Source organism: Helicoverpa zea, chromosome 8, assembly GCF_022581195.2.
Source record: "Helicoverpa zea isolate HzStark_Cry1AcR chromosome 8, ilHelZeax1.1, whole genome shotgun sequence".
Lineage (NCBI taxonomy): Eukaryota > Metazoa > Arthropoda > Insecta > Lepidoptera > Noctuidae > Helicoverpa > Helicoverpa zea.
Window position 1 is genome coordinate 11,851,157 of NC_061459.1, and position 72,089 is coordinate 11,923,245.

Genomic DNA, 72,089 nt, shown 5'->3' on the forward strand with positions numbered 1-72,089 from the left:
ACCAGCTGAATTTTGTTCGTTGGGATGATACTCTGGCTGAGGCGTACAGGTTGGAGTGTGGAGTGAGACAGGGTGGGTTGTCTTCGCCAAAGCTCTTCAACCTGTATATAAATGGGCTGATTGCTGAGCTTAGCAGTATGCGTGTCGGATGCTGGATTGACAATGTGTGCGTTAACAATCTTAGTTACGCAGACGACATGGTACTGCTGGGCCCAACAGCTGGCGCAGTCAGGAAGCTGTTACGTGTGTGTGAGCGATATGCCAATAGTCTGGGCCTCGTGTACAATGTGAAAAAAAGTGTATACTTGGTTTTTGAGACGGCAGATGGGAAGGTGCCGCAAAATCCGGTCTTAACTTTAAATGGATTACCGTTAGCCAGGGTACATACATTTAAATACCTGGGACACTTCCTTACCTCGGATCTCAGAGACGAAGTAGATATTGACAGGGAACGCAGGGCGTTGGCGGTACGTGGCAACATGTTGATTCACAGGTTCGCTCGTTGTAGTAAGGAGGTTAAAATTACACTATTTAAATCTTACTGCCAATCCTTCTACACGAGCAGCCTGTGGATGAGACATACTAAACGATCGCTTGACGCCCTGCGTGTGCAGTATAATAACTGTTTCAGGATGTTGTTGGGACTGCCGCGTTTCTGTAGTGCGTCAGGTATGTTTGCCTCTACGCATACTGACCATTTTCACGCGATAATGAGAAAGAAGATCTATTCCACACTGTCCAGAGCGCGGTCTAGTTCGAACAACATACTGAAAACATTATCTGAGAAGTATTACGATCCTTGGTTGTCTCATGTAATGAAAGTGCTGGTCAGAAGACCGTAATTTGATATATTGTCGCTTTTTCTTTTTTCTTTTACTAACATAATTCTAAGTTTTGTTGTTACTAACACAGTTTGGGCCTAGTTGCCATTAATAAACAAGTTTATTATAGTAGGTATATAATGTTAGAGTGTGACCATCTTATAAAAAAATATGATACCTACTAATTTTTAGACACATGAATGTCCTTATATGGACTGATACTAATTCTTTGCCACATGAATATCTCTTAAGGACTTGTAAATCAGATTGATGAGACATACATTTTTGTTTGCTTTATCCTGTAAAGTGTCTTAGGGTAGATTTTTCCAATATTTGTGGGTCAAGTCAAATTGTAGGAAGAGACAGTAAATGAAACCACGGACTGCTGAGAATATACTGAGTTTATTAAAATAAAGAAGTGGCATATAAAGTGTCTAAGATGACAAAGATTAGTATAATAATGTAGAGGGGACCTTACAATGAATGACCGTTCCTAATAAGTTACCTATATTATAATTGAATCTTAAAGACAGCGCACAATAACTATAAAGCAGAAAAGTAGTTTAATGCGGTGTTCCTCCTCAGTACAATTTTTTAAGTATTCATAATATTTTGTCCAGTCTAACCAAGGGGTATTGGGTTGCCCGGGTAACCTGGTTGAGGAGGTCAGATAGGCAGTCGCTCCTTGTAAAGCGCTGGTACTCAGCTGCATCCGGTTAGGCTGGAAACCGACCCCAACATAGTTGGGCAAAGGCTCGGGAGATGATGATATAATCGATGTTCCTTTTATTTAAAAACTCAATGTTATTTTTTGTCAATAGAAGGAGCGACCAACTATGCTCCCATAACAGCTTCGGGAGGCTCGGCAGCTTCTGGAGTATTCTCTGTCCATGGAGGATTCAGCGTAAGCGGGGATAAAAAAAGGTAAATCTATGTTATGTTTTAACTAACATCAGCGGACTTAACACCTTAAGCGTTTTCTGACAGTCTACTTTTGGTCGGTATGAAGTAGCAGTGGTAGGTGAAACACTTATAGAGATAGTTAAAAAGAGTTAATAAATATAAAGAAATAATATATGTAATATACATAAATACATTGGTTTTGGGAAGTAAATTCCCAGGTCGAGGTCGAAACCATGACAAACCGCTGGTTTTAAAGGTCCGATTATTTCGAAGTTAAAGTTTTATTTTTTTTTCATTCTATACATGGAATGTCGAAACAGACTTACACTTAATACACGGACTACGGTATACGGATACGAAAGCTGTTATTTAATTCTCAATATTATTGTTTTTTGTTTCAGTTGCGGTTTACCAAGGGGTATCGGGTTGCCCGGGATACTGGGTTGAGGAGGTCAGATAGGCAGTCGCTTCTTGTAAAGCACTGGTACTCAGCTGAATCCGGTTAGACTGGAAGCCGACCCCAACATGATTGGGAAAAGGCTCGGAGGATGATGATGTTTCAGTTGCGGTTTGCTACAACAGATACTTTCAGCGTTGTGGAATGTTTGCTGAAGAAAAACCAAAATACTCATAATTGAGATGATGTCTAATAAAACATGTTAATGAAGTCCTAACATAATACTGAATATTTTATGAAATAAATAAGTATGCATCATTTTTTTTTGGGTTAAAACATTTTATTTACATAGACTAGCTGTTGCCCGCGACTTCGTCTGCGTGAGCAATATAGAATTTCCAATTTCGTTTATTTAATTATTCATTGCTCAACCCCCGTAGGTGATAGCGTGATAATATATAGCCTATGTGTTGAACCGGCCTCCAGGTAATAGTCATGCAAAATTTGATTTAAATCTATGCAGTACTTTTTGAGTTTATCCGGGACAAACATACAGACAAACAGACATACAGACAAAAATTTTAAAAACTACATATTTGGGTTCAGAATCGATTATGGATCACCCCCCAAGTATTCTTTTAAAAAAATATTCAATGTACAGTTTTGACTTTCCTATCATTTTATTATATGTATAGATATTTACAATAAATATCAAAAATTATCCTAGTAAAACAAACAACTAATGCATCATATAATATATTCTTTTATTCTTATTCTTTATTGCACACTAAACAGTAAATACATAAGGAATACAGACAGTTATGTACAACGGCAAGCTTAACCCTGAATTGGAATAGAGCGATAGAGATATTCGATAGAGGTAGGGTAGATTGAAGGTTTTAGTTATTTTACCCAGTTTATAAAGAAACTGAAAAGCATATTACCTACTTGTGTATCATGAGTTTAATTCGATATGTTTACATTCCAACACAACGTCCCTATATAGTTACTAAAGATAAAAGTCATCAAAATCATACAATAGATTGTCCAAAAATATTAGAAACGCTGTCTGCTCTATTGTCCTTGAATTGATGAATAGTCTTGAATAACCTTCAATTCTGCTTTTGCAGGTTACTACTAAATTCATATTGAAGCTTTCCTAATTCTCTATCTTAATCGTTCCTGCCAGATGTGTTTCTAGTCATGTTGTATTGTCATCCCCTAGGACTATGAGAGCTCACCTACGCCTATGTCTGAGCACTGATGGCGTCCAGGCCGATGATCGGCCAAGGCATTCCCTATTCCGTCACACTGAGACACCGATGGGTAATTTGACACAATCTGAGAACAGCAGCTGACTATGTTTCAGATGGTACATTAAACTGTACCTCTAGGCAGTCGTTACGGGTAATCAGAAGCCAGTAAGTCTGACACCAGTCTAACCAAGGAGTGTATCACTAACTATTACTCACTATCTATTTCTGAAATGTTTTGGCTGAAGTATAGTGTTGATGTCATATTTTTTTCAGCTTCTTTATAAAATTAGAAAATAAACAAAAGACACTATTAAAATTATAATTATTTACTTATTTATTTCATAACATTTTCAGCATTATTATTATCAGACTAATACAAAAATGGTGTATGGTAAATCATTTCACTTTATTTTTGTTTCAACAAACATTCCAAAATACTGTAACAAGCTGTTGGACGATACCACACCTGAAACAAAAAAAAAAATGGAATTTGGTAATAGCTTTTGTACGGTCTATTAGTTGATGCATATATGCCTCGTCATATCACAGAAATAATGAAAACTGTCTATTAACTTTGAAGTAACGAAATGTAGAAGGCATTACTTCTACTCTAGTAGGCATTACTACATTCTTCATTTAGTCAAAGGCAAAGTAGCTGTTTCTTGCACTTTCAACCGCGTCCCAAGGTAACTGCTTCCCCTAGGATGGTGTCAAAAGCTGTCGTATGTCCTTCACCCGGGTCTAAGCTACCTGCTCTCTAGCGATTCAGCCATTCTTGAGTTATAAGTAGTGTAACAAACACGAATTTATTTTATAAACATATTGATTTCTGACACTAAAGGTGAGTACAGACTACAACATTTCCTGGGGCATTTCTGTATAATTTAACGTTCTTACGAATAGTATAATACAGACAAAAGCTCAGTTTCCAAAGCTTGTCTAGTTCATAAAAGGATGATACACTAGAACATATCATAGAGCGGCTCGTTGTTCTGATACAAGTAAATGTTGTAGTCTATTCTCACCTTTACGCGAATATTAGACATTTAAATAAATCTATTTTTACATTTTAAATACAACTTGATGTGAAAAAGTATTTATTAATAAATAGATAATGTAATACAGTGTTACCTCTTTTCACCATGGCCTTTACCGAATGCTCCGTCACCGAAAGTTGAGTTCGAAACAACTCCAGAAGCTGAAGAGTCACCTGAAGCGTGCACGTTACCATAGTTGGTTGCTTCTATAGAAAAAAATATATTAAATCGACAAAATTACATTTTTCCCGGAGTTTCACACTCGTAACACGAAATAACATTTACATTTTTACTAACTTCAAAATCTGTTTTTTCTTGCTTTATAGTTATTGTAACCTAAACTTCAGATTAAAAAATTATAAATTTAAAAAAACCCCCGACCCAAAAAAAAGCACGCAATTATTATGACAAAAGGTTAAAAACGCTAAACCCCATAAAAAGCAAAAAATAACTTTTAACACTACGTAAGTACCAACTAAAGCATGTCAGACTAAACTAAATTTTGTCGTGTCGGGGGACCGCTCTAATTTATTAGCCTAACGTTAGAAGTAATTATATACTACTACATTACATATACTTCTTATAACTTTTTATACAATTTTGTTTAGATACGTGTTTTTTTTATACGAATGTTGAAGTATTTTTAAAGGTAAAAAGCGGTCCCCCGACACGTCAAAATTTAGTTTAGTCTGACATGCTTTAGTTGGTACTTACGTAGTGTTAAAAGTTATTTTTTGCTTTTTATAGGGTTTAGCGTTTTTAACCTTTTGTCATAATAATTGCATGCTTTTTTTTGGGTCGGGGGTTTTTTTTAAATTTATAATTTAATTTTATTTCATGCTTTTTGAAGGAGCTCCTTAATTTTTCCTTCTTTCATTTAATTTCTTTTATTTTAAGATGGAGTCGCTATATGCGATCTCGGCCAAAAGAAGCTGTTTAACAATCCTCATGACAAACCAGCTCTGGGAAAATTGCACAGATTGAGAAACAACAAAGATTAACCTTTGGTCATTCTAGATTTTCAGTAAAAATATAAATAGGTTTATCCGTTTCATTCCGGCATTCCAGGGTTTCATCCGCCACATCCCATTTCCAGCATCAGGTTCTCGTCAATCAGAAACATGAAGAGAACTCGTCAAGACAAATTCAACGAGCCCAAACTCGATGGGTTTACTAAACGGCAGTTCAGGGTTACGTCTCCTATCTTCGTGTCCTAACAGCAGACCAGCTCAGTGGTTCCAGAAGACATTAGTATTTCAAATTTCAGATCCCACATATGCTTGCAAGTAAACTGAGCGTGTAACATTCCTATCACACCTAACAAACGAGCTGATGACCTTGAAGACCTGAACCGATTTCCACCAAACATAGCTAAGAACACTCCCGAATGACATTCCTTTCAAACAAAAAAAACCGCATTACAATCAGATCATCCGTTTGGGAGCTACGATGCCACATACACACACACACACACACACACACACACACAGACACGTCAAACTTATAACACCCCGTCGTTTTTGCGTCGGGGGTTAAAAATTACACTTATAGAAACAATAATTAATGCAATTTGACTTTACACACAAATGTAAGAAATAACTAGACAACGCCACATTACGGGTTAGAGCAATCAAAATAAAATGTATTTCTTTTACTGGGCTCTTTTTATCAAATCTTCAAGTAGCAAAGAAAGAGTAGCGAATATTTATGAACCTAAAAGATAATTTTGGTGAAGAAATCACAATTCAATTAATGATGCATTTTTAACAAAACACAATATAGACTTACGTGGGGCAGCGTACGTGTACGCAAGAAGCACGACAACCAGGAATAGCACAAAACCTTTCATCTTGTTCGACTGTTGTCAAAACACTAACACTAAAACATCGATGTGCCCTTTATATACATATATTCGATATTAAAGTAAACGTTATACCTACCATATGGCCAATAAAATTTGAGTAGGTTTATATCAGTAGGTTTTCCTTCAATATCTGTATGATGAACTCGGTATTTGTGCCCTGGATTGTAACCACATCGCAAAATACATTTTTACTAACGCACTCAGATATAGGTATTTGTTGTGTTGTTGAAACGTACAAATTGCAGGGTGATTATTTTTCTTCACCACGGGGGAACTTCGGCCCAATTCGCCCACATTTCATTTCACCTGGATAAAATATAACCTATGTTACTCGGGGACAGTCTAGCTACCCAACAGTGAAAAAAATAAACTCAAGATTCAGGAAGCCACCAAACTCTTCAGCTTTATAATATTAGTATAGATAAGACGTGAAAATGTTTTGATGGAAGCTAGTTAAATCTAATAGTATGCCATCTCCTGTCAATTCTGTTTTGAGTACAAGCGAAGAGAGCACTCCAAAAACGTAAAGAAAAAATAACCTTCTTTATCATTCTATCCGTCTTCATGAGACCACGAGGTATTCAGACTCTCACTAGATCACAGAAAAGGATGAATTACTTTCGATGGAAGTTACTTTTTTTGTGTCAGTTGTGTTTTGCTACAAAATATTGTTTCATTTTTTTTCAGCATTTATACAATATACAAATAATCTAGACGATTTTATATGCAAACTCATGTGTGAAAAAAGTATCCCACCAAAAACATTAAATGTAAAAAAAGCCAATCCTCTACGCAATTCCTCCACCGTAAAAAGTTTTGAGATCGCATAGAAGCCAAGTCCTGTTCTACTTTATTTGTAATAATAAATCAATATTTTGTGACTATATCAATAGTTTCGTTCACTTTACAATAATATTGACTTGGCCATGAGCACAATAAACTACAAATATAATACAGCATATCTTGGAGAGGTGAAAGTCAAACATGAAGTTTAATATCACAGAATTAAATACTTTTAGTTTATTCAATTGTTACTAAATTACCGACAGTCAGTATCATCCAACATCAATGAACTGCACATGTACTATGGCGCATGTTTAGTGCATGGTCATCTCAAATTCCAACAAGTCCATAATCAGTCCAATCGTAAAATCATGTCCATATAGAATTTATCAAGTCAATGGTATTTACACATTCTTACAAGGAGCGACTTTTAACTTGTGCTCATGGCCAAGACAGTATTATTGTAATGTGAACAAAACTATTGATATAGTCACAAAATATTGATTTATTATTACAAATAAAGTAGAACAGGACTTGGCTTCTATGCGATCTCAAAACTTTTTACGGTGGAGGAATTGCGTAGAGGATTGGCTTTTTTTTACATTTAATGTTTTTGGTGGGATCTAATTTATTTTTTGTAGGTCTCTTTCTTCTCTAAGTATAGGTATAACAAATTAAATTAACTGACATGCAACTAACTCAATATATAACAAACTAAATATGTACACCTAAAGTAGCACGTAAACAATATTTTTTTTACCTAAAAAAATTCGAACTTGTCAAATTTTTTAATCGAATATCTTTTAGAATAAAAGAGATTTATTTCAGAGGTAGATGACGCTATCACATGAAATTATTTGATTTTTTTAAGTACTACTTATACTAAGCTATGTAACGAAACCATAGCGCGATTTAGACCAGGACAACGCCATCTATCGAGCGAGCATGCAGTGTTTATCGCACTGCATTAATATGTAAGATTTTATCATTATTCATTTCATTTAAACCTAGCTTTTTTATTCATATGTTGTATATTTAATACATAATAACAATATACCACTACGTAACAATAAAACAAATAGTAACATTTTGTACATAAATAAATAACAAAGTTATCAATGCAGTCAAAATTCATACACAATGTTCTTGAAAAACCGCAAATATAAATTTGTTTCCTATTTTTTTATTAAGTTTTAAGGTTTTTATAATTTTCCCTTTATATGTAGCTAATAACCTACCTTGGTGTCAAATTTGAAGGTTTAAGTTTGCTAGAAGTACGTTAGACTTTTGATGATCGGTCAGTGAGTCAGTGACAAAATGGTGTAACTTTGATCGCTCATAACTCGTAAACTATTTATTCAAATGTCTTGTAATCTTGAGACTGAGCTTGTTCTAATACTTACTCTTGGTCATCGAAAACCTAAACTCCTAGCTTTGTTCACATGGAAGATACAGGGGGCTGAAATAGCCGCGAAACGCTTCGAGAAAAGATGGTACGGCCGTGCCCGCTTTGCTCGAGTCTTGGCTGGGGCACTGCCGTGCCCTCAGATTATAGAAAATTATTCGGCGCCTTTCATTTAGATAGTCGCCCGATGGTTGGGATATTGTTTTTTAAAGGAAATCGCTCAGTCCTTTGGTTAAGGATATAAGCTCATTGACCGTTGCGACGATTTAATCATTTTTGGTCATTTTGGCTCGACCAATGAATTCGTCATGTCAACAACCTCGTGCGCTAAGTCAAGATGCTTTATTATTGTTCATCTCTCTCACTGTGCACGAGATACTTGTCATGTAGAATCGAATGATGATAACGATTAAATTATCAATGCGCTAATATTATATAACTTTACTGTAGGTGTCAAGGTTATTGTCTATAATAATAGTTCTATATGTATATATGCATTCTAGCTCCTGCCCTTGGCTTCGCTTGGAGTTCGGTTATATCGCGTTTCCAAGAGAATTCTTCAAAAGTCCGGGATAAAATCTCTCTCTCTCAAAAAATCCTATGTTCTTTCTCAAGGTCAACTCTCTGTACGAAATTTTATTAAAATCTTTCAGTGGTTTAGGCGTGAAAGCGTAACAGTCAGACAGACAGAGTTACTTTCGCATTTATAATATTAGTAGGGATTTGAAGTAATAAGCCAAACTCTGAACTTGATTTATTTTGTTACTAGCTTCCGCCAATGTCCCACGGTCGTTGATAGATGAATACAGAACCATAATAAGCAATCGTTAAGCAAATAAATTAATACTAGGTAGTACTAGTACCGAGTATTATCTATTGTTTTTTTAATCAGAAAATGCAGTCACATTTTTCCTCTTTCTCAATTTCATATATGGGAATACACAGAGCTGTTATCACATATAGCACCCAAAATTTTATTTGCAAATCTTTTGAGTAATGATGGGCAAAATATTAAACATTAACATTTTCCTTATATTTGATAAATATGAAAACAATAAATGTACCTCATTACATAAAGGATATAAAAATAAGATAACATTTAACATATCAGAGGTAAGGAGAATCCTACCTATCTCATTTAGCCGGCGTGCACACTACTGCCTATTTAGTCAGCCCTATGTAGGATTTATTGGTGAGAGCTTCTTCCCACCCCAGAGAGTAACACACAATAGAATCCACAATAATATTTATTTAGGAGAAAATTATAAATACATTTTCATGAAAGCACAATGACATGACACAACACAGACAACCCATTTTTATATTATTCTTTTTAAGTACTCCAAATTCAAAATTGGTTAATAGGCCAGTAGGCCGACAAGTAGTAAGAATTGAAACTTTAACACGCCCCCTCAATTTTACTATACTAGCCCCAAGCTTGAAGTACACTTATAGTGTTTAATCGCGGGTAAAGCTTTGGTTAATACATCGGCTAACATCAAATCTGTCGGCAGATGCTTCAACTCTACAACATCACCCTTCAATACATCCCTAATAAAATGATACCTTATATCTATATGTTTGCTACGAGCATGGTAGCCGGTATCGTTTGCAATATATATCGCCCCCCGGTTGTCAGCATACATCGTAGTTTTTGATAAGTTTAACAGACCTATTTCTTTCAACAAACTACTGAGGTAAAGAGCCTCTTTCATAGCTTCGCTAAGACTTATATACTCAGCCTCGGTTGAGGATGTAGCCACTGATCTTTGCTTTTGCGATCGCCATGAGATTGTAGCTCCTCCTAATATAAAAGCGTAACCAGAGTATGATTTCCGATCAATTAAGGCGAGGAATTGGTCAACAATAATTCCATAACCGGCACGCGCATCTAAGGCGCCAAAAGGGGTCGGAGCGTCTGAGCGGGGCGAGGATAACAATACGCGCGCTAGCTTATAACTAAAAGTCGTAAGCGACAAAATGGTTTTGTAATTTTATTATTTAGAAATGATAATTTGATAAAAATTCCTTCTACAATTTTAAAGAGTATGTACATACTCAACTACTAAAAAAGTTAAGAGGCTTAAATCGGTCCCGTATGCCCATAATATGTGAATCTCTTTTTAAAAAGAGGTATGTTTGATATATTTTTCTCTGTTATAAAAGTTACCTAATCATGTTTCTACGTCTAACAAAATAAGGTTTATATCATGAACTTTCAGGTAACCAAGTTGTATTTTGATCCGTTTTGTATTTACTGAGAAAAATTGAAATCCTTGGCGCCAAAAATTCCAATTCGTCCTCTTAATGAGTTACCCCAATCAGCGTCTGAGTAACCTGTTAACGACTTTCCTGTTTTTCTAAATGTTAATCGGTAGTCAATAGTCTTCTTTAGATATCGAAGAACTCGTTTAGCGGAAATCCAATGAGTATGATTTGGACAAGTTGCAAATTGAGCTAACTTTGAAACTGTATTAGCAATGTCAGGCCTTGTGGCAACACTCAAATACATCAATGTTCCTATGAGTTCGCGATATGGCCACGGTTCCTTTTCCTTGTATTCTTCGTGACGCTTTGGAGCTGCAAAATTTAGTCCCACCTCAAAAGGCGTCGATACGGTTTTGCAGTCCGTCATTCCAAACTTCTTTAATGTGTCTTGGATATATTTACGCTGTGATAGACTTATTACACCGTCTTCCTTCACTATCTCTATACCCAAACAATATTTGGCTGGTCCAAAATCCTTTAACTCAAAATCATCAGCTAATTTCTTCTTAAATTCTTGTATCAAAGTAAGATCATCACAAGCAACTAAAATGTCATCAACATATATAACAACTATCAAAACTGTTCCATCCTTCCTCCGCTGATAATATAGACACGGTTCATTTTTGCTTGGTTTCAGATTCATTCGACGAAGTGTTTCATCTAATCTAATATCCCACTGTCGTCCCGCTTGCTTTAAACCATACAATGAACGCTTTAAGAGACAGGCATCTCCTCCAGTTTGAAGATCCACTAACATTTTATTAGCACGCTTTCCAATTTCTGAGCCCTCTCCCTCTCTCTGGATCAGCGTATGAAGGTTTTCTTCTAACATCTTTGGTATCTGCATATATACCTTTTCGTCGATTTTGCCATTTAAATAAGCAGTATTGATATCTAGTTGATGGACTTCTAAATTCAATTCTACCGTTAGTGCCATTAAAAGTCTGATAGTTTCAAGTCTCGCTACTGGGGCATAAGTTTGGTGATAATCTACACCATAACGTTGACTATAACCCCTTGCTACTAGACGAGCTTTCTTCTTTGTTGTCATATCGACATTCAGTTTAGTTGTCAAGATATAGCGACAGCCCACAATCTCTCGATCTTTTGGTTTCTTAACAATATCCCAGGTTTCGTTCTTCACTAAACTTTTGATCTCAGATAAAATTGCTTCTTGCCATTTTTCACTCTCATCGCTTGATAAAGCCTGTTCAAGTGATATTTCAGCCATCGCTGAGAAAAACTCTTCATCATCTACATTTTGATTAATATCACCCTGTATACCTTCTATAGGTTCCATTGAGTCCGGGTGCATTTCTTCATGCTTTTCAGTTTCTTGTTCTTGAACTTCTACCATATTATATACTTTTCTTGGGCGACCACGTTCTCCCTTTACAAGTTTCGGTCTTCCAGCGGCTCTTTTCAGGATAACTTGTTGCGTATTATTTCCCTCATTAGCTGGCTCGACCTCTGAATGTACATCACCAGGACAACTATCTCCATTGCCGTGACAATCAATCTCAGGGGCACAACGTACAACATCCGTATGAATTCTTTCATTGGATTGATCACCAGCGCCTGTCAATGTCTCATGCGTGGCAGGTAAATAAGTATAGAATTCAGTAGTAACTGGACTTTTCGCATTTGAATGTGTATCTTCAACTTCCAGTTCAACCTTCTGATGAAATTGTTTTGGTTCCTCTTTGGGAACAAATTTAACATCACGAGCTTCAACGACTTTATGTTCACCTGGTATCCAAATTCGGTATCCTTTCGTACATCTCGGATACCCGACAAAAACTCCCTCCTTAGCACGAGCATCGAATTTGTCTTTCGTTGGTGTCTTGTCTAAAATATAGGCTTTTGCTCCAAAACTTCTTATGTTGGATAAGTCGACTTTAGTTCCAGTCCATTTTTCAAATGGAATACCACCATTTAGACTACTCGTTGGACAACGATTGCGTATGTAGCACGCAGTCAAAACAGCATCCGCCCAAAATCCTACGGACAAACCAGAAGATAATAACATGCATCTAGCCATTTCAAGTAAAGTTCTGTTCATTCGTTCACTGACTCCGTTCATTTGAGGTGATCGCGAAATACTCAGCCTTCTTTGAATGCCTTCTTGATTTAAAAATTCATCAAATTCACGACTGCAGTATTCACCGCCGTTGTCAGATTGAAGGAATTTAATTTTCTTTCCTGTGAGTCTTTCAGCATGACTTTTGTATAGCTTAAATGCGCTAAACACTGCACTCTTCTTTCCAAGTAAATATACTTCACACCAACGGGTACTGTCGTCAATAAAAGTTACAAAATATTTCGCTCCGCCAATTGACTGTGTTTTTAAAGGACCTACTATATCGGAATAAACAATACGTAATAATTCATTACATGGACCACCCGATCTCGAAAAAGGTAACGAACTCATTTTTCCCTTAGCACAAACATCACAATTCGATATTTTACGTAAATCTGCCTCTTTAGTATTATATCCGCAATGGTTCAACAACTTTAAGAGATCTTTACCATTTAAGTGACCTATGCGAATATGCCACTCTACTATGTCGATTGGATCAGCAATAAAATATGCTTGTTCATCCAATCTCTTAAAAACGTAAAGATTTCCTACACGTTCGGCTGTCATTACAGTATTTCCGTTTGACGAATTAATACAGGCCCTATCTTTATGAAATTGAACTTCATACCCATTGTCTGCAATCCTCGCTACAGATAATAAATTACTACGAAGATCTGGTACATACAGGGTATTCTTCAAAATAAGCCTCCTGCCTGATGCTGACAACCTTACGTCACCTTTGCCCTTTATATCCGTCGACAGATTTGATGCTAAGTTCAGTTTATCCTGTAAAATACAAAAATTATCTGTAAATTTATATAAATCGTTACATAAATGCAATGTACAGCCACTATCAAGGATCCAGTCATTCTTTTTAATTTGTAAATTATTAGAAAAGTTGGTACAATTAAAAAGAATATCAAAAATACTGTCCTCCTTGTTGTATTCTGTTGCACATCTCGCGTCATCATTCTTTTGATTCATTTTACATTCTGAATATTTATGTTCAACTCCATGACACTTATAACATTTATATATAAATTTACTCTTTGTATTTTGTTCTTTACGGTTCGAGTTCTTTTTAAATCCTTTATTCTTCGCATACATGGCTCCTTCAATACTTTTCATTTCAGTACAAGTCGAGCTATATGCCTTCTCCAAGATCTTAATCTTTAGTACCTCTATGTTTGGTAGTTCGTCTCTGCTCTCCATAGAACATCTAAAATTTTCGTAACTCTCTGGCAAGCTATACAGTAATAAGATAGACATCAAGTCTTCGTGTATGTCTACACCCATATCACTTAACATATTCGCAGCTTCGAAGAAATTATTCAGGTGACTCTGTACGTCATCTCCTTCCTTCATGCGGCTCAACGTTAACTTCTTTAACAGACTTGCCTTTCTTACGGGACCTTTAGATGCATACGTTTTCTCCAATTTTCTCCATATCTCGTGCGACGTTTCACACCCTCTTATGTGTTTAAGCTCACTTGGACACATTGCCATTATCAAATCAGCCTTTGCCATATCGTCTTTATCAGACCATGCGCACGACTCCACTGCTGAGTCCGGCTTAGGTATAGTTCCATTTACGTATTTCCATACCTGATTTCTCGTGAGCAACGCCTGCACTTGAACCTTCCAGGTTTCATAATTTGTACCATTCAAATTCTCAATTTTCGATGTAAACGTTGACTGGGCCCATAACCTATTGGTGAGAGCTGAAAAGTCGTGGTGGCCTAGTGGGCAAAGAACCAACCTCTCGAGTATGAGGGCGCGGGTTCGAATCCAGGTCAGGCAAGTACCAATGCAACTTTTCTAAGTTTGTATGTACTTTCTAAGTATATCTTAGACACCAATGGCTGATAAAAAGGTGAAGGAAAACATCTTGAGGAAACCTGGACTATATAGTCTGAAATCACCAACCCGCATTGAGCAAGCGTGGTGATTAATGCTCAATCCTTCTCCGTGAGAGAGGAGGCCTGTGCCCAGCAGTGGGACGATAAAAAGGCTGTAACTGTAACTGAGAGCTTCTTCCCACCCCAGAGAGTAACACACAATAGAATCCACAATAATATTTATTTAGGAGAAAATTATAAATACATTTTCATGAAAGCACAATGACATGACACAACACAGACAACCCATTTTTATATTATTCTTTTTAAGTACTCCAAATTCAAAATTGGTTAATAGGCCAGTAGGCCGACAAGTAGTAAGAATTGAAACTTTAACAGGATTTTTTTTTATAAAATCGTGAATTTAATCAAATTTTAGTCGGTCTGATACCGAACTTACTTAACGTACTTCCATACATCTTCATACTGATTTATGAGACCAAACTATCGGCCGGGTAACTGGGTTGAGGAAGTCAGATAGACAGAAAAGGCTTGGGAGATGATAGAAGTTATTATTTTTGTGTAGGTACTAGGTTCCCATCAACTGTTTTAGTCCGTACAGTTACAGTTTGATTACATTGGACAATGAATTTTTAAATCTGATTATTAGATCCAGAAATCATCGAACAAACAAGAACAAACTCATTATTTTTAATATTAGTAAAGACAGTATGGAAGAAAATGTATTTGCAGAAGATTATTTGCACAAACAAATGAATTATTTAAATTCTTAAAACTGCATTCAATGTTTACTCTATGTCTCATATCCAACTTATAAACGAGGCACAGGTGTCATTTGCATCAGTTTTGTGACAACAGTCGAACAAGATGAAAGGTTTTGTGCTATTCCTGGTTGTCGTGCTTCTTGCGTACACGTACGCCGCACCACGTAAGTATACAAACATATTTAATAAGGGATTTTGGGATTTTACCAAAATACCGATCCTATTTATTAGGTGTCGCGACATTATTTATTTTTTTTTTTGCAGAGGCAACTAACTATGGTGATGTGTCGGCAAATTCCGGTAGCTCCGCCTCTGGAGCCGTGTCAGGCTCCAATTTTGGCCATGACGCATTCAGACCAGCTGCACGTGACGTAAGATGGTACGGATATACTTCTTGAACCTATTCTTACTATACTTCACTATAATATTACGTCCTAAGCCAATGTCAGGCCGTTCCTGAAATCGGCTGTTCTCATATAAAGAGATCAGCCAGCTGCGCAGGATATATATCATAGTGCATAAGCATTTGCGCAGACACAGGTGCGCTCACTATTCCTTCACTCTCATAGCCCGATGAGACGGCCGGACAGAGACGGCGACACGACCAGACAGAGACCGGACCGACTTTAACGTGCTCCCTGATGTTAGGGTGAATCAATAATTACTAACTTCCAGACTACGGGCTGCTTTAAGTATAATCGGGAATCAAACCCGAGAGCTCAGTTGCGCTTGCGACCACTAAACCAACGAGGCAGTCTCTTCACTATACATACTTAGTAGTAGTGTACAAGTATACTCGGGAACATGACGTGACAGCCAGAAAATACAACTGCAAAAATGCGTTGGCTTGTTGCTTTCATGTACCATGTACACGTACAAAAGGCAAAAAAAATAGGATGATGCATTGAAGACGGAGTAAATACTTCTTTATTGAACTTTTTTACTTTTTATCAGGATATTGGAAGTAGTTTCCTTATGCGGGAAACAGCTATCTTATTATACCCACATGAACGAAGTTGCAGATTAAATCTTATATCTATGTATATGTAACTGTTATTCTATAGGAGAGATAATGTACAGAACTAGACAACAGTCACCTCAGTTAATTTATGACTTTTAACCGTTTAATTCTTTGTTTTGATTTCAGGTGTGGTCTTTTGTGGCTGTATCCTTGCTAAAATACGACAGTGAATACCAAGTGGCTGAAGAACACTCGATTGTCGGTATTTTAGTTCTAGTTATTTTTTATACGTAAACTAAGTTAAAGATTATATTGAAAAATATTTCTATATAAACAGAAAGAGAGTTTAGAAAATACTAAAAATTTCATTCAAAATAATATGGAATAAATGATTATATAAAACCAAATAATATGTTATTTTAATTAGTATAATATGTTATTGTAATAGTATCTTTCATTGCTTGCGTTATAAAATCCTTTTATATCTCCCGAAAGTTGTAATGCGCCGGGATCAAAATCCTGTACCTACTAAACTGAACTTTGCAAAGGACAATGCTATTCTTTGTATGGAAGTTGGGCTCAAGGATTGCCCGAAATTACTGCATAGTGTATAATATTCTATAGGCTTATATTAGTACCCACCCAGACCAAATTATTTCGAAATCTATCCCAGGAGTCCTGGGAAAAACTTGTTTGACTGTTGTTCAATATTAAGAAAAATATGCTTATGAACTTTAACTATTCCACTTATACTATCATAATTGAAATGAATGATATTAATTGACAAACACGAGGTGTTGTATACGACAACTTTTTTTTAACCAACTTCCAAAAATGGAGGAGGTTCTCAGTTCGTTTGTATTCTTTTTACGTTTTTACTCGCATAACTTCGTCGTTTACCAAGAGATTGAAACAAATATTTCATTTTCCAAATGGTTCCTTTGTCATACAGTCCAGGGTCTGATGATGGAAACCCTAAAAAATCGGGTGCAATTCTTAAAAATTGAACGCACATATCCAGTGAAATCTTGTAATTCGGGTATATGTCTCAGACACCACAAAACAGTGGAGGTTAAGATCTGACCTGACGCTGGAGATGACAGAGAGACGAGGGAACTCCTCAACGGGATCTACTAGACTAACTACCTCGTGTTCGAGCTTATTTTATTCGTCTTGATATGATTTTTCTAGTAGATAGCTCAATAGCTTGACCTTCTAGATTTTAACCGAGAATTCGAATGTATTGTGGTAATTGCCTTTTTTTCGGGGTCTTATTAGAATCCAATGCTTTTAGAATGTATTTTAAAATCACAGTAAGTAAAAAAAATAATACATTCCAACATTTTCCACTACTGGATAGACAGACAGCCACATCCCGAGCGTTGAGATTGACAATATATGTATGGATATGACTTATTTGGAAGAAAAGTCTTGTCAGATTAATTTCGCGGGACCCCTGGGAGCGATTTCAAAAATATTTGGGTTTCGTATTAAGAGTGAAGTAAATAACATATTTTGACGTTTGAACCCATTTTCTTCGGGACCCCAGGGTGCGATTTCAAAAATATTTTAGATCCGTGGTAAGAGTGAAGTTAAAAACCTATTTCAATCACTCCCACTACTGGGCAAATCATACAGGCTTTGTAAAGTGACTGTTCATGTGGAATATTAGAACCGGTTTTCCTCGGGACTCCAGGGAGCGATTTCAAAAATATTTGCATTACGTGTTCAGAGTGCACTAAGGAACCCCCTGGAACTATTCCCACTGCTGGGCAAACTATCAGCCCAGATCCTGGCATTGTCCTTTGTGTTCATTAGATATTTTTTCATAAATAAAAAATATATATCGGGAAGAAAATAGAGCCGAACCAACAACAGGTTTTTAAGAATCCTAAAAGTACCTACTCGCACGCAGAAGAGTAAACAGTCGGCCGACAGTTAACCCGAAGTTCCGTATTTTTTTCCAATCAAAGTTTTCAGTCGGTCTAAATACCTGATCTTTACAATGTGTAAACTACCGTTCATCTTCTTACTGCATTATGTATGAGCCTAAACAAACTATCGGCAGACTAAAAGTTTGCACTGTGTGGGTACTATAATATTGTTGGGAATTACTTAAGGATGTCAATACCACCAGAAAAATAAGAATAAAGAATATGTTTATCAATGGCCAATATTAGAAAACCAGTTTTTTTAAGAACCTATACATTTAAGAAGCTTATCTACATACAACAATATATAAATGGGCAAACTCTGTTTACTATGCAATGACGCTAAAACGGATGGGCTGATTTAGTTGTTCACCTCGTTAGACAAGATCTGATCATCATCATCTCCCTAGCCTTTTTTCCCAACTGTCGGCTTCCAGTCTAACCGGATGCGGCTGAGTACCAGTGTTTTATGAGGAGCGACTGCCTATCTGACCTCCTCAACCCAGTTACCGGGCAACCCAATACCATTGGTTAGACTGGTATCTAACTTACCGGCCTCCGACTTCATACTATATACTTAGAAAATACATAGGTACAAACTTAGAAAAGTTGCGTTGGTACTTGCCTGACCTTGAATCGAACCCACGCACTCATACTTGGGAGGTTGGTTCTTTACCCACCACGACTCCTAGAGAAGATCTGATGTGATCGTATATTGTTCTGAAGGATAATGACGTCCTCTTTGATAGATAAATGCATTTAATATATGCATAATGAGTAATCGCTTAAGAAATAAATTAATACCACTTGATTTGTTGACATTAAGACAAGGTACCACTTAGCATATTAATGGCAAGGAGAATCCTACCTATTTAATTTACTTTGCACTTGCGCTATACTCTAATTGACTCATTTTTATGTTATGTACAATACACCTACAAGTTATTATTTTTGTATACCAGGTTCCGCCAGCTGTTTCAGACATGCGTCTAGGAAACTACTTGATGCATCCGGATAAAAAGTGTTCAAGTCACCTTCTGTATCTGCTGTAGGCCCTATTACTCCCGATACGAGCGGTTTCACCCACCTCTCCTTGAAACTACTTCACGATCCCAGATAAAATGTAGTCTATCCTACCTGTAAAGCAGTGGTTCTTAACCGGTGGTCCGCGGACCACTGGTGGTCCCTGGAGGCATTCCAAGTGGTCCGCGAAGCTTAGCTTCGCGACGTTGCTATACGTTATCTAACTTTATTTTTATTGACTTATAATTGCGAGCGGGGGTTTTCGCATGGACGTATATCGCGTGTGTCGTACCTAGTCCCCCCATTTATGAAAATGTATGTTTAGGCTACATTTTAGGTACGTAATTTTGGTTTTGAGTCTTAAATAAAAAATAATTAAAATTTCGCGCTCGCTTCGCTCGCGTATTTAGAAACTGTATGCGCCTAATTTTGCATTTGTCAACAAACAAAAAGTTAAGTACGTTTGGGCTAAATTTTACGTAATATTTGGTTTAAGTCCGATAAAAACTTTGCGCTCGCTTCGCTCGCGTATTCAAAACCGATATGCCCTTATTTTTGCATCTGTCAACAAACAAAAAGTTAAGTACGTTTGGGCTAAATTTTACGTAATATTTGGTTTAAGTCCGAAAAAGTTTCGCTCGCGCATTTGGAAACTATATAGGCAAGTTTTTCTTTATTTGCATTTGCACACCTACACAACTGCCGACATGCGTTTAGCAGAGTGCTAATTTAGGTAAACCGATGAGGTGGTCCCCGGCAAGACAAACTTTAGTTGAAGTGGCCCCTCATGACTAAAAGGTTAAGAACCACTGCTGTAAAGCCTTCTTAGATATGCAGTAACTGAAATAATTTTTCAAATCGGATATGTAGGTCCTGAATTCTTTTCAGTTGAACAAACAAGTAAACTCTTCGTTTACAATAAAACTAAAGATAGTAGTATAAAGGAAAATAAACGATTACTTACAGAAACATATTAATTCCATAAAATGTTGGAACTGCATAATGTTTACTTCTCTCATACCAAACATATAAATGAGGCACAGGTGACATTTGCATCAGTATTGTGATAGCAGTCGAACAAGATGAAAGGTTTTGTGCTATTCCTGGTTGTCGTGCTTCTTGCGTACACGTACGCCGCCCCACGTAAGTCTATACTTTTATTTTTTAATTATGATAATTTTAAATAGATAATACTACTAGTCTATTTGTTTTTTCACCAATGTAAATAAATTGTTCAATAATGATGGTATGTGTGTGTAGAATCAGCTATGCAAGCATTTGCGCTTTCTAGGATCATCACTAACAAGCTCTCCGATACACGGGTGTATCGATCACCAAATTCTAGACCCCGGGCTGCTTTACGATAGATTCCCAAGCCAACACAGCGATTTCACCACGACTTTCCGAATGAAATCCAAGATCGTACGCAGTCTTGCTAAGCAACTAACTAGACCAACTAGAAAGTTTCTTCAATAACAATTTCAAAATTAGCCAAAATACTTATATATTCTTGCAGAGGCATCTAACTACGGCAATGTGACGGCGAATGGCGGCAGTGCCGCTTCTGGAGCCGTGTCAGGCTCCACTTTTGGCGATGGGGCATTCAGCACAAGACCAAGAATGTAAGGATATACTTCTTGAACCTATTCTATCTATATTACACCAGACATACTAAGTATGTATAGTACGCTCTATATCCATATTAAAATGACAACTGCGAAAATGCGTTGGTTTGTTGGTTACAAATAAAAAACGAGCAAATCAATTTGTAAGCAATTTGTCACGAAAATGGATGGTATATGGAAGACAGGCAAGAAGTTCTCTCAAAATAAAGTAAAGTTATCATATACCCAAATCGTCAACATTGAACATGTAATCTAATACATATTAAAATATAATTTTAGAGAACTAGCTGTAACTAGACAATGGTTTCCTCAGTCAGTTCATGGCCTCTTAACTAAAATAGGAGGTACTCAAAAGTAAAAAGTTACATAAATTCTCTGTTTTTATTTCAGGTGTGGATGGTTGATCTTATTTCCTTGCTGAGTGTGCAGTGAAAAGCCTATACCTTATTATCTCTAACTGTTCGAAGAACACTTGAATGTTTTTTTTTTTTAATAGTGACTAGTTATTCTATATGCATACTAATACCGAATATGTAAACAATAATTTAGACAAATAATGTAAATGTTACTTGAAATAAATGATTGTAAAAAACTACACAGTTGACTACCTTTCATTGCCACCCTTATATATATTTTTTTTAGCAATAGGAACTGAATATTGCCAAGAGAATAGAGCTGAAGATGTGTATTAAAAGAAATGTTTTTGTGATTCGGATTGCCATCCCATTAAATTACAAGAGTGACGGAATGCATCGGAAACGTGTGAATCACCTTAACCACTGTCGTAGAAGAGGATGCATTATTCATGAGTATAATGACAAATTGCTAAACAGATTACTGGAACTAGTTATTAATTAAATACTCACACGTTTTCCTTATTATTCAATGAATACTCGTTAACAAAGTCAATGAAATACCTAACAGTTACTTATCTTTTTTTTCGCAAATGCGATTATTTTGAACTGGCTGTGACCCATAGGCTCACCCGCGCCTCGCGGGAACTTTTTTCTTTCCCGAAAAAGACATAGCCTATGTCCCTTGAGGATAACGTAGTTATATAACAGTAAAAATAATCAAATCGGTTCATTAGTTTCGGAGCATTTACGGTACAAAAAATACCTCTCTGTTACGCTAGAAGCAGCAGCAGAATATTGAAATCTTAGTACCTAATAGTTTTGTTTTTTGGGTACGGTTCCCTAAAAACCAGTGGGCAATATAGTGTGTGGAGTTTAAAGGTATTTAATGTGAATGAATGATTTTGGTGTAATTACGTCTGCTAAACTTAAAAAAAAATGTGAGTTTTCTTTATGCTTTCGATTTTTCATTACATAATGTTATAGACCTGCCGGGGCTGCGGAATTGTTCGAAAGAGTTACTGCGGCTCTGGTACATAAACGGTTAAAGAAGCAACATGATAGGTTTCAGGCGGTAAGAATGTGACACTCCCTCACACTGCTAACCCACAGGGGGAAGGGCCATTTGCTGATTTCCCATAAAAAAGGTGTTTATAGTGCATAACATTTGTGACGTTTTTGCTTATAAAACTAATATCCGGAAAAGACTATCGTATTTTGCATGGACCCCGTATCCATACCATCCTTCGAAAGGATTGAAACTAAAGTCATCTGAAACGCCTCTTTCATCATCATCATTATCATTAAACGTTTTGGGTAAAACCAGTTTCTTTTTTCAAAAACAACGCAGGGAACTCCCTCAAAGATTTGTCTAAAATTCCCTAATAAAAATTGATAACAAAATCTCTGTATTTCGTACCTACCGCTACCCAAAATATAAATGAAGCACAGACGACATTAGCATCAATGTTGTGAGAGCAGTCGAACAAGATGAAAGGTTTTGTGCTATTCCTGGTTATCGTGCTTCTTGCGTATACGTACGCTGCCTCAAGTAAGTTTATATTTTGTTTAAGATTTTATTCTTGTAGCATTAAATTGTTATTACTGTATACCCTAGATGTATCCACCTAATTTCTATAGAACTCTGTAATATTGTTTTGGGTATTGTTTACTCTGATGATCTGACCTGCTCAACTCTTACCCGGGCATTTAGATGCCCCTTGGTAAGGCTGGACGTCAAACTTTGTGGCTTCTGAATACTCGTAACGACTGCCAAAATCGGTTAAATTAATGACAGTCAGTCAGCAGACCAACCAATGTATCGTGCCTTACAAAGCGCGGTAGTAAGATGGTCAATTTGTATAATTTATTATTACATTTTTAGCTCAATTTGAATTGTATAACATTCTCAGGGATAGATAGAAAACTGTATGAAATATGTAATTAATTCTATTTTCTTTTAAAAAGAGTGTCCATGGAGTTTCTTGCCGGTTCTTCTCCATGAGACCAACTCTTTGGAACCGTGCACCTAAGTTTGACATTTCGAAGGAGCTTCCATAAGTAGGCCTATTTGAAATAAAAAAATTGAGTTTGAGTCACTCACGGTATGACCACAGCGCGTCAACCGTTGCTTTATCATATCATGAACCTTTCCGCGTGGCTTTTACTTAGCCACTAGCTCTTCACTTCTTCATTTATAGAAAACTAGCTTCCGCCCGCGGCTTCGCCCGCGTGTTGTGTTGATAAAAGTTGCCTATGTGTTAATTCAGGGTATCACCTATCTACATACCCAACCAAATCGGTCCAGTCGTTTTTGCGTGAAAGAATGACAAACATACATCCATACATACTCATCACTCACAAACTTTCACATATCCTACTAATATTATAATTGTGTAAATGGTAAATTTGGTATATAGATAAGGGATACCCTGGATTAACACATAGGCTACTTTTTATGAATACACCACGCGGGCGAAGCCGCTGACGGAAGCTAGTATAATATAAAAAGTAGGATATAAGATTCTATTTATTTTATTTAACTTTTCATTAAATGTCAATATAATTAGCAGGGGCACCTGTTAACTACGGCAATATAGAGGCGCATACCGGCAGTGCTGCTTCTGGAGTCGTGTCGGACTCAACCTTTGGAAATGGCGCGTTTAGTGCAGCTGGTAGAAGGTAATAAATATTTGAATTCTATTCACTATCCAGCTTGGGGATAGGGTACAATAAAGTTATATCCCGATAGTTTATAGATAGATGTCAAATCATAGCTATTTCCCAGAGGATCAAAAAACTTTCGTCAACTTGCAGGCCTAAAAGAGATGGTATTTTAAACTGTAGTAATATTTCAGTTTTGAAATATTTTATTTTGTGTTGTAAATATCTATGTAAATAAAGTATTTCAAAACTGAAATATTACTATATAGTTTAGATAGATTGGTTTTAGTCATTAAAAGTCTGACAATGCCTCCTGCTGTATATAGTGGGTTACCTGGTAGTTTTCTATCTCAAAACAATTGATCACTGTTGTCACTCAGTAGTTTATCCACTAAGCTGGCAGCATTTATGTCAAATGCTAGCTTTTGGGGCATAAATTCAAGTTTTGTCCTATAGGTATAAATAGGCTAGCTAGGCTAGGTAGCTAGTTGTTGTTTAAATCATACTTTAATTTTTAGGGTTCCGTACCCAAATGGTAAAACGGGACCCTATTGTTTTCGCTCCTCTGTCCGTCCGTCCGTCTGTCACCAGGCTGTATCTCATGAACCGTGATAGTATGAGAGCTGAAATTTTCACAGATGATGTATTTTTGTTGCCGCCATAACAAAAAATACTGAAAACTATAATTAAATAAATATTTTTGGTGGCTCCCATACAGCAAACGTGATTTCCGTTTTATAAATAATGGTACGGAACCCTTCGTTCGCGAGTCCGACTTGCACTTGGCCGGTTTTTATATCTGTTTACCTATCGGTAAAAAAAATAATCACGCACAAGCTACATACATAAATATCAAACCGAGATCCTCCTTTTTTGTAGTCGGTAAAAAAATGGAATCGCTTTTATATACATATTTCTTTAAATTTCAGATCGTGTGGTTTGTTCTCGCTGTTTTCGGGTTGCTGATTGCATATGCATACTATACATTCAGATGGCAGAAACAACTGGAGAGCATAAGAAATATTTTTTTCTGAGATTTATATGTATATGACAATTATGATAGATACCATTATTTCTCTACGCAAGCAAGTCCCGCGACAAGCTTTTCCATTATTGAAATCATATTTTATTTCTTTTCTCACCTATTAAAAAAAAAAAAACGTAATCCTACAGTTGTAGAATTTTATACGTCATTATTGTGTATTTATTAAATATAAATATTTGTATTTTATAGTTTATGTGTTTTTATTTTCATTTCTTAAAATTATAATAATGTTAATTAATTGTGAAACGACGTTTAGAACATAGCATAATGAGCTATTAAACTATGTATAATGACATATTATACTGCCAAAAAACGTTGAATGTTTGGTTTTTTTATTATTTTGAATTGAGTCATAATCATCATTGATTTTTATGTAATTACTAGCTTTCGCCCGCGGTTTCACCCGCGTCCCGTAGCCGGATAGTGACAAAAACTATCCTTAAACCTTCTCCCGGGTCTAAGTTACCTCCCCTCTAATTTTCAGCCAAATCGGTTAAGCCGTTTTCATGTTTTGCCGTGACAACGGAAAGTGGGTTTCATTTTTATATACAGTCATGGTCACATAATTAAAGACACCCCCCAACTCGAAGTGAAATAAATAGTTATGGTACTGACATGAGATTAAGCACGGTATAAAATGTAATATTCTTATTATTAAAACAAATATTACATTGTGTTCTTCAAATTAAGGACAAAAAATATTTACTTTCTTTAATACTTTAGATATAACGCTCTATGGGAAATGAACACTAACTTTTGTAGCTGATACTTGGCTGGTCAACTAATTAAAGACAGTGTGGCCCAGTTAAGAAAAAAAAACCAAAGATAGAAATAGTTGCCATACTTTTTTTAGAAGTGAGTAAAATACTTATGAAAACTCGAATTAGGTAATAATTTAGGTTTCTTTCATTAACAATTTTCATTTTAGTCCTATCAATAAGACTAGAACAAAAATTTTGGTAAGTAAAATGTTTTAGGCTTCTTAAAATTAGTTTTGACATGCGGATTTATTCATACCACTTGATCTGTAGTAAGAACATGGTAATAAATTTATTATTAAAGATTCCTTATCAATGGCACTTACAAAAGGCAAGGTTTGAGAACAACTGAAAACCGACCCCAAGGAAAACTTGTCCGCAAACAGACTTTAAGGCGGTGCTATAGGCAAATAGTGAACCATTTACATGATTCGGTACTGGTTTTTTTGGGAGTCATCTGATGCTAAAAGGACGACAATTGTGTCTGCAGAACTTTTAGACTACAACCGGGTCGGGAAAAGCTGTAAGGCATGGGTATCGGAAGATGTTACTTTTGGAAAAGCACCGCCTGTCCATACTGTAGTTGGCTATTTCTATCAAATGTGAAAGGTGCAGTGAACAAGTGTTCAAAAATGTATTTTTTTTCTCATTAAACAAAGGGATTCGCATAATTCTAAAATAATGCATCGAAATTAGTCGCCTCCAAAACATGAGATGGAACCAAAGTACACTAAGAAAGTTCTCAAACATAGGAGGCGAAAAAGTAATAGTGTGGGGCTTCTCTCCACTACTTGGTGTGGTGATCTTTTAGAAAGAATCTTTTAAAAATAGGCGAATTCAAGTACTATAATATTTTAGAAATAAGCATGTTGTTATATGCTAAGCATAATTTACCAGTCCTTAGCGCTTTCCAAATTAGAAAAGTTCTGAAAAACACTGTAAGAGTAGTAAAAAGGACTCTTTGATCGAGCAACTTATGACGGTTTTGGTTTGGCCCATTGCAAATTTAATAGAAAAAATGGTAATCGGCCAGAAACACAATGGCGATAAGTCATACATGAAACATTGATCAATTTTACACAGATTTTTATGAAGCATGGAAGAAAATTCCCGTAGCGACTTAAAACAAAACTGACCGCTTGCACGTTTCGGGATGTCGTGCTGTCATTGAGGTAAAAGGAAATAAACCGAATATTAGTACTCATTAGTATGCTTAGTTATAGTGCAGGGAATGTTGTTATAGAAAAGTACCATCAATAATATTAATAATTTGCATTTCTTCCTCTGAGCAAATGGAGTGTCTTTAATTATGGGCAGGCCACGTTATGGTTTATACCACTCGAGATTTGGATAAAGCGAAAAAAATCTTGTCGCGGAGGATCACTGAAGATAGTCTTTAGTTTTAATATTTCGCAATGCCCTCTTAAATATTTTAAAATAGAAAATAAAGTTCCAATAGCAATCAGAAAAAAGAAATACAGATAAAATGCGGCGGCAATTTAAGATTCCAACAGTGTCTTTAATTAGTTGACCACGACTGTATATAGATTATTCTTTGCTCTGTCATTCTTTATGGCTCGTAACATAAAAATAATTTGCATATCTGTGAGTAACGTATCATAACCGTCATGAATTATTAAATGATGTCACTCATCTTCTAAGTAAATATGTTGTTGATTTGCCTTATTAATAAATCTATCATTCATGTTTACCTTTTTGTATCAAGGGGAAAATCATTATGGAAAATCCGCCACCCGGCGTCGGTGGTCCTACCGGATTGTTCGAAAGAGTTACCGCGGCCCTGGTATATAAAAGGCCTACGAAGGAACACAATGGATTTTTTAGTCAGTAAAAGTCTGACACTCCCTCACCGCTGCTAACCCACAGCGGGATGGGTCATTTGATGATTTTTGACATCGTTAAAAAAACAAGTCGGTGGTCGGATGTGCTAGCAAAAAACTCATCTAGTATTGTTTAATAAAATACCCACCTTTGGTCAAAAGCACGGCTGTCATTTGAACATATTTGGCAGTCGTTACGGACAGTCGAAAGCCAGAAAGTCTGCAGATAGTCTTACCAAGGGGTATCTGTGTATCCCGGGGAGCTGGGTTGAGGAGATCAGATAGGCAGTCGCTCCGTGTAAAACACTGGTACTCAGCTGTACCTGTCCGGTTAGACTGGAAGCCGACCCCAACATAGATGGGAAAAGTCTCGGGAGATGATGATGATGTTGATCGGAGATCACGTAAATGTCGGTCCTGCGCCTGTTCTCTCTCCAGTCGTGTCGGATTGCCGTGACATCGGGCTATGAGAGCGAAGGAATAATGAGTGCACCTGTGTCTGCGCAAATGCTTGTGCACTTTAATATGTCCTGCGCAGTTGGCTGATCTCCTTACATGAAAACAGCCGCCGTAGCCGATAATCGGCTAGGAGGACACCATGTGCTAATCTATTAGATATCCTTTACGTCCTATCAAATCAAAAACATCATATTGTTTTCATTCATATAAACTTCTTCCTTTTTTCTCGATTACATACAATTCTCCATTAGAAAGCTACATTATCTGCGAGTAAAATAAGCTATATTTTATCTCGGTGCGGGCAGTGTTTACACGGGACGTGGGTGAAACCGCGGGAAAACGGCTAGTCGACTATAAGGAAAAAGTTTGATATAATTTGCTCAGAATGATTATTGTTATCGAAATATAGCTGGCAATATTTTTAGGTATGATTGTAGGTGACTATTAAATCTCTTTTTGAGAAGATCATAAAAGCACACATAAAAACTGGTGTTATCATTTATTTTATAGTCTTGTTTACATAGTTAATTAATACTATCTTCCAGAATATTTTTTTACTTATATTGGTGTTGAATTGATAGTCGTGGTGGCCTAGTGGGCAAAGAACCAACCTCTCGAGTATGAGGGCGCGGGTTCGATTCCAGGTCAATTCCAGGTCGATTCCAGGTCAAGTAAAAATGCAACTTTTCTAAGTTAGTATGTACTTTCTAAGAATATCTTAGACACCAATTACTGTGTTTCGGATGGCACGTTAAACTGTAGGTCCCGGCTGTCATTGAACATCCTTGGCAGTCGTTACGGGTAGTCAGTATCCAGTAAGTCTGACACCAGTCTAACCACAGGGTATTGGTAAAACTGTAAAGCATAGTTGGGAAAAAGGCTCGGAGGATGAGGATGATTGATGTTGAATCATATTAATAATAAATAAATCTCTGTATTTATTACTTCTTTTCTTCAATTGAATATAGAGTCCTTTCTGACATGTTCAGCATCCATGAAACAGCGCTTTCAAGGGTCCACACGGTCTGAAATAAAACAAAATTACTTAACAAATCCCATTTTTTGTTTTGAGATGGAAAACTATCGCATGACCTGCTGTGAACAACAAGATGGAGTAAAGTCTGACACTCGTCAGACTTTACTGACTGAGACCTAGACCCTAGACCTGAGCTGTATCTATTCCTGTGGAGATTTTCAAATTGAACATAATCATAAGAATATCTTGTACCCTATTATTATTAAATAATTTTTATTGCGGCTTTTTTCTTATTTTACTTTTTATTAGGTAACTCAAACAACTCAAGTCCACAATCCACGTACACATGTACACCCACGCACACACATAAACGTAACTACACACACTCACTAAATCCCACATACACACGCCTTCTTTTTTTTTTTAATGTACCTACATTTATAAATGTTAAAATTGTTACTAATGTTAGAAAACTATTTTAGTTGATAAGAAAAAAATACAGTACATTGCTCCATTAGAGACGAAAGAGACTGTGTTGAGATGTTAGTTATTCTTTAGAAAAATAAAGTAGTTTTTTTTTTCTTATTACCTTAGATTAGCTGCACTCAACGCGCCGTTTCCAAAGGTTGAGCCTGTCACTCCTCCAGAAGCGACACTGCCGGAATGAGCTTCTACATTGCTGTAGCTAGTTGCTCCCTCTGCAAAAAATGAATTAAACTAAATAACATTAATTAAATAAAAGTAAAAACCTATTATCTCAATGAAGTTTATTGCGTAATATTTAAGTTAAATATCAAGTAAAATCTTGTAACAGTTAAATGGGTTTCATTTTAATTTTAAGTTAAGCACGGATACAAAAGCGGCAAAGAATGGACCATGATAATTATTGTATTTTTTTTTATTAATTCACCGATTCAAATCATATGGAAGTTATTATGTAGAAGAACTCAAGGAATAGCTATTCTTTGCCGCACGGCTATAGATCATCAAATTACACAATTATTTCACAGGGGTGGAAAAATTACCAAAATGCATTATTACCAGAGTCAACAGAAATCACATAGACACACCTGGACATCATTAAACAAGGAGGGAGTAATGGGTTTTTAAATGGTGGTGGTCTGGGGAAAGGTTCAAACGGACCCCACAAAGGGGGTGGGGTAGCGTATGTACACGCAAGAAGCACGGTAACCAGGGATATCACAAAACTTCTCATCTTGTTCGACTGTTTTCACAACACTGATGCAAATGTCATCTCTGCCTTGTTTTTAACCTGGGTTCGCGATACATGGAGATAAAAATATAAAAAAAATACTTTAAAACTTCTCATTATCAATTTGTTATTGTAAAAATGAAATAATCTTATTATGAGCAACTCTTTAAAATAAATATAGCTTGCACTTTGCTTTGGGATAAGTTGTGAACCGCACATGCCGCGACTGCATGAAAACAATTGATATCTAAGGGCGACCACACATGCTTCTGCTGTTTCGATACAAAACGGTTTCATGTAAATACATACAAACCAGTACCGCAGCTGCGGTTTACACCATGCAGCCGCATTCAAACTGATAGCATTCAGAACATACCTTTAAAGTTTTTAAAATAAATGCTTTTTTTTGTTTAATTATGTAAAATAATGTTAAGGACGATGGGCGTTTTACTCCAACATGCTGATTATAGTACCATTGCCTAGGTCTTGGCAAGGCAAAAAATGTTCACTAAGACGACTAGTCCCAAATCCTTGTTCATTTCATAAATCATCAACGTAGATGTAGCAGAACATAAGATACCAGCTAGACTGGCGTTTTCGAAATTAGTTCTGGACGTGGATATTAGAAAAGAACTTGATGAAAAATTTGGGGATACTGCATCTGACTCTGTAGACAATCCGACAATTGACGCTGAATGGCGCTGTTTCGCTGATAACCCGCACAAGGTCTCAAAACTGGTTGTTGGTAGGGTGCAAAAGAAGAATCAAGACTGGTTTGATGATTCTGATACGGAATTGCGACAACTTGTTGGAGTTTCGATGCTCTCTCAGAAGTGCCCATAGTAACCAAGAGCGCAATGCACTTCATCAAGTCCTTAAGAGAAAAGTGCGTAAATTGAAAAATGACTGGTGGCTGGCTAAGGCCCAACACTTACGTTTGGCAGATACCAATCAAACTGCTAGATTTTTCGAAAGTCTCAGAACTTTTTCTCCGTACTAATCGACATATATTTACCAGTATATTAGTGTATTTAATTTAATGTGATTAGGAACGACACACTTTGTATATCGTCCCACTGCTGGGCACAGGCCTCCTATCATACTCTTATCACTTTGCTTGCTCAGTAAGAGTTAATGATTTCAAACTCCATAGTTTATATAGATGTTTTCCTTCATCTTTAATCTGTCATTGATGGCCAACTTAGAATGTACAGAAAAAGTTGCATTGGTACGTGCCTGACCGGGAATCGAACCCCCATACTTATACTTTAGAGACTGGTGCTGATCTCTAAGATATCCTTAAGTATAAGGAAAAGTTTGATATAATTTGATCAGAATGATTTTAAGTTATCGAAATATTATCTTTTTAGGTAGATAATAAAAGCATCAAAGTAACTGGTGTTATCATTTATTTTATATTCTTGTTTACATAATTTATTAATATTATCTTACAATATGTTCGTTTACTTAAATTCATTTGTATTGATGTGATGAGTATTAAATAAATCTCTGTAAATATTGTTTCTTTTTAATTCTTGTTGTTATCTTCAATTGAATAAAGAGTCCTTACTGACATTTTCAGCAACCTGTAAACAGCGCTTCGAAAAGTCCACATATTCTGAAACAAAAACAAATTATTAACAAGAGATTCCCATTTGTAGTTTTGAGATGGAAAATCAAAAGAAGAAAGTTTACTAACTGAACCCTATACTAGTTAATTCTCGACCTGTAATTCTTTGGGTTTTTTCAAAATTTGTACAATTATATACTATTACTAAATTGGACTGCCTCATTGGTCTAGTTATCGCAAGTTCGACTGCTGTGCACGAGGTCTCTGAACTCACTTTGTGGGTTTAAGAAACTTTCACCAAAGCAACCCGCAGTCTAAATAATCTTTAATAATGGTTTTAAACACTTTTTATTTTTTATTACCTTCTAGGACCACCTGCACTAAACGCGCCATTTCCAAAGGTTGAGCCTGACACGACTCCTGAAGCAGCACTGCCGGAATGCGCCTGGACATTGGCGTAGTTAGCAGCTCCCTCTGCAAATAAAAATGAAAACCTTAAACTCTAATTTCAACTCAAAATCATACCTGGCTGCAAAACAGCACTTTTTGAATGTCAAAATTCACAAAAGACAGTCCCCAAAACGTTACCAATTCATGTGTTTTTGCTGGGAATAAGAAGTCCTCAGCAAAACTGTCTTTAGTTTAGGAAAACTTTTCAATAAAGATTCTTGTTACAATATGCAGAGCTTAACATTAATATTAAAATAATTGTATAAAACCACTATATGCTAGCTAGCGCTCTAGCTAGCACAGTGATTGAAGCATGATAATTATTTTAAGAACGTTCTGTTAAATCGTTGATGCAAATGATCAAGAGATTATTATGCAAAATAACTCAAGGAAAGGCCGTTCATATCACGGCTGTAGAACATAATTTTATTTTTCATAATTGCCAGGTAGCCTTAAATATATATTATGTATTTTTATTTAATTTGAGGCATTTCATCATCCTCCGAGCCTTTATCCCAACTATGTTGGGGTCGGCTTTCAGTCTAACCAGATTCAGCTGAATATCAGTGCTCTATAAGAAGCGACTGCCTATCCGACCTCCTCAACCCAGTAACCCGGGCAATCCAATACCCCTTGGTTAGACTGGTGTCAAACTTGCTGGCTTCTGACTACCCGTAACGACTGCCAAGGATGTTCAATGACAGCCGGGACCTACAGTTTAACGTGCCACCCGAAACACAGTCATCGGTGTCTAAGATATACTTAGAAAGTACATACACATAATTTGATGCACTTATTAAATTTTAAATTAAATATAGACTTACGTGGGGCAGCGTAGGTGTACGCAAGGAGCACGATAACCAGGAATAGCACAAAACCTTTCATCTTGTTCGACTGCTCTCACAACACTAATGCAAATATCATCAGTGTGTCGTTTATAAGCTGGGTTCGCGAGTCAGAGATAAAAGTATCAAAAATTACTCCAGAGCATTTCTTTATCAATTTGTTTTTGTAAATATAATATAATCTTACTATGGACATCTTGTTTTTTCCTTATAACATTGCAGCTAGCACGTTTTGGGATAGGTAGTGGAACTTACGTTGGGGCTCCTCTAGCTTCAAGTAAACCTTATAATAATGGTGTCTCAGCCGATTGTCAGCCACGGCTGTTCCCATATGAGGCAGGTCAGTCAGCTGCGCAGGACGTCTTATATCGACAAAACTAAAGCAGTTAATTTTTTTATTTCCAAGCGCACAGCACCTCGTAAAACTATTACTTTTCGTCTCCATTCCTGCCAAAACTCCAATAGTTGCTCCTGCCCTCAAATAGAAAACACTACACTCCATTAAATACTTAGGTATTTATCTAGACTGCAAAACTGCATGGACAACCCACATAAATACACTGAGTAACAGAGTCCGAATGCTGCTTCATATATTTAAGCGCTTGGGTAAGGTGGCCGACGAAGCTGTAGTAAAAATGGTTTATTACTCACTTTGCCAATCAATTCTCAGTTACTGTATCGTCTCATGGGGATCTGCATCTAAATCTCATATGATGAAAATCGAACGTGCACAGCGTGCTCTGCTTAAAGTTGCATACAGGAGACCGTATAGATATCGCACTAATTTACTTTACGCAGAAGCTAAGGTGCTGAGAGTCAGGCAGCTATACATTCTCTCAACTACGTTGCGATTTCACAAAACGTCACTAAACAGCTGCAGATCTCAGCAACGCTCCAGTCGTCTGGTGAACTGGGATAAAGCCCATATCAATAAATCTTTTGGAAGAAGATCGTTTGCTTTCATGGGCTCTCATCTGTACACTAAAGTAAATAAAACCCTCAAAATTCTAAAGCTAACCAAAAAAAATTGCTCTAAAGTAATCTCCCTTTGGCTACTCAGTCTGGATTATGATCAAACAGAGGACGTCTTAAAGATATTGTCATAAGAAGAGCAAAATAAAATATCAACAATAAACACATTTAAAGTAAACGAGTAAGCATCACACTAACACTTGCAATCACTCTTACCTTTCTCACATGCACTCACACACTTAACATTACATTACACTCGCACACCAACCACACCACACTTCCCACATTCATTCACTACATCACACACATTACTACACTACCGAAACTACTCAATTTATTTTTTTATTTAATTTGTAAATCATAAATAATGTAAACTATTGTCTTTGTTACTGTACTCACCTTATGGTCACGGATTGAAAGAGACTGGACCCCACAACACAGGGAATCCTAGTGTGGGGTTCAGAGCTTCATTTCCATTTGTAAAAAACTATTGAGACAATAAATTATTTTTATTTTATTTTATTTATTTTATAGTGACTAGTGTTTGCGCAGACAGGTGCACTCCCCATTCCTTCATTCTCATAGCCCAATGATACGGAAACTCTCATAATCACCAACTTCCAAGCTTCGGGCTGCTATATGAAAGTTGAAAGAAAGTCTCTTTTCGAGATGTCTTGCCTTGTTGATGTCACTTCTACGTTTTCTAGTTATTCATGGCAAGCCCTTTCGTTTGATATAATATTGCAGATATGTATTGTCATCTAAACTAAACGAATGTGCTATGCAAGACGATGTTGAAGACACACATGTGGTGACAATAAAACAGCTCTGACTTGTCATCGGTCAATTATGTCAAGCAAAGCTTCTTTTTATCCTTTCTGCCTGTTTGTGAGTTTCAATATTTATAGAAAATGTGGTGAGTTGAAAATATATTCGTTCACGGTAAGTACATGTATATTGGTGACTATTATAATCTTATTTTGAGTTGATAAAAAAAATAACAATTGGGTACGTGTATGATCGTTTATTTTCAATTTTCATTTAAATTATGAACTTTTTCAGTCAAATCATTATTACATTATTATTATTTTTTTTATAAATCGATGCTAAATTACAAGTAATCATTTATACAGTGTTTATTGCCACAATTTTTTTTGAAGCGTTTTAACATCTATACCTTCTAACTGTGCCAGCTCTTCCAATAATTTTCTGAAATAAAAACAAAATATTAAGTAAGATTTCGAATTGCTATATAACAAATAATTAGCTTCACTTGAGGTGAAAACTTTGCAGTGTTCTTTCTTCTCTTCTCTCTAAAGACTTTGATAGAATTTTTCTTCTTTTTATTTTGCTAACGAAAGAATACTTTAGGCTTAGCACACACCCGATATATGAAAATTAGACTTTGAATTATAACAATGTTTACCTTTTAGCGTCCCCTGGACTAAATGAGCCATTTCCTTTACCCCCTGGTTCAGTATATGAGCCACTTCCAATGGTTGAGTTTGACACGACTCCTGTTGCGACACTGCCGGTCCCGGCTGATACATTGCCATAGTTATACTCTGCAAAAACAGAATGTTTTAGTATTTTGGAGAAACAATGGCGAACAATATTACTAGCGGAAATGTCATAACGCAAAATCTCCTAGACACAAAAATGCATGCGTCTAGCGAAAATCTTTCATGTCAAGGAAAAGCTATTGTTTACCGTAAGGCTACAGATCTACGCGATTGCTATGCTCGGGATCTTGGGTTCGATTTCCAAGACGGACCAAAATCGCTTTGTGGGTTTAAGAAACATTCTAAAAGCAGCCCGTAGTCAGGAAGGTGGTGATTAATACACCCGTACATCGGAGACCACAGTGTCGGTCTTTCTAGTGATCACTCGCCGGTCGTGTTGGATTTCCGTCCCATCGGGCTATGAGTGTGAAGGAATAGTAAGTGCACATATGTCTGCGCAAACGCCTAAGCACTTACATGTGTTGAAAATAGACGCCGTGACCGAAATCGGCTTTAGACGACATTATGTTATAGATCTACATGACCCGAACTTTACAGGACGTTAACACTTGGATAGGAAGAAACATATAAAAATATATTACGGAATTCAATACAATTTAGACTTACGTGGGGCAGCGTACGTGTACGCAAGAAGCACGACAACCAGGAATAGCACAAAACCTTTCATCTTGTTCGACTGTTGTAACAACACTGATGCAAATGTTACCTGTGTCTCGTTTATAAGTTGAGTAGATCCGTGAGACAAAGAGACTAAAATATCCAAAATGACAGTTTTTAAAGATATTTATTGTAAAAATAAAGTAATCTCTCGATATCTTTATAATGTTTATTATACATTAACATAAATTCACGGTTTTAAATATTAATTATAAAAATAAACATTTTAAAATACAAGGATTTTATCCTACCACCGGCATCGGGAACAAGGTTCACGCTACCGGTGTTGAGAGCCCCGGAGAGAAGATAGATAGAGAGAAACCTCCTGACGATGCATGCCGTTTCGAGTGGCACTGCTTTCTGCACCTAGCGCGTGATCCAACCGTGTATCGATCTTGGCTATTAGCTGCTTGTATGCCGCTAATTATAGAACAATAGAAAATCACTTGTGTCTCGCGCGGACCCGCGCCCCGACATACAACGGGTTAAGCCATTGGCTGCAACAACTATCGGCACAATTGCAGAATCGACACGCCAAATGTGAACAACCTCGTAAGCTAAATCAAGATATTGTAATGACCTGGGTTCTAGGTGGCTGGATGTTGGAAGATAAAGAAAAGTTCTACCGGAGATTTAACACAATTATTTCCTTTAATACAATAGAAATGGTGACCAATCAGGAAATTTTAACTTATAACAGAATTATTTAACTTACATGAACTAAAACTAAACATAAAAAAGTAAATAAAACAATAATAACAATATACTAACGATTTCACAAATTAAACTAAAGTGGCCACCACCAAGAAACAAAAAAGGAAAAAAGAATACATTAAAAATAAGTATCTCCAACTGAGACTCGAACTCGAGACCTGAGTTCGGCTGTCCGAGGCAATGCCGCTAGGCTAGCTAGCCAGTTGAAGACCGTGCCGAAAATGATGCTCTGTTTGTGAGTATTACTTCGAATCGAAGTGCCCTTTTATCTCTCTATCAACGCGGCCGGACAATAAGGGCGTTTCCTTAAGCTGAGAACAAAACGGGCATGGTCAGCATTGCAAAGTAAAACATCAACTGTCCAGCCTTCACTACGTAAAATATTTGCAAACACTTACCCCGTTTCTCACACTATTCGCACACACCTCACAATATTTCACCATGCAATTACCGTACATATACTTGTGAAACTTTGCCAACAAATACTGTGATATTTCCAGAAATATTTTATAACCACAAGCAGAATTTGCACCGTAATCCGGGCAACCGCCGTACGTCTGTCGTCCCGTTCTAATCCTTCCTCGGCGGTCTCCTAAATATTCTCCCACCGTCATTTCTCACTATTCTTATGACAAATTGAACGTCATCGCGAGCCTTGTAACGCCATCTAGTCATAGACTCGCGAATCCATTATCGATCATTACAATATTTAAGTTGTTTTTCTTTTTCAGCATCATAATAATTTTTTAGTCCTTTCTTTTAAACATCTTTCTTTTTTTTTTGTATCTGCTTGAGTAATAGGTGTGAGTATGGAGTTTGCTAGCCAACATGATTAAATATTTACTCGTTTTTTTTAATACAAAGAATTTTAAGTGTTCAATTTTATAAGTGTAATGATATTTGTAATATTTTTTCAACGGTTCTTCTAACCATACAGATAGAACTGTGTTGCTGAGGAGTTTGTTCCACTACTTCTTTTTCCCAGCAAAAACACATAGGAAGTGGTGAAGGGCGGACGTTTTGCGGGCTGTCTTTTGTAGACCTTCAAAACGTTCTGACTTTCGGCCTTCTTAGAATAAATGACTTTTTATGTTTTTATCAGCTTTCACGAGGTTCTCATCACGTGGCACGGTGCTATCAGCGCTGGACTAGGCATGTTAGCCATAACAGTCTGGTTATCGATGATAGATCGATCCCAGTACAATGTGCGATGACATTTTCGAGAACTGGGCCGGGCACATACCTAATATGTTAACTCCGATTCCACAAACTTATATGTATTTCAGAGCTAGTTGCTGATTCCCGCCGTTGGCAAGATGACAATAACCAAAGATAACATAACGGATAGATTTACCGGGATGCCGTCATGGTTGACAAATGTCAACCGTACCGTCCTTAACAGCATATTTCCTATAGTTTTAGGTCATCATAACTTCGTCCAAACACAACCTTCGGTTTCTTCGAAGAGGTCACCAGTTAGGTGACCAGGATACAGACGCTTTAGATTGCCAGCTGTGCAGGACATATTATAGCGCACTAACATTTGCGCTGACACAGGTGCACTCACTATTCGTTCACTCTGGGACGGAAACCCGACACGAGGGAGAGTGATCACAAGCAGGTCTGACATTGTGTTCTCCGATATACAAGTTTCAACCAACCAACTTCCAAGCTTCGGTGTGTTTTGTGAATTTTATTTAAACCCACAAAGCGGTTTCGGCCCGACTCGGGAATCGAACCCGATACCTCATACACAGCAATCACGCGTGCCACCACTAGGCAGTCTGAAGGCACAAGGTCACTGAGGCAGTCAAAACTAGTAGCTAGTATCTATAGCCATGTGATAAACATTAGCTTTTCCTTGACTTGCATATTACCTGTATTGATGACTATTTCATCTTATATTTGGTGATAAAAAATACCCAGATACTGATATATGTAATCGTTTATTTTCATTTTTTGTTTACATTATAAACATTTTCCTAGATTACATTGTTGTTTTATAAATATGTGCTAATAACAAGTTATCACTTAAAATACGGTTTTTAGTTTCACCAGTTTTCGCCATTTCTCACAGAATCCTTATAGTACATCAGCAACCCACGAACAGTGCTTGGAAAAAAGGACACGGTCTGAAACAGAAACAAAGAATTAATCAAGACTCAAATTCTCCGTACATTGGTCTTTTGAAACCATAATTAGCTTCTCCTGAAGGGATCGCTTTAAAGTCTTCTGCCTTTTCTTCTTTCCAGCATTATCTATAATTACACTATTTCGATTTCGCTCAGAGTTACGTGCTTTGAGCTTAGTTATGCATAAGTTGTTTCTCCCGGCTTAACACATCCCGAAAGAAATGTGCTTAAAATTCTATTAAAAACTATTCGTTAGTTTTTGCAGGACAGTGTCACAAACAAACGTATCATTCGAGTATCATGCATTTTTTTTTGCGAAATTACTCGAATTTGTAAGTCGTGGTGGCCTAGTGGGTAAAAGACCAACCTCTCAAGTATGAGGGTGCGGGTTCGATCCCAGGTCAGGCAAATACCAATGCAACTTTTCTAAGTTTGTATGTACTTTTTAAGTATATCTTAGACACCATTGACTGTGTTTCGGATGGCACGTTAAACTGTAGGTCCCGGCTGTCATTAAACATCCTTGGCAGTCGTTACGGGTAGTCAGAAGCCAGTAAGTCTGACACCAGCCTAACCAAGGGGTATCGGGTTGCCCGGGTAACTGGGTTGAGGAGGTCAGATAGGCAGTCGCTTCTTGTAAAGCACTGGTACTTAGCTGAATCCGGTTAGACTGGAAGCCGACCCCAACATGATTGGGAAAAAGCTCGGAGGATGACTCGAATTTGTACGTTTCTACAAATCCTATGATTATAAAATAGGTTTAAAACTGTGAATTCAATATTTAATATTTACCTTCTAGTACCAGCATTAAACGCGTCATTTCCAAAGGTTGAGCCTGAAATGACTCCAGAAGCCGAGCTGCCGGACTGTGCTGACACAGCACCGTAATTAGTAGCTGGTGCCTCTGTAAAAACAAAATGTTTTAGTATTTCAGTAAAGCCCTAAAATATTAATGAAGAATAAGGTGTAAGGCGAGTCTACGATAGACGAACCGAGCACGAGCGAAGCACAAGCGGAGGAGCCGTTCTCGGCTTGTCGTTCGCGGAGTCAAGTGTGGACGTACAACGAACCTACAACGATCACTGTTAGCAAATCCCATTGTGTTCGTCAAAAACCGACAACAGGCGGAACGCAGCCAAGCACGAACGAAATGCTTGCAGCGCGCTCGTTAGAGGCTTGTAAGTTGGTCCACACTAGACGAATTGTGTTCGGCTCGTGCTCCGCTCGTGCTCGGCTCTTCTAGCGTAGACGCAGCTTAAGGTGAAAAACAACGTTTCGTTTTAATTTTAGTTTCGGACCCGAAGGTTCGGATAATGATCAGCTTGAAACATGTGCCTACAACCTGCAACAATAATTATGCTAAGAAACTTCAATAAAGCTACTTTAAATAATCTTGAGGAAATCATGCAGAATTATATAGTTAAGGAAAAGATCGGAGCAATAAAAAAATAAAGCTAATTTTTACAGCGTAGTTATTAATCTACGCGACCGCGACCCTAACGCGGTGTCCTGCGTGAGCGACGAACGCGACGCGACGCGACGCTGCGAACGCGACGAACGCGATCAACTCAAAGGAATTCCCTACATGCGGCCTATGTGACAGTCTGCGGCGAGACGCGACGTAACGCGTACTTGTTTTGAGGGCGACCAGACGCGACACCGCGAACTATTCAGAAGCGTTGATTGTTGTGGGACAAAAAAAACATAAATATTAAAGAAATCGTTTATTAGTACAAACAAGTTGGAAGATTGTTGCTGTCTGTACTTTAAATATGAACTTTCAAGCAAAATTGTAACACAACTTCTCCATGATTTGAGAAGTAATGACCAAAATCACGTAGGACATCTGTCGCGTATAGCATCGCGTCGCATTACGTCGCGTCGTGTTGCGTCGCGTCGCGTCGCGTTCGTCGCTCACGCAGGACACCGCGTTACATTCCACGACATAAAACGGGGATAGGAAATATATAACAAAATATATTGCAGGATTCAGTAGAATTTAGACAGACACACTTTGGATATTTAATTCTTAATTTAGGAAAGGTTTATACATGACGGAACATGCGTCGCGTGAAGCCAGAGCAGACAAATCCGTAGAAAAACACTTAACCGATAATACGTAAGAAAGTCGATTGTACATACTCGATACGCTCGATGTATTTTCCGTCAGATAACATTATGTTTCAGATATACACGACCCGAACATTGTAGGATATATCACGGGGATAGGGAAAAACATATCATGAAATTCAATACAAATCAGGTAGACACTACTAGGACGTTGAATGCTCAAATATACACTTACGTGGGGCGGCGTATGTGCATGCAAGAAGCACGACAACCAGGAATAGCACAAAACCTTTCATCTTGTTCGACTGTTGTCACAATACTGACGCTTGAGGATCTGTGCCTCGTTTATATGTAAATTAAAGAGGCAGAGATAAGAATATTATAAAGAAATGATCAAAACATTTTTCATTATCATATTGTTATTGTTATTAAAATAATATCTTTAAAACAACTTGGATTCTTCATCTTGCATAAAGCATTAAATAAGATAGGTAAATATTAAAATTTTTGATATTGTAATTTTTTCCTCAAACATAAATGTTTTATCACAGTTACTACTTTTGAATTTATAGCTAGATAGAATACATCTACTAATGTTATTCCACTTTAATGAAATCGTATTAATACATGGATCGTTTGAGTTTCAGAAGGTATGCTGAGTTGTGGCTCATTTTTACTATTCTATATAAAACAATGATATTCAGCTGCTATTCCTATAAACTAGATGCCACTCGAATCGTTAGCAGTAGACGTAGTTCCGTTCCAAAAAGTCACTTTTTTATTGTCATGATATCAAATTGAGATAATAGATTTTCTCTTTTATCAAATTAAACCATTCCTAGATAAGAATGTCGGTGACGGAAAATGTCGACTTTGCTGCTTAGTACGAACATGATCTAATGAATATTACTCATTAGTTACAATTACAATTTATGTTATATATTCAAGAATGTAATTACTATTGACCGGTTATATAATACATGCGACAATAGATTTCCGTCAGTATTGTAAGACTAGTCGAACAAGATGAAGGGTTTTGTACTATTCTTAGTTATCGTGCTTCTTGCGTACACATACGCTGCACCAGGTATGTAGTTTATTTTTCTTTATTAAAATAATAAATACAAAAGTATATACATCTTAATGGTAGAGTCAAACTCACCTACGTTTATTCAAGTTACGCTGATTATTCAAGTTATCTGAGCACTTTTTCACGGCAATTACATTGGTCAGCACCACCAATAGTTACCCACATTTTTTTTCTTTTTTGTGATGGCAAATCATCAAATTATCCATCCCGCTGTAAGTACAGCGTGAGGAAATCTGTTGTAGTCAGACTCTTACTAACTAAATTCCACCATGTTCCTTCTTGAGCCCTTTGTGTACCAGGACCGCGATAACTCTTACGAACAATCCCTGAGCCTCGACACTTACTGAGTAAAACTCAAGTTTCTTTTGTCTGAAGTCCCGAGTGTTACCGATATTAAATCATGATAGGTGTGACTTCTATTTAAATGTATTTTTTGTAATTTTCTCAGCCGACAATTATGGCGAAGTGAAGGCATCAGATGGTTCGATCGGCTCTGGGGCTATTTCCGACTCAAGATTCGGCGATGGTGCCTTTAGCTCATCGGGACGAGGCAAAAAGTAAGAAAAATATTGTTTCTTTTTGTACAAGGAAAAAAATACGACACCAAATTCAGATCCAACAAGATTTTAGCAAAAATAAAATCCAACAAACGTTTATGACAAAAAGAGCTTAAATTAATAAATTGATGATTAAGGGCAAAATTGCGTTTGTGTGGGAGCCCTAAATAATTAAAATTCATGTGGTTGTTTTGTTGAAGCGTTAGTCTGAGTTGGTTATAATTAAACATTTTTGTGAGCCTGCATTCTAATTTTCTGACTCTGGGGAACAATAAATGGCTTAACGTCTCAATAAATGTTATCGATTACAAAATGCAGTCAGTGCAGATGATTTCTATATCTTACTCTTTGATTGCAGATGTGGCGTCGTGCAAAGACTTATTTCGAGAGTGTGGGACTTAAACTGCACATAAAATGTGACTACAGTTCAAATTTTTATACCATTATTATATTTCCAGATATATGTGAGTTGATGTTTGTGTGCGTGGCTGCGCCCACCTTGTGTTCGGCTGATAATAAATCAATATGTATACAGCAGTCACTTGTTTTAGTTGCCTCTCCTTATTAAGTACCTGATTTCTTCATATCATGAGAACTTTTACTATAACAAGTAACAGTAGTTACCCATTCCCAGAAATAAGAAAAGATAATAAAAAGACCTTGAATAATACACCCGCTAAGGAGTTACTTGCTAACTTCCTCCTAATATTAATGCATTACCTAATTAGGTTGTTCGAAATAACAAAAAATCTGTAAGAAACAGATGTTTGAGTGGTGTTTAAACAAAACTGGAATTCAAGATACGATGTACTCAAATACGCGTCAAAAGTGTTCACTTTTTGTGTTTAGTTTTGTTTAAACAAATCGTATCTGTTAACCACTGTTATGAGCCTAAAAAGTTCAACAGTATCTGAACGTTGCTCTTATTTCTTTCATTATATAAGTATGTATGTTAGAAGTAACTTTGTATTGAAATGGGCAGATGTTTTGACTCAGTGTTGTGAGACCCGTCAAACAAGATGAAAGGTTTTGTGCTATTCCTGGTTATCGTGCTTTTTGTGTATGTTAATACAACATACGCTGCTCCAAGTAAGTTTAATTCTTATGTTATTTTATTGATTGTATGACGGTAATTGTTAAATAATAAAAAATCTATTGTGTCTCGCCCTCAGATCAAAGAAATTCTATTAGATTATTTATTTGATCTGAGGTCTCGCCTATATCTGAATTGCGACGGGTTCAGGTAGAATAGAATAGAATAGAATCATTCATTTGCTCGTTATAGGTCGAAGTACCTACTTTTGGTAGAGTAGAGATGCAATTTTGTCGTTAGCCATTAGTAAAAACACAACACAATATAGATGGAATATTGGAACGAAAGTTATTGGTTGTCTTATTTTTCAAATGATAAATACATAGTAGGTGTTTGTATTTATAGAGTGTAAAAACCGAATTCAGTATTTGTATATTGTATGACCTCCCGATAGAATTCATAAATGTTATAATGTAATTAGGGTACCCCTTTGTAATATAAAAGTATTATATAAAATAAAAAACACTCTCATATCAGTGAATTGACGAGTTATGCCCAATTCGTCATTTTAGTGATTTGGCATCCATAAAAAACGTGTCTCGGGCAGACATTGCAGTTAGGTAGAAACAACTTTGAGGACGAGGTGAATAGGAGAATTCAGTTGGGTTGGGCTGCATTTGGGAAGCTACGTCGAGTCCTTACATCGTCGATCTCACAGTGCCTAAAGACAAAAGTCTTCAATCAGTGCGTCCTACCTGTCACGACTTACGGAGCCGAAACGTGGACACTGTCGGTACGGCTGGTTCACAAGTTTAAAGTCGCTCAGCGGGCTATGGAAAGGGCTATGCTCGGCATTTCTCTGAGGGATCGCATCAGAAATGAGGTAATCCGTCAGGGAACCAAGGTCATCGACATAGCCCACCGAATCAGCAAGCTGAAGTGGCAGTGGGCTGGCCATATAAGCCGAAGAACCGATAACCGTTGGGGTAAACGAGTTCTAGAGTGGAGACCACGGCTCGGTAAACGTAATGTAGGACGTCCTCAGGCACGGTGGAGTGATGACTTGCGCAAGACGGCTGGCAGGAGCTGGATGCGAGAAGCTGAAAATCGATCTCAGTGGCGTGCACTTGGAGAGGCCTATGTCCAGCAGTGGACTGCGATAGGCTGATGATGATGATGATGATGAAAAAACGTGTCTCAGTTTGTCATTCGATAAAATATTTTATTTTGCTTAGTCTCAATTCGTCATCCGTACTTTATTTTGTAAAAAGTACTGTCAACAAGAAAAGCTTTACAATATTGTAATATGTTTTTTTTTATTTAGGTTGGTTATGTTTTTTTCCGAATATGGCAAGACGCTATTAATAAAATCGCCAGCCAGTTATGTACCAGGGGCGCGGTAACTCTTTCGAACAATCCCGCATACCTCAGTCTATATATTTATATTCTTATTTATTTTTTCTTCAGATGAAAACCACGGCAATATTAAAGCGTCGGGAGGAGGCGTCGTTGTTGGAGTTGTATCAGGAGCGAAGAAAAACCAATCGTAAGAAATCCCCTCTTAACACACAGCTAACATTTAAACAAAAACTTATAGTGAGCGCAAACTTCTAAAACACATACTTGTAAAAGTACAGATAACCAAAAAAAGAAGCCAACCAGTCTCTTAGAATAATTTCAATTGGCGTAACCTTCTTTGATTATTAAAATTGCCGCGAAGAAATCGAGGTCCTCCACATTTTCTTGGAAATCGGTTAAGCATTATATTCCCTTATAGAAAGTCGTGGTGGCCTAGTGGGTAAAGAACCAACCTTTCGAGTATGAGGGTGTGGGTTCGATTCCAGGGTCAGGCAAGTACCAATGCAACTTTTCTAAGTTTGTATGTACTTTCTAAGTATACTTAGACACCAATGGCTGATAAAAAGGTGAAGGAAAACAACTTGAGGAAACCTGGACTATAAAGTCTGAAATCACCAACCCGCATTGAGCAAACGTGGTGATTAATGCTCAATCCTTCTCCATATGAGAGGAGGCCTGAGCCCAGCAGTGGGACGATAAAAAGGCTGTAACAGTATACATAATATACCTACCTAATTACCACCAGTTTTCTTGTTAGTACCACCTGTTACTGTTACAGCCTTTTTACCGTCCCACTGCTGGGCACAGGCCTCTCACACCGAGAAGAATTGAGCGTTAGTACCATAGTAAAACTTTTTTTTTCGTATATTTATTCTTTCACTTTCTCTTATTTCACGTGCGGCATATTAGAACTCATATTTTCAAAGGTAATAGAGAGCGTTAAATGCTAACAAATTTTATGTCAAGTAAAGGCATTAAAAAAAAAGTATTTTACTCGCATAACTGTTTATGCTACATACTAGTTACAACTTCTTTTTATATTAAGACTGAATAAGTTGTATTGCTACAATGCTGTGCATTATTTCAATTGTATCGGAATCCTATCCCTTAAAATGTGCATTATTTTTTTATTAAAAAAAAAACAATCAGAGGGTCGATGAGGAGGTAAAACAAACCTTGTAAAACACTTGTACTCAGCTGCATTCGGTTGGACTGGAAACCCGACCCCAACGCAATTGGTAAGTAAAAGGTTCGACAGGCAGAATCAATGAGAAGGTAATACCTACTGTCAATCAGTTTCTCTGTAAACTAAAATGGATGGTATACGTTTAAATGCACTCATGAAATCTCTGCTGCTCTTGGTTTGATTAAAGGAAAGAGCTGACATGAGTCATAACGAAAATAATTAGGAATTCAGAGAATAATATAACGACATCCGGAGCTTAATTACGCTAATTTTCCTTACACCATACGATTTTTTTTTTGTTTAAAAAACATGTTTATCAATTTAAAAGGATATTGTCTACTGTGATTCAATAATGAATTATATTGTCTGCAAATGATTTACGATTGCAATACGATTGCAGAGCAGACTACCTTAAACCAATGGCAAACCAATGGAATGTCATTGGAAAACGATTGGTCTTATATAGGTAAGTAGCGAAATTCTCGCTAATTGAGCCCTAAATCAAATATAAACGAATAGGATTTGCAAACATTTACGTCCATCTCATAATAATGATTCAATTAACACCAAAGTGATAAGATTTGTTTACATTTATAATATTATTGCATCACTGCATATTACGTTGCTTATTAGTATTATGTAAGAAACTCCCCTAACAATTACTTTATTTGACCCTTTGATCTTAGTGCGATAAACTCAAGAACTGCAAACGGCTTTACAAAATAAGAGAGGTTTTCCCCACTGGCTGAGGGAATTCAAGAAGATATTTTTATATTTTATTAAAAACCTAAGTAAAAGATAAGCAAAGTAAGAAAAAAAAAACTAATTTAAACACTGCGCCAGCCATTTTGATATCTGCGTAACAATGGATAGTCAGTAGAGGCATTTTCAAAAGTATATTTAGTTAGTAAAGGTACCTATATACATAGTTTCAAAAAATATATTCTATAATACCTGTACCTAAGTAAGATAGCTACTATCCGGCCGTCAATAGTTATTGTCAGGTATACCTATAACGAATGAAAGTTTTGGAATAGCTTACAACTTTTATTACCTCAGTCTGCAGGAAGCTACGTAATAGGTACCTACTTTTTGCAATATAATCAGATTGATGAAGAAAATTCCCCAGGTCGCGGTAAAACCCGCGGGAACATAGCATTAAAAATAAAATTACAAACAGGAATGTCTGATAAAAAATATATACACAAGAAGTACCTACTTACTGTCAGGAGCAAATTGATATCGGAACTACGATACTTATCTATACTATACTAGAGGTAATATAATATAGAGGAAACATTTGTTTGTATATATCCTAAAGACTCTGAAACCTAAAAACCGATTTGAAAAATTATTCCTTGTTGGGAAGCTTTACCCGAGTAACTATATTTTGTAATAGGCTATATTTTGTCCGGGTACGCGAAGAAGTTCCCGCGGGACAAAGGTGTAACTGTGTGAATCAGCTAGTATTTTATGTGTATATCCAATTCAATATACATATTTATTTCAGACTTGTTTTCGGTCCATAGTGTAAGTAATACGTATGCTTCGTGGAAAACCGGGGTACGTAGCCGGTTTATAATAGACGGAATGCTTGTTTTGTATCAGTGTTGCGAAACTAGTCGAACAAGATGAAGGGATTTCTGCTATTCCTAGCTGTTGCGGTTCTAGCTTATACGTACACATTGGCCGTACCGGGTAAGTTATTTTTATAAAACTTTAAATATACAGGAATGAATTTTATCCAGTGCGCAAACTTTGTCAACTTATAGTTAAATAAGTTTTATAGATACGTATATTTTTATTTTGTAGTGTTTTAGTAAAAAAAAGAAAAGTTATTGATATCGAAAGATGTTTATTTTGTAACCGATAGTACGGTCACAGTCGTCATAGTATGCACGGCGCAACGCGAAACCGGTTTACTGACGGAGCTCCGCTCGGCGCGCGTAAGAATAGTTTGTATCCATATTTTGCTGATTTTAGGGCGGACAAAAGAATGAAAAACTTTTTTTTACTGATGATGCAGATAAATGTTCTGTTAACGATTCTGGACCACCAGTTTTTTTTTTTGCGCACTGCTTAAAATTCATTTCTGTATAAATAAATTAAAAACTAAATGCCCAGTTTTTTAACGCTGGCCAGCACTTTTTACCAGAATCAACAACGTAGGAAAGTTTTGGGTTCCGTATTGTATTTTTTTTTGACAACAAATGAGTGCTGTTTTTGAGTTAGTCCTTTAACTATCATCGGTGCCAGACACAATAATAAAAATTTGTTTGTCTGGAACTCCGAGGTCACCGTCTTAAGTTAATAAGTAGGTAAATGCTTGTTCTAATTTGTTTGCTGATTAACATTTTAGATTCCGATTTACATATATTTGCGAAAGAAATAATGGCTGTGTTTTGTTAGCTTTTTTTTTTCATATATTACTGCTAAAGGAGATTATTAAAGATCACATATTTTTATTACATACATAGTAAGTTATGTAGAGGAATAGAATTTATCTGTTTATTTACGCACGCTGCAAAGTCATGCATCATTAATTACACTTAATTAATGGTATTAGCTTGCTAATTGTACTGGTTATGTAAACCATAATTATATTACATAGTACACCCATGATTTACATTCTTTGCAAATGATTCTAGACGTGTAATAAATGTGTGCATAATATTACAAACCTGTTTTCAGAAGTAGGTATATAGTGGTAACGTCATAACACTTATGAATACAAGGCTTATTGAGAAATTGAGACATATCTACTTTTAAATAAATAATAAATATATACACACACATTATCTTTATAAGACTCGGTATCTAAGCCACTACTGAGCGGTCCAATGTAGGGCTGCGGGATTGTTCGAAAGTTACCGCGGCCCTGGTACATAAAAGGCCTACGACGGAACACGACGGTTTTATTATCAGTAAGAGTCTGACACTCCCTCACCGCTGCTAACCCACAGCGGATCTTTGATGATTTCTGGAGTCGTTAAAAAAAAACCGTTCATTGTTAACGTAAATGTGCGACAATGTGCATGTGCATGTATATTGACACACACAAGCATCACCAGCTGAAATATTAGTAAACATAAAAATACACTTTGAAACAATAATTATTATTATTATTTATTTATAAGTTATCAACTTATTTTTCAGCTGAAAACTATGGAAACGTTCATGCTTCGGACGGCAGCGTGGCTTCAGGAGTTGTTGCAAACTCTAGTTTCAAAGATGGAGCATTCAGCGTAGGCACACGGAAATCATCGTAAGACAATGTTATACTTATACTATTTTAGTAGAAAAAGTAACAAAGAAAGACACTGACTATGATGAATAAATAAATATTTAATTATATGTAACGATTTTCTGCAGGTAGATACTAATATTATAAAAAGGTTTTTTTTTTCGTTTGTAATGTATAAACTAAGAACCGATTAAAAAAAATACTTCCGTCAGAAACTTAAAGATATAAGAATATTAGAATTCTTACAATTATAATAGAAAATGTGCGGAACTATTTACTTTCTCATTAATTAATAATTTTTTGTTTCCTTTCAGGTGTGGCATACTGCAAAAACTTATTTCGAAAGTGTGGAACTTAAATTGCTGAAAAAAATATTAATTAGGTATATTACCACCGACCTAGATTTTTAACGAGGTGTCTGTTAATGTACTTAAGAATATGTGTAATAATATTTTAAATATAAAATACAATTAAGAAAAGCTGCGTGGAAGACGGCAAATCATGTGGTTTTGGGCATGAACGTGGATGCATAGAGGATGACTAAAGAAACGATGTATGAATTGTGTGAAAGACGAGATAGATAGAAGAGTATAGAAGGAGAAAACATGCTGCGCCGGCTGTATATAAAATTAGGGTAAGGGCAGGAAAATGATGGATGATACTCATTTACTTTAAAAAAACAAAGAACAGTAATTGTTAGTCGGCATAATTGGGCTTGAAGCTATTTACTTATTAAAATAAAATAAAGTACCCATTTAACAGTATTTTTTTTCTCATTTATCCTGTTACCTACGAACTCATGACTGGAAGTGGAGAATATTTTGAAAGATAGAATGTTTCCCGAGAAATCCCTTTCCTTATTGAATGCGTCACTTTGATTCTCGATTTTCCTGTTGACATTAGAGACATGATGATAAGAAATAATAGTTTAATTACTATAATAAATGGCCAGTCATTGATAGGTGCAATATACGCGATAAAATAGCCCTGACATTGTATACATCAAGCTATAGAAAACTAGTAAAAGCTGGTCGTTCAATTTGAAGAAAGATCATATAAAGCGAGTCCAAGACAAAGTGGTGTACCTATATAGATTGATATGTAGCCGTGCATACCTGTTTGTTTAAATATGCAAATCTAATTAATTGAATAATGATTCACACACACGTGGAACCGCAATTCATCGCCATAGGCGTGTGTCTTTTCTTACTTACCTAAGGCCTCATTTACGGAAACGCGGGGCGTCTCGCGTCGCGTGTGGCGTGGCGTCTCGCGGCGCGTCGGACGTTTTTACACGCTTTTTATTAGCTTCACCTGTATGTTTGTAGGTTTGTAACCGACTTCTTTGGGCGCGATTTTGACCCACTTTAAACGGCCAGATTTCGTTCAAACTTTGTAGATTTATTGAGGACCGATGACAATACACTAATTTGATAAAATTATTCCATTTTTAACCGACTTCCCAAAAAGGAGGAGGTTACACATACACATCGATTACTCCGAGGTTTATAGACCGATCTACGTGATTCTTTTTTTGTTCGACTCGGAATAGCTGCCAGTTGGTCCCATAGTCATCAGGTCAGGATCTGATGATGGAAACCCTGAGAAATCGAGGGCAACCTTCGAAAGTTGTAGGCATACATAGGGTAAAAACTTGACACTCAGGTGTACGCCTAAAAGCACTATTCAACTGTGAAGATTTGGAGCTGACCTGATGATGGAGACCAGAGAGGGTCCAGGGAACTCGACAACTGAATATGTAAACTACCTCGTGTTTGGGCTTAAATTATTTGTATTGACAAGACCTTTGCAACAGTGAAGGTTTGGAGCTGACCTGATGATGGAGACCAGAGAAAGTCGAGGGAACTCGACAACTGAATATGTAAACCTCGTGTTTGGGCTTAAATTATTTGTATTGACAAAACCTATGCAACAGTGAAGGTTGGGAGCTGACCTGATGATGGAGACCAGAGAAAGTCGAGGGAACTCGACAACTGAGTAAATAAACAAATAAACTGAATATGTAAAATACCTCGTTTGGACTTATATTCTTTGTATTGATGAGAACTTCCCACTTGTATGGATAGTGACAACTATTCGTAATATCACCCGTGTCGTCACGTTACGCACCAAATCCTCAACCATCAAGAGACCAACATCCAAAATATGTATTTTACCCGTAGTTGAATAAGCTTTATGTTTTACGCATGTTATTTTAGAAGAAATTTACACTTTACAATTATGTTTAAAATCAAGTAAGTATACAACAAATATTTACTACTTTACTTTTAGATCAAATGTACAAAATCACAATATTGTTAAATTGTCTTTCCATATCTATGTTAATTATTTTAAGATAATATTGTTATTCATATTTAAACTTTGTTAGTATAAGGTCAAATTGTTATATTTATTATGTATATATTCATTGTATATGAGTCATAATGTGTAAATTTGTGTTCGAATTTAATGTATACAGTACAAGTGCAAATTATGTAGTTCAAATGTTTTTAAGTATAGTTCATCCTTAGTTCATTTTCGCCCACCAAGGACGTTCCTTAAGTAACGTCCTTGGTGGGCGGTATGTTTGCGACTAACATTTGAATGCTTCCTACTCGCTCGATAGATGGCGTTGTCGCGTTTAAATGCGCGCTATGGTTTCGTTACAAGCGATACTCTAAGACAAAATGTTTTTTTTGTAAGACTTTAATATACCAGCTTAGAACAGTGCACAGAGGAGTGCACCATCTTGTGTACTAGTAGGTCAGCAGATCACCTAGTAGCTTAGCTAGGAAACAACAGTCGATAAGGCAGGGCTCGTTGTTAATTTTTATTTCCAATAATTATCTTTAGCCGTTTTCTCTAATATTGTCAAATTTTTGTATACTAAAGAGAATTTTAATTCTACAAAACAAATAATAGTTTAAAAAAAAACTAAATCTACTTTAAAAAAAAAAAAACAAACTAAAAAACAGAAAATGCAAAATATCTTGATTCCTTTAACTAACAAGGCTATAATACTAAAAATAGTTGCCAAAATAAGGCGAAAAATTTTTTTCGATCGTAAAGCACTCTCTGATGCTTCGCATCAAGAGTCGTGCAATAGTTTAAAATTAAAAAGCTATTATAAATAATCCAAACTAAAAAGTAGAAAATAAATAATAGTTTTAAAAAAACTAAAAAACACGCTTTTTATAGAAAACCGAACTAAAAAATAGCAAATAAATTTTAATGAATTTAAATTAAGAAAATAGTGTTCAAAATTTCAATGAATATAAATTAATAATAGATATATAATAAATGTGAATACAAAAAAAAATATTTAAAAAAGCGTGGGGTGCATGGTGTCAATAGTTATAAATATTTTATTGACAGATATGAGTAGAGTGATTTTCATTTCGATATGACCTTAAAAAGCACCCCACGCTTTTTTAAATATTTTTTTTTTTGTATTCACACTATTATTAATTTATATTCATTGAAATTTTGAACACTATTTTCTTAATTTAAATTCATTAAAATTTATTTGCTATTTTTTAGTTCGGTTTTCTATAAAAAGCGTGTTTTTTAGTTTTTTTAAAACTATTATTTATTTCTGTTTACGGTGGGGCGGCGCGTGAAGCGGCACGCATCATCGCACGCGTAAAAACAAACTTATAGCAATATACGACCATGTTCATAGAGATACGAGGCGGGAAGCGTGGCGGTGTCCGCGGCGGTGCCCGCGGCGAATCCTCTAGCGTGTAGCGAAGCACGCGGCGGGCAACGCGCACGCTCGCCTCGATCAAATCGACTAGTTTTATGTTGGTGAGAGATGGGAGCCATATTATAATATATAATAATTCACTTTTTAACATTGAATTTTCTCCTAAAAAAAAGTCGATCATGTCATACTCCATTGCACGGTGACTACGTCTGTGTTGCATGATTTCTAAATAAGACTGACAGAAGATACCGCCTCGGAGATAGCTTCATCGAGAATTGCCGCTGCGTGCGTCGCCGCGATAAACGCCGCGTGGGACGCGTCGGTGACATCCGCGGGCTCGGCCGCAAAAAACGAACTAATTCAAACAAACGCGTCTAAAATCGCTTCTCCGTAAACGCACTCATACAACGTCATATATTTGAATTCAGTGCGGGCCGCGCCGCTCAACTCAACGCGCGACGCCCCGCGTCTCCGTAAATGAGGCCTAAGAGCATTTTCACTTTTTACTGGCCGATTATCCGCTTATTTTTTTAGCGGGACATAGCACGTATTATATGGGCATAGTCGTGCATACACGTACGATAGAAAATATAAACTGCTATTGGATTCAAGCGATGGCACCTGGAACCGTGTGTCGGACGACAAAATCCTCAAGTGTGAAATTCTATGAAATCCGATCAAACCTTTCACATGAACACCGTCGGGCCAGCCATGCAACCGTGTGTTTCGTTGTTTTTAAGGTTCCGTACCCAAAGACCCTATTTATAAGACTTCGAAGTTTTATAGTGTGATGTCATACATTATTCTGCTGCTGAGGAAACCCATTGACAGCCAAACTATTTGTGTTCTGCATTAGCATGATATTAGATATCTTATCGCGGAGTTGCCTGACGAGATATATGTACCTCAAGACTTTTTCAGTGAAACGTTCGAAGATGTTAAAGTTATTCCTTCCATCTTCCAATAACACATTTATTTTTTTGTTGTATGTACACAAAAGTCCACAATATATATTAAAAAAAAAATTTTTTTTTTTTGATAATGTAATCACTGATTCTTCAAATTCATCATTTTAGGCACTGTTCGTTATTTTGAGTACCTAATTTGGAAAATACATAGGGCATTACTGACGATATATAAATAGTAACTAAGAAATGGCTGTTAAAAATTGATAATAATTCAGCCTGTGTATATAATCTGGTACTTAGGCCAATTTTTCGTCAGTATTGTGAGAGTAATCTGACAAGATGAAAGGTTTTTTGGTATTTTTGGTCATCGTGCTTCTTGCGTTTACGGACCCAGCCAATGCAGCCCCGGGTATGTAATTTTTTTTAAATTATACTATATCTACATCAAATGGAAAATGTTAAGCCTACGCACATAGTGCCAACTTAATAGTCGACTGTTGACCCCGTGGTTGTTTTCCTTTTTTAGAAAATCGTTAATTCAATCAAAGTTGTTACGTATACTACTACCACTTCCATTCATCTTCATACTGAATTATGAGCCCAAACCAACTATCGGCCGACTAAAAGTGTGTACTATGTGCGTACTTTAAACTACTTTAAGCGATGTTTTATATGTCAAAGTTCAATATTTATATCAGTTCATAGAATACATTTTACTACAAACTTAGTCTGCTTTTACATGGAAAAACTTCTGATCACTACCTACCGGGAATGTACCCAAAAGGCTAGCAGTATTGCTTAATTGTATAACATTGCCTAAGTACCCGTTGGCCGAAATGAAACTAATCAATGTCTATATTTTTATTAGGTACTTAAAAAAACTGTGGGTGATATGGATAAAAAAGTTAATATTATCTTTTGTAACATTAATCCAGTGCAAGATCCATGTTTTACGTTATTTTGATGGGATACCTCTACCTATACTGTTACAGCCTTTTTATCGTCCCACTGCTGAGCATAGGCCTCCTCTCACACGGAGAAGGATTAAGCATTAATCACCACGCTTGCTCAGTGAGAGTTGGTGATTTCAGTCTATACATATAGTCCAGGTTTCCTCAAGATTTTCCTTCGCCTTTTTATCAGCCATTGGTGTCCAAGATATACTTAGAAAGTACATACAAACTTACAAAAGTTGCATTGGTGCTTGCCTGAACTGGAATCGAACCCACTCCTTCAAACTCGAGAGGTTCGTTCTTTATCCACTATTTATTTATACCTATTATTATCTTTCAGGTACGAACTATGGCAATGTTGTTGCTTCTGAAGGTAGTGCCAGTTCAGGAGTCGTAGAGAATTCGAATTTCAGAGATAGAGCATTCTGTGCTGGTGGATCTGGATCCAATTCGTAAGTAGTTTATATTATTAATCTCCTACCAGTATATAAAGTATTTCAAAGACAAAGACATTTATTTTTGCAAATATGGGTACAATAATGTTGTTACATAAGGGTATCTATGATCCGCCATATTTTACCGATTGGCATGCAATGTAATATTTTAAAAATAAAAATGTTGAGCATGGAATAAAGAATTAAAATAAGGAAAACTAAAATCTTTTTCATTAATAAAATCTAAAATATTATAATACACTTAATAACTAAAAACTTATGTACTATTTTTTAAAACGTGGTCTCTCCAGCTCTTTGGAAGTGTATTAAAATAATCGGAGCCATACAGAACACACTCTTGCGCATAAGGGCTGTCCCTCCAGTCTGAAAGCATATCCTTCCATTGTCTCGTCTGTTTCGGGGAATCAGTTCGTTCAATAACCGGAGTTGATGCTGTAATGGCATCCTGGCCACGATAGCTGTTCTCATATAAGGAGATCAGCCAGCTGCGCAGGACATATTATTATAGTGCACAAGCATTTGCGCAGACACAGGTGCACTCACTATTCCTTCACTCTCATTGCTCGATGGGACCGGAGAGAGATCAGACGACGGACCGACAGTAACGTGCTCATACTACCTATACAACCAAGCTTTTTATGATAATGTATGATTGTTTTTTTTATTGGTTAATAAGTATTCCTTTGTCCTAATATAACACTGAAATAATACCGAGACTATCGATAGATTTAATGTGATTGAAAAAAAAAAAACCTACTCCCTAATTTTTTATTAAACTTTTGTTTTTCTAAGATCACAAAGCCAAAAGTGGCTAGTACTAGCTGTGACCCGCGCCTCGAGGAACTACCATGATTGGGACAAAAAGTATGTTTATCTTTTTTTAAATTTCATTAAAATCGGTTCTATGGCTATGGCGTGAAAGCACGACAGACAGCTTTCATAGTTTACTCAGTATATACTCATGTTAACTGCTTAGTTCATGAACATCTGTATCGATCTTCTTTTGTTAAAAGACATTTCTATGAGTTCAAATCTACATATAAAGAATGCGTGTTTTTTGTTTGTTTTTATTTATGTTTTTAATTCTTAATTTGATCTTCTTTTCATTTCAGATGCGGCATTCTACATGACGTGATTTCATCTCTTGTGTGGAACATTCCTTGCAATCATTAACAGTTGAGGATTAAATGGTATATTTATTGAGACAATAATGTTTTTTTCTTCTTCTAATGCTATATAAAAATCAGAGACAATAAACCTACTCATAAATACAGCTTCATTACATATGTCTTTGCATTAATTTATGAACAGAATAACTGTCGAAGTAGCTATCCTTATATACCAAATAAGGATCGCTTGGTATGATAATGCAAGTCGTAGTAGCCTACTGGTTAAACTAACCGCCTATTAAAGGAGTATGTAGCTTCGCTTTAAGGTCAGACCAATGTAACTTCCCTAAGCTACAAATACTTCCTGAGTATTTCTTCGACTCCAATGCCTTCAAGTTATTAAAACAAGCCTTCATATAACTAGTGGATCATTTTCAATGGATTCTCTTCTTCTTCTTTCTCCTGCCCTATTCCCAAATTTTACTTGGGGTCGGCGCAATATGTCATTTTCTTTCATTTTCCCCTGTCACTCGTCATACTGACACTCACTACCTTCCTATTCATATCATCTTTCAGCCAATCCATCCATCTTTTCTTAGGTCTTCCTCTTCCTCTCCATCCATCCATCATTTTCAATGGATTCTAAGTATCAAAAATACAAACATTCATAATTGACATTCAGACTCATTTAAAGCAAACTCGTTAATCTTTTACCAACATACGAATAATAAAAACTTGTGTTGCCAACTTTATAAAGATAAATGATGTGGTCTAAAGGGGTCTACACACCAAAGCCGCTGACCCGGCGGCACAGCCCGGTGGCTTAGTGCCGGCGGGTTAACCCGGCGGCTTCAGAATGTCCAAGCCGAACGACTTTGCCGGCGGCAATGCCGGCGGCACGACTGCCGCGGCATGTGGTGTTCTAGTAATTGTCAAATACTCTATGAAAGCCGGCGGGCAACTGACTGAGTGAGTGGAGAGGGATGCCGTCGGCATCGGCATGCTGCCCCGCCGGCTTGCCCGCGCGGGCGCAAGCCGGCGGCATGATTGTACAAAATACGGCCGGCGGGTTGGGCCGCCGGGCTGTGCCGCCGGCGTCAGCGGCTTTGGTGTGTAGACACTTTAAGGAGTATGAATATCAAAGTATCCTTAGTATTTAACAGACTGGTTGAACAAGATGACGAGCTTTGTGACGTTTTTAGTTCTTGTGGTTCTTGCTAATTCTTATGCAGCTCCAGGTAAGTTAATTATTATATATATTTTTAAATTAATAATTTAGTGGTGTAAAAATATAGATATGTTTCTCTTAGTAAGTAGTACATAAGACTCGCGTAACGAAGGTCATTACATACTTTGTGCAATCGATACATACCTATAAAGTAGCCGATTCCTGAATCCTACATTTCTACCCAATATCATCTTTATCGGTTCACTGATGTAACGGTGAAAGCACTATACTTACAGGGATGAATAAAAATCGAACAATAGCTCTTTTATTTTATAAATTTGTGACCAAGGATCTTAAATTTAGTTTTATCTCAAACGTATTGATTAAGGAAAATACCTCCATTTAAATCGGTGACATTATTAGATTATGTAAATTCCAAAAGTGTTCCAAGAAACCAGTTTTGTCGCATTAGTCTTTAATATTTTACTTCATTTTCCTGCATTTTTGCAATGTTTACAAAACAAATTGAGACTGCCGTTCTAAATGTCAATGAATTTAATTAAGTGCAGTTTAACGAACTCAAATTACATACTTACTATATTGACACTTATGTAGGTACTTTATTTTTAATGTGAGTTTGCTTGTAACTCATTAACGGCTGAACTCATATCAGTGAAATTGCCTGTAGATATTACTGGTAGCACTGGGAGAAGTTTATGATACTTCAAGCTTACGCTAAAGCCTTTAATAAAATCGCCAAGCTGTATCTCATAAACCGTGATAGTTAGACAGTTGAAAGAATTGTGATTCTTTATGTAGCTGTTTAAAAAAAATTAAAACCAGAATAACAACAAAAACGTCAGTTTTCTTAAAGCTACGGATGACTATGAATTTTTGTGGTCAATTTTCAAAGTAAGTATCTGTACTTGGGTCTAAGAACCATCCATTCAACAAATGTGTTTTTTCCTTTTTTTCTTTCCCACTTTTTTATAAGATAGCTTTTTTAATGAGATAGGTATCTTGTAACACTGAAAATATTGCATGTTTCAGCTACAAACAGTGGTATTGCGCATTCATCGGGCGGCAGTGTTGCAGTTGGTATTGTCGAAGGCTCCACTTTCGGCGAAGGAGCGTTCACCATCACAGGAACCGGAGGAAATAACAACAATAATGATAAACCGTAAGGAATATCAAGCATCAATCTTTATTTGTGAACATAGGTACAAATAGGTCTTATACAAAAATACATATAGTCGAGCTCTGAGTTCTACCAAATATGAGTCTTCATCATCATCATCTGCCAAGCCATTGCCCAACTATGTTCAAGTTGGGTTCAAGACTCATTGGATTGCAACTACTTATCTGACCTTTACCAGTGAATCTTAATTCACTTTCACCACCATCCTAAAAACCTCAACCACCGAAAGCGAGAGCTGCCTTCAGTTCCTCCAAGTTATCAAATTTTGACCCAGAGATTGAGATTGCCTTGGAAGCACATCTTTCTCACTATTGAATAGTGACCTTATCTGGCCTCCTCAACCAGTGAATTTTAATTCACCTTAGACATAGCGACCATAAGTCACCAAGACACAGTATTTGTAGACGATGCATAGCATTATAAAATTAATGTATGGCAATAAAGTTATCAATATACCTACCGTCAGTGAGCACCAGGCCTTTTTTCTCGTGGACATCAAATGACCCTTCCCGCTGTGGGTGCGGCGTGAGTGAGTGTCAGACTATTAAACTTACTGACTAAAACCCACTATGTTCCTTCTGGAGCCCTTAATCTCACAACCTTGACTTACAGAATCCCACTATGTTCCTTCTGGAGCCCTTAATCTCACAACCTTGAATTACAGAATGTTTAAGGAATGTTTATTATTTAAGTAATATGCTCTTCATTATTAAAACTGCGCTAAGTAACCTGTTTTTGGTTTTCAGATGCGGACTTTTAAAGTACATTTCAATATTTGTGCCCAGTGTTAAATGCTGACAGGGAGACAAGATTTGAATACAAAATGTGAAATAAATATTTTTGATACATAATAAGTAGTACCTAACCTCCCCACTAAGTGACATTTAATGGTTACTTAAGCCATTCCTTAGTGAAGGATTTGTATGACATTCCGTCACTAAGGAGTGACTTAAGTAATCATTAGTCTGTCTCTGAGTGGGGAGGTTACTATGTATATTAAATAACTGTTCGAAAGTATGTGTGTTTATTTAAGATTTCAATTAATTGATTAGTTTAGTAGGATAACATTAATGAATGTTGAAGAATCCTTTAGAATCTGATTAAAGCGGTGGAAAACAGTTAGAATTAGGATTGTAATTTAAATTAAAATAAATATTTTACCTATAGAATTAGGGCAATAGACTACTTTATTCGGGGGTATTTATTAGGGAGTATATTATAAGTTAGTCTTTATCCGGGTGCGACAAGTAGGTCCCTTGGAACGCTAGTCTCTTGAATAAACTTTGCGAGCAACACAGATGTGTGCAAATTCATGTCATTCCTAAGACACTTAGTTATTTTAATGAGAATTTCCATAAAAGAGGACGTTCTCAGTTAGGATGTCGATATTTTATTTTTATATTCATTAGTCTTCTTCAAATAATCAAAGTAATCTTTCAATAAGTTATATTTTGTTCTTAACTAGAGTATTTTGGTACTTTAGCAAACGCCCGGCAGGAATATTGCTGCAAATTGTTGTAATATGCCGCATCTGTAATCATGATACATAACTAAGTATATATTTTTTAATTGCTCTTTTACTAATACTGTATATTTTAAAGGATAGGTATTTCAAAAATACTTATACCTACGCATTACAGAGCAAAAAAAATTGCGAATAACTTAAAAATTAAATTAAGTTAAAATATGCTTAATTTTACTATTTAGGATGATGATGATGATGTCCTCCTAGACGTTTCCGTCGACGGCGACATCCTGGCATATATCGGCAGTTTGGTTTCGTTCATGGGCTCGTACATGACTAGCGAAACCAAACTTTGCCTTGAACACGCGGTCACAAATAGCGCAGTAGAGTTGCCCTTGCGCATTGTAGGTGTAGTTATAGGAGGGCTTAGGGCGGGATTTTTGGAGCTGGCGTTTAGCGTATAGGCGTATTTAGGATATAGCATCAGTAAGTTATCAAGGATAGTGCAAAAAATACATTTTATGTAAAACTTACGGTCTTTGTGTCGAAGTGATTATTGTATTACCAACAAGTGCGGTTCCGTCAACAGTTGAGCCCGTAATAATATTCCCCGATGCGTTTTGATTATTCGAAGACGAATTGCCTTGAATTTCTGTAAAATCCAAAAATAATTCATAAAATTAAAAAAAAAAATTTGCTTCGAGCTTAACTGCATAATGATTTTTAATATTTTATGTAAAGAGGATATGGCTATACGAATTGGTTATTTTTGGCAACGCTTATTGTAACAAGCGGATTCAAATAAATACCGCCGACTCTTTATTTAAAATGTATTTAGAAAATCTATGTCATTGATGGTTAAAGACTGCTTAAGCAAGTATTTGAGTAAATACCCGAATGTTCTATATAACTTATCTTTGAAAAAGTTTGAATATTCCACGATCTACTTTTTCGTGAATTTATTCACGAAACAGTAGATCGTGGAATATTCTAAAAAAAATTCTGTGTTACGCAAAGATATTCGCCAGATTAAAGATACTCACGCGCAGCTGTGAAAGTGTGTTTCAGAATCAAAATAGTTAAAAACACCACAAAAAACGACATATTTTTATTTTAGTCTAACAATACTGATATTGAAAGTAAGCGTGCATCGTCTTTTATAATTGGCTTAAAGACCTTATTAATAGCGTAATATATTTTGTTTGTAAAACCAGTCGTTAGTCTGGCAAAGATATTCAACTGGTTAGAATAACCTGAAATATTCTGATAACAACTACAGAGTGGAAAGTGCATTTTTAATGTAGTTGCAACATAATTGTTTTTCAGGAAAATAAAAACAAATAAAATAAACTAAGTAGGTCATGAATTAAGGTGGCTTGGTGGTAGTCCAAAAATACAACCTGTAAATAGGTATTTTGCAAGCCACCTTTAGTAGTCTTTTGTTAATCTAAACTAATTTTTATAATTTTCATGTCCAAAGTATCTAAACAGTTGTTTTGGGAAAACTGATGAGTATGTTGTTGGTTAGAATAGGCCTTACTTGAATACTTTTATATTGAAGGTCACCTATATTGGTCTAGAAGAGTTTCGCACAGACTGCCAAACTACTTTAGCTTTTATTTTAGTGGTAGTAAGTATCAAAATGCCGAACCTTGCTCAGCTACACGTGCATGGTGCAAGTATGAACTTTTATGATTATTTTTAACAAAACTTGTTTGGGAATGTAGATCTTTAGCAACGTTGCAGTTCTATAAATAGTAGCAGGAAAAAATAAAGCAAAAACTTAGTAATGGCCCATTGCACGAGGGTTTACGTAATTTTATAGTTGTAAAAAATAATAAAAGCAAATTAAATTGTAAAACGTAAGTTGATTTTATTGCAGTTTTTTTTTGTATCAGTTTTATTGTTGTACTTTTATGTAATCTGCATAAAGGTTATGTTACATCTGTCTATAAACGTCTAGCAAGTCAGCTACACGTATTTTTCTTTACTTAAACAAATATTTAGTAGTAATATTATTTAGGTTTGGGTACAGTTTCCAATGAAAAAAAAGCTCTATTTTAAACTTTTAATATACAATATATGAAATATATTTTTCACATTTCTCAGCCGCTTGTTGAACAATTAAGGCTAGGAATGATTGTTGATATAATGGTTTTTATTGGGCCGCAACTGGAATCAGAAGAAAACAAATTCAAGTATTATTAAATCTTGTTCGAAAACGTCCATCCATGAAGGAAGTAGTACTTCGAGTGGATAAAAGGTTATATTTTAGATAGACTTATAAACGTCAACACTAGAGCTTAGCAAGTCATTAAAACCTGTAGCTCACTCGAATAAGAAGAGACCCAGTAAGTTTGCCGGGACAGCAGCAGAAGAGAGATGGCGAGTTTAAGTCAATAGAAGTCTGACACTCCTCACTGCACCCACGGCGGGAGGGATCATTGTAACCAGTTTTGGTAGGTACCTATAATAATAATGGCGTCCACGGCCGATTTCGGCCACGGCGGCTGTTTTCATATCAGGAGATCAGCCAGCTGCGCAGGACATATTATGGTGCACGAGCTTTGGCGCAGACACGAGTACTCTCACTATTCCTTCACTCTCATAGCCCAATGGGAGGGCAATCCGACACGACCGGAGAGAGCTCAGGCGCAGGACAGACATTTACGTGCTCTCCGATGCACGGGTGAATGAATAACCAACTTCCAGACTACGGGCTGCTTTGTGAAAGTTTTAGAAAACCCACAAAGCGATTTGGCCCGACCCGGGAATCGAACCCGAGACCTAGAGCATAGCAGCCGCGGTTGTGACCACTAGACCAACGCGGCAGTCAACGAGGTAGGTATACTAATGTACTTACGATGCGGGTTTGGACTGGTTGTTACCAGAATTGCTTCCAGAACTGCCACCAGAACTGCTACCAGAACTGCTACCAGTGCCACTACCAGAACCTCCATTGCTAAATGCTCCATTTGCAAATGTGGCATTGTCTATAACTACCAGTCCAGTGCTGCCATTTGTAGCATTTGAGTTTCCATAGTTACTAGCTAGAACAAAAATATACGTTTCAATATTTGAATGGTTTCACCTACATAATCATATAGATTTGTGAAATACTCTTTAAGATCAAGAATAATGAGTGGAGATCGCTAACACTGGTTGACATTTTAAGGAGGAATTTTAGGCAAGTCGCTAGCTTGGCCACTTCTATAATATCCTAAATAGAAGCTATACCTGCCTAATTGGCTGAAAGTTAGTCTTAAAAATAAATTGATCATTAATTTTAACTCTTACCAATATATATTTTTTTGGGAAAGAAAAATGACTTTCGGTTAAAGATCCACAGCCAATTTTCTAGTTATGTGATGATAAATTACAAGTCAATTCACGTATCGCTACAGATTCTTTAGAGGTATGTGGATTAGAACAAACTGTTAATAAGAATTCAATGATATACATAACAAACCTTGAGCTAAGGACGTGTCAGCAAAAAATAAAACAGCTAGGAATACCAAAATGATCTTCATCTTGCTACACTGACTTCACAAATTTACTTACTGTAGCCGAAACTTCTTTCTTTTCTTTTATAGGTGAAATGGTATCTCTATGTAATGCTAATAAACTTGTCTATTTTGTTTTCACAGATAGTATAGTAGGGTTAACACACACTATTTTCGGTTTTAGAAACATGTTAGACTTCTTAGAATTTATTACGTATAGTGCTGTGCACGGGGTCTAGGGTTCGATTCCCGGATCGAGCCGAACTCGCTTTGTGGGTTTCAGAAACTTTCACAAAGCAGCTCAGAGTCAGAAATTATCGGAAGCGCGTAAATATCTGTCCTGCGCCAGATCTCTCTCCGGTCATGTCGGTTTGCCGTCTCATCGGGCTGTGAGAGTGAAGGAATAGTGAGTGCACCTATGTCTGCGCAAATGCTTGGGTACTATAATAAATTATATGTAGCTGCCTGATCTCTGAAAATCCAAACAGCTATGTTCACTGAAAATCTGCTGAAAGATCTCAGTATTATACGTTGTAGGTACCCTAATAATGAACTGGTATTGAATAAACTGGAAATAACATGAAAATTTTGTCCTAAATGTTTAGCTTGTTTGTTATCTATCAAACTGTATGTCATGGTCAATAAGAAATAGACACACCGTCTAGACAATAGGTTTTCGTATAAATTAAAAATAATATATTCTCAACTTATTTTATTTAAATAAAAGAATGCAACACACAATTAGTTTTGTTATATAAATAAGTAATCTCTTCTACACCCAATAAAGATAAATCAAAGACAGTAAGTAGACTTGAAGTTTATGGTATATATCTATATTTTATATAATCTTAAAACTTATTTAAAATTCCTGACATGTTAGACATTATTCTGCACCTGGAAAAAGATAATAAAATACTTAATATTTAACACATTAATTAGCCAAATAACAAAAAAAAAAATATTCAAATACAATACTAAAACAAAAAACTTCAAACTGCTAATGATAATGATGAAATGAAAAGATGTCATAGTATATTGAGAAATGTTTCTACATGGTTGATGAGATCTTAAATGACTAATATATATATTTTATTCTATTTTTTTATTTCAATAATTTCTTATTTTAATTCAAGTATCTTTTTAAGATAATTTTTGATACTTATTATTGTAGTTCAAACCATATTTGTACGTCTCACCATAGACAGAACATAGCGAACTATTTTAAATTTTAAGATCTACATTTTATTTTTACCTATGTTTTACAAATAATAAATACTTTGACTATATATCGTTATAACGACACTTTTCTTATTTCTCCACACGTATAGACAAATAAAAACATATAAATAGGTAGCCATAAATTCCTTACGTAATGTGATCTAGGCCAATCATATGTCGAAAACGCTCCATTGCCAAATTTTGAGTTTTCAACAATCACTACTCCTGAGGCTCCATTTTTGCTATATGAACTACCAATTTTGTTCCCTGAAATAGATAAATCGATATTAATGGCGTCCTAGAAGATTTTGCCCAGCTGCGACGGCTGTTCTCATAGTGTGTAGACAAAAAAGTGCACTCCTTTTTTCTTCACTGTCATATGACAGTAATTCTACATGATCTCAGAAAGATCAGGCGCAGGACTGACAAACATTTGACATTTTCTTTGTGAAAGTTAAGAACACCTACAAAACGATTTCGGGCCGTATCGGGTCTCGAACCAAGGCCTCTTAAACTGCAGTCACGCTGTTGGACCACTAGACCAGTGATTTAGCCAAAATCGATTTTAACCAGAACTTAAAAGGATTCTTAAGAACTTTTGTCACCTTTACTGAGATCATAAATTATTATTATGTTCGGCCATTCAGAGAATGCGTTCCTGACACGTCGCGATTGAACTGACGACGTAACTTTGCAATGGCGTTGCAGTTACGATAAAAATATTTTTGCTGGTTGTTTACCGTTTTAACAATTGAGGAGCATTAAAACAACATTATTATATCAATAATCAATGAATGTTATTACGTCGTCAGTTCAATCGCGACGTGTCAGGAACGCATTCTCTGAATGGCCGAACTATAATGGAAGTTACAACTAACCTTGAGGACACGGTGGACATGTCGTTGGTGTTTCCACATTTAGAGCCTCTGGGGCCGAGCCGACCAGCACCTTAGATAAAGAAAGAAAATATAACTCTGTTAGTGGGTGTGCACTTTTTAGAAGATACTAAGCGTAGACAGAAAAAAACATGTCTGTCTACTATACTAGGCAAAAGAAAATATCATTTAGTTGACGTTATTGACGAAGAACCATTCTATGATTTTTTTAATGCCTATGGATTAAAGTTGTTCTAAAATTGTATTAGTCTTGCATGTTAATAGGTACCTGATTATTCACCACCTGAAAACAAAAATATAACAATTAAGAATTTTGCTGTTAATTTAAATTAAATTAAAAATCATATAGAAACGACTAAATTATTATGCAACTTATTTTTTTTCTGCTTTGTATGATTTTAAAGAACGATAAAGAATCCTTACGTGAAGTGGTTTATCAAAATGGTGGTTTGCAAATGCTCCGTCGCCGAAAGTTGAGTTTTCAACCGTTACCCATCCTGAATCGCCGTGTATTGAAAATGAAACAGGTTTCTTATTTCCTGAAAATGGAACTGCAAAAATAGTAGGTAAATAACAGAGAAGAATGGAGTAGTAGAACTAAAATGAGGTCTTTGCCCTGCAAAGAGAGAAAGTTCTAGGTAGGTAGTTGATTTGACTTACAATTTCGATCCCAACCAAATTGTAAAAAAGGTAGAAAGACAAAAATTGTTCCATAATGATTTATCTGATTAGTACATTTATCTAGAGATATGGAAAGTAGAGGAAGTATTTTTTTTATTCTACCTTGAGGACATGGTGGGCACGATGTTGGAGAATCCAGGTTTGGTCCCTCCGTGACAGGCTGATTCTGTGCCTGAAACATGATGGAAGTTAAATATTACTTGAAAATAACCTTAATAAGCAGTGTATCGGAGATTTTTTTTTTCGTGTGTCTTGGTCATCACGGGCTGATAGTGAAAGAAACCTGAACCATAAGTCTCGTATTCTCTATAACCGACAATAATTTGGATATAATAAAAAAAATTGTGACGAAGCATATGTATTAAAGATTGGAGATCAAAGGGGGAGGCCTATGTTCAGCAGTGAACGTCCTGTGGCTGAGATGATGATGATGATGATGATGAAGCATATTGTAGGTGTAGATGGAATTAATTCCTTACTTGAACTGCTGGTCTCCAATTGGTTGCGAATGCACCATCTCCGAAAGATGAGCCACTAACAACAACTACGCCATAGCTACTATCATCTGCATACGCGTCGCCGTAATTTGTCGCTGAAAAGTACCAAAGTAAAAATATTATTATAGTATATAAGGCCTTATTCTCAAAAGAAACTGAGGGTGTGTCTACACGGTACAAGTAGCTGGAGCAAGTTAACATGCGCAAGTGACAAGAGCACGCGGGTGAGTATTTTGCTTTGATGCATGCGTGAGTTGCTGGACCCGTACGCTTTTAAATGCATGGAACCTCAAGCTCATATGCCTCAACATGCGCAAGCTACTTGCACCGTGTAGATGGACCTTAAAACACGAGTGTATGATGAGCAATGAAAAATACACATCAATGTTATTTGCTCAAAACATAATATACCTGGATTTACCCAAGGTCGCATGGAACCCGGTCTATTAGAATGGCTCTTTGACTGAGGCTTTAAACCAGGGGACCTGGCTAATAGACGATTGGTCTTCAATAAACATGATTATAACTTAGATGCCATGTGTGACGAATGCTGTAGTAGATATTTATATTCTGAAGTTTTTTACAAGTCTTTGCACAACAGACAAAATAAATGAACAATATACTATTACGTATGCGCAAGACAATAGCTATTATCCGAGATTTATTCATTATTTTGACGAGAGCTGCATTGAACTTCATACATGGGCAGCAAATCTCTTATCGCGTAAGAGTGCGTTGGGTTTACCCAAGCAAAAATACATACAATGCTGACGAAACATGTATATATTAAGGCACGCATGAACAAAAACCCGCATTTCAACCTGACATCACCGTCCCTGAGAATTCCGTCTGGTTAAGTTACGAGCTCGTGGGAAAACCCCATTAATTGTTATTCGTAATTGACTGTTATTATGATTCATCCTTTTGACCTCATCCAATTCGTGGATTAGTTAGCAATAGTATAAACATGTGATGTTATGATTCTTTATACATATAGATAGATGTTATCAGTGTTATTTGTTGAGTATATTTGACCACTTTCGGGTCGTGGTGGCCTAGTGGGCAAAGAACCAACCTCTCGAGTATGAGGGCGCGGGTTCGATTCCAGGTCAGGCAAGTACCAATGCAACTTTTCTAAGTTTGTATGTACTTTCTAAGTATATCTTAGACACCAATGACTGTGTTTCGGATGGCACGTTAAACTGTAGGTCCCGGCTGTCATTGAACATCCTTGGCAGTCGTTACGGGTCAGAAGCCAGTAAGTCTGACACCAGTCTAACGAAGGGGTATCGGGTTGCCCGGGTAACTGGGTTGAGGAGGTCAGATAGGCAGTCGCTTCTTGTAAAGCACTGGTACTCAGCTGAATCCGGTTAGACTGGAAGCTGACCCCAACATAGTTTGGGAAAAAGGCTCGGAGGATGATGATATTTGACCACTTTTGATTATGTGAAATAATAAAAAAGAAAAAAAAAAAAACAGAAAAAATATTTTCGGGCTATAAAAAAGCTGTCTTTAGCTTCATAATGTCATATACAGTGATTGTTGATGATGATAGTGGTATTGTTTTTTTTTTTTTTTGTAGTGTGGACAAGTTGCTCCTCTTGCTGATTTTGTTGAGTTTTTTTGTAGTAATTTCTACAAAATGAAAATGAAAAATTAATAAAGATTTAGAACTATTAATATCTAACTTGATAGATGTATTATCGTTTGCAGAACCTTTGGCTGCAATTTTGAACTTTTAGCGTATGTTGTATTCATCGCTAACAACATGGGAAACAATGAGAATTCCAAAATGCGGTCAATAGCCTTCTCTAAGTTCGGTCCCAAATAGGATACAATGAAAATAACTCATACTTATCGGATTATTTACATGAAATATTAGTAAAGATTTAAACATACATACCTGGGGCAGCCGTAATATAAGCGACAATAACCAAGGTCAGGAATACCACAAAACCCGTCATCTTGCAACGAGCTTCTCACTACACTGAAGTTAAAGTATCCGCACGACTATATTAGTACATCAGCATGGTTCAAAACAGAATATTATATACTCAGACTAAAAAGGTTGAATGATACCTACTCTAAATTTCCACAGGTGTCAATGCCTGCATAGATAACACTACTTACGTCTTTTGCAGATTTAAATCTTTGGTCTACACGAGCGACGTCAGCGAAAAATTATGAAATTACAGGTACTTTACCTAGAGAAAGTTAACAGGGTATTTAAAGCAATTTGAAATTTTTGGATTTTAGAAGGCATTAATTTAGTGAGCCTTGGCTTCCATGTGCATGTCCATCTTTGGAAGTCGTAACGAATAGTAAGTCTGACAAGAAAATAAAATCAGTCAACCCTGGTTAAAACACAGTTAACTGGTTGAAGACAGTAATGTTTAAGACATAAGTCTGAAAATTAGTTGCACCATGTAAAACACTGGTACTCAGCTACATCCAGATAAGACTGGAAGAAGACCCCTACATAGTATAGTAGAAAGAACTAGATAATAATGAATGGAATTCGCTATTTCTAAGGTTCCATTCTTAGCAAGATCCATGTATTCTCACACCTTTTTTCAAATGCCTGCGTAAAGTCACGACTACAAAGTCCTGTTTTTGACTTTTTTTAGAAAACCACAAAAACACGAAGGTTTAAAAGGATCTGACTTAAACGAAATTGGTTTTGATGATATTCTGTTAATTATAGGTTTTTCTTAATTATTATCGACACCATCGCAAACCACAGCAAAGTGAGCAAAAAAATAGCTGTGTTTTTAAAGATAAATGCTTTTAAAATCAACTTTGTGCATTTACAAGTCATCATCATCCTCTTGCCCGATTTTTTTACATATCTTCTTCGATATACTTCTTTCTGCCGTCATTTATAAGACTTTTCTCCTGACGAATCTTATGAGAAAGATTAAACACAGTAATATTCTTTCTAGACATGTCGACTTTCAGCAGTAATGTGTCAGCTGTACTTAGCATAAAAAACTCTAAAAAGAGCTAAGCAACATTTATTTATAAAAACATAACATAAGTAAAACAATGTATGTACCTAAACGGAAACTCCAGTTACGTAGTTTTTTCCCAGCTGCATTATTCATTTTGTTTGAACAAAGGAATTTTGCTTTACACTTTTAAAGTGTCTCACTAAATACATGTGCATGCATACATGAGATATCATTTTACTAATTATACTATACTAGCCGTTTTCCCGCGGTTTCACCCGCGTCCCGTGGTAACTACTGCCCGTACCGGGATAAAATATAGCCTATGTTACTCGTGGATAATGTAGCTTTCGAATGGTGAAAGAATTTTTAAAAACGGTCCAGTAGTTTTTGAGCCTATTCATTACAACCAAACAAACAAACAAAGTTTTCCTCTTTATAATATTAGTATAGACTATGTCTGTTTGTGGGCTTTCTCTACCAAAACCGAACATATTGAAATGAAAGTGCATAGATTTTGTACATACACAAAGGCTGAAGAAGTAGTTTTCTCTTGATGTCATATGAACTAGCTCGCATGCGGGCAAAACACAGTTTTACTTCACATTTTTAATACATTCTAACAAACCACAATAAAACAAAATATCTCTTCCACACCTTAATATCAACTTAGCAATCCACACTAGGGATGAATAATGACAAGAAGTTTTGTATCAAGCCGCATCTGAAAAAAAAGCGATAGACACAAGATTATATAGTTATTTTTTACACATAGCATATAGCATACATTTTGACTATCGTGGAAATAGTCAATATAATAAAAGATATCTTTTATTAATTACAACAGTTGTTAGTCGTGTAAAGAAGAAATCAAGGAGTATTCAAGTAACTGGAATTAAAAATATATTTTCTAAATACACCACCTTTGCTGCAAGTGAATTAGCATTGGTGCTAAAAATATTAGTGCTGTTAGTGGAATTCTCCGAATTCATAAATGTTCATACCGTTGTGTGGTAGTTTGAAGTTGGGTGTTACTAAAGGCTCCATTGCCAAATGTGGCGTTATCTATGACGGCAATGCTCGAGCTACCATTCTCCGCGGAAGAGTCACCACTGTTATTGGCTGGAAATATATTAATCAAAATTATAATAATTTTATATAACACGTGTTATGTAATAGAGGCAAGATTAACAGGACAGGTTGCCTGGTGGAAAGCGATTATTGCCGATCCTGGACACTTACAATAAATGGGTTGAATATGCGTTGGCGGCGTATAAGAGGAGTTCCCTATTTTTTTAAGGTTTATAATCCGCTTTTGCCATATCAATTATTTAGTACAGAACAATCGAAAGTGAAAATCTATTTCAGATGTGTGTAAAAAAAAGAAATAAATATAATGAAACAAACCTTGGGCAGCACACGTGTGAGCAAAAATTATAACAGCCAGTAATGACAAAAATACTTGCATCTTGTTTGAACAACTTCACATGTACTTACTGCGGTTAAAATAAATTCAGGCCTACTTTTTTAAGTACCGATAGTGATAACCAATAAACGTGTTTCGTTTCACATATTATTTCAATGACACTTATCATTATTCTTTCATTGAAGTGTTAAGGGGGATCACACTGTGTTAGTTCTTGAATTAATAATTATTCTGCTAACTTAATCGTTTAAATGATGATATTATTTCATA

At 36.3% G+C, this 72,089-nt stretch overlaps 3 protein-coding genes and 6 long non-coding RNA genes across 9 annotated transcripts; 3 read left to right on the top strand and 6 right to left on the bottom strand.

Annotated features, from left to right (window-relative positions):
- Window positions 1-3,687: 3,687 nt before the first annotated feature.
- LOC124632786 lies at window positions 3,688-6,302 on the bottom strand. The gene is made up of 3 exons (XR_006984674.1): window positions 6,203-6,302; window positions 4,509-4,620; window positions 3,688-3,843 (listed from the first exon to the last, which is right to left on the bottom strand). It is a non-coding gene; the product is annotated as an uncharacterized LOC124632786 (long non-coding RNA).
- Window positions 6,303-15,500: 9,198 nt separating this feature from the next.
- LOC124632463 lies at window positions 15,501-16,795 on the top strand. Its single transcript, XR_006984628.1, has 3 exons — window positions 15,501-15,601; window positions 15,702-15,816; window positions 16,585-16,795. It is a non-coding gene; the product is annotated as an uncharacterized LOC124632463 (long non-coding RNA).
- A 3,588-nt stretch (window positions 16,796-20,383) lies between these two features.
- Window positions 20,384-21,572, top strand: LOC124632462. The gene is made up of 3 exons (XR_006984627.1): window positions 20,384-20,495; window positions 20,869-20,974; window positions 21,368-21,572. It is a non-coding gene; the product is annotated as an uncharacterized LOC124632462 (long non-coding RNA).
- A 1,221-nt stretch (window positions 21,573-22,793) lies between these two features.
- LOC124632465 lies at window positions 22,794-25,227 on the top strand. Its single transcript, XR_006984629.1, has 3 exons — window positions 22,794-22,882; window positions 23,901-24,012; window positions 24,924-25,227. It is a non-coding gene; the product is annotated as an uncharacterized LOC124632465 (long non-coding RNA).
- Window positions 25,228-29,074: 3,847 nt separating this feature from the next.
- Window positions 29,075-30,289, bottom strand: LOC124632840. Its single transcript, XM_047167826.1, has 3 exons — window positions 30,115-30,289; window positions 29,663-29,771; window positions 29,075-29,122 (listed from the first exon to the last, which is right to left on the bottom strand). Exons 1-3 carry the CDS (start codon window positions 30,287-30,289, stop codon window positions 29,083-29,085), a joined length of 324 nt encoding a protein of 107 aa, XP_047023782.1. The 3' UTR covers window positions 29,075-29,082.
- Window positions 30,290-31,678: 1,389 nt separating this feature from the next.
- Window positions 31,679-33,219, bottom strand: LOC124632797. Its single transcript, XR_006984675.1, has 3 exons — window positions 33,131-33,219; window positions 32,219-32,330; window positions 31,679-31,904 (listed from the first exon to the last, which is right to left on the bottom strand). It is a non-coding gene; the product is annotated as an uncharacterized LOC124632797 (long non-coding RNA).
- Window positions 33,220-38,944: 5,725 nt separating this feature from the next.
- On the bottom strand, window positions 38,945-41,547 carry LOC124632606. Its single transcript, XR_006984644.1, has 3 exons — window positions 41,455-41,547; window positions 39,942-40,053; window positions 38,945-39,149 (listed from the first exon to the last, which is right to left on the bottom strand). It is a non-coding gene; the product is annotated as an uncharacterized LOC124632606 (long non-coding RNA).
- Window positions 41,548-62,705: 21,158 nt separating this feature from the next.
- Window positions 62,706-64,414, bottom strand: LOC124632402 (lysozyme D-like). The gene is made up of 3 exons (XM_047167227.1): window positions 64,120-64,414; window positions 63,514-63,700; window positions 62,706-62,822 (listed from the first exon to the last, which is right to left on the bottom strand). Exons 1-3 carry the CDS (start codon window positions 64,178-64,180, stop codon window positions 62,756-62,758), a joined length of 315 nt encoding a protein of 104 aa, XP_047023183.1. The 5' UTR covers window positions 64,181-64,414; the 3' UTR covers window positions 62,706-62,755.
- A 436-nt stretch (window positions 64,415-64,850) lies between these two features.
- Window positions 64,851-69,483, bottom strand: LOC124632401. The gene is made up of 8 exons (XM_047167226.1): window positions 69,349-69,483; window positions 67,428-67,540; window positions 67,051-67,120; window positions 66,691-66,818; window positions 66,536-66,550; window positions 66,250-66,319; window positions 65,523-65,638; window positions 64,851-65,047 (listed from the first exon to the last, which is right to left on the bottom strand). Exons 1-8 carry the CDS (start codon window positions 69,407-69,409, stop codon window positions 65,030-65,032), a joined length of 591 nt encoding a protein of 196 aa, XP_047023182.1. The 5' UTR covers window positions 69,410-69,483; the 3' UTR covers window positions 64,851-65,029.
- Between the last annotated feature and the right edge of the window lie 2,606 nt (window positions 69,484-72,089).

What these genes read in the sequence shown, in the direction of transcription:
- LOC124632840 (XM_047167826.1), bottom strand. Translation starts at nt 30,289, where the DNA reads ATGAGAAGTTTTGTGATATCCCTGGTTACCGTGCTTCTTGCGTGTACA. An exon ending in TGTGATTTCTGTTGACTCTG is followed by an intron (nt 29,772 to 30,114) that starts GTAATAATGCAT and finishes CATTTTTTGCAG; the next exon opens with AGGGAGCAACTAGCTACAGC. An exon ending in TTGAGTGCAGCTAATCTAAG is followed by an intron (nt 29,123 to 29,662) that starts GTAATAAGAAAA and finishes GTTTTATTTCAG; the next exon opens with ACCGTGTGGACCCTTGAAAG.
- LOC124632401 (XM_047167226.1), bottom strand. Translation starts at nt 69,409, where the DNA reads ATGACGGGTTTTGTGGTATTCCTGACCTTGGTTATTGTCGCTTATATT. An exon ending in TTATATTACGGCTGCCCCAG is followed by an intron (nt 67,541 to 69,348) that starts GTATGTATGTTT and finishes GGTACTTTTCAG; the next exon opens with CGACAAATTACGGCGACGCG. An exon ending in ATGTCCACCGTGTCCTCAAG is followed by an intron (nt 65,639 to 66,249) that starts GTTAGTTGTAAC and finishes TATCTATTTCAG; the next exon opens with GGAACAAAATTGGTAGTTCA.
- LOC124632402 (XM_047167227.1), bottom strand. Translation starts at nt 64,180, where the DNA reads ATGAAGATCATTTTGGTATTCCTAGCTGTTTTATTTTTTGCTGACACG. An exon ending in TGACACGTCCTTAGCTCAAG is followed by an intron (nt 63,701 to 64,119) that starts GTTTGTTATGTA and finishes TTTTTGTTCTAG; the next exon opens with CTAGTAACTATGGAAACTCA. An exon ending in AACCAGTCCAAACCCGCATC is followed by an intron (nt 62,823 to 63,513) that starts GTAAGTACATTA and finishes TTCTGATTCCAG; the next exon opens with TTGCGGCCCAATAAAAACCA.